Source organism: Chenopodium quinoa, unplaced genomic scaffold (assembly GCF_001683475.1).
Source record: "Chenopodium quinoa cultivar QQ74 unplaced genomic scaffold, ASM168347v1, whole genome shotgun sequence".
In the NCBI taxonomy this organism is placed as follows: domain Eukaryota; kingdom Viridiplantae; phylum Streptophyta; class Magnoliopsida; order Caryophyllales; family Amaranthaceae; genus Chenopodium; species Chenopodium quinoa.
The window spans coordinates 2,862,652-2,934,740 of NW_018744151.1; the positions used below are offsets into that span (position 1 = coordinate 2,862,652).

Genomic DNA, 72,089 nt, shown 5'->3' on the forward strand with positions numbered 1-72,089 from the left:
AATAATAATAATAATAATAATAATAATAATAATAATAATAATAATAATAATAATAATAATAATAATAATAATAAGGAAAATACATCGTCCTGTACTCCCAGTAGAAGTTATGGTTAAATATAAAACCCCATAACTCCGCCTATATGTTCATACTCGATATATACGTTCCAAGAGTTTTGGTGCGTAATCTCTTTCACTTTACGTTGTTTTACATCTTATTCAACTCGGGGTGATGATTCTCAAACCATAACAAAATCAAACATATAATTATACAAGCAACCAATCATACCAAATTAATTCTTGAATAATTAGTGATCACATAACTTTTAATGTTGAATCCTTTTTAATCTACCTTGGTGTCAAAGAAACCTTAAACGCATAATGCGCCACAAATCCTTTCCCTTGGTTTAAGAAACACCTTAAGTGCACATAGACACCGCAAATGTGTACTAAGACACTTGATAGCTCAATTCCCATGTTTGAAGCATCAATAAAAATTATATGAACCATAATAAAATTTCCTTTTCACATTCCAAACCAAATTAAACATTTAATTTAATCAAACATGTCTTCAATCATGCTAATAATAAAAGTGTGGTTCATATTCAACATGCCATCATATTTTGTTCCAATCACCAAGTCCAACATAAATAAATCATACATCACAAATCATTCTCCAACATCAATATACAACAAATTTCAACCAATACCTATCATGATCCTACTTGAAATTAATTATTCAAAGCCTATCTATCATGCTTCTACATATTCAAATAATTACCAAGTACGCGAACAAACCTTGAATATGATCTCAAAATCGCCACGACTACAAGAAATCACTCACTTAGAAATCTCTTACAATCCAAAATTACAAAGAGGCATTATTACCTATTCCATACAAATTTCCAGCAATATATACACTCCTTAAATCACGTACTCATAAATCCCTTAAAAAAAGCTCAAATTTAATTTAAAATCCTTTTATTTCCAATTAATGGGTAATAAAAATTCCTTTCAGGAAACTTAATTGTAGCTTATATACTGAAATTTCAGCTTTATTTAATCATCTAAATTTGTTGTAATTGTGTTTTAAAACACTTATTTCAATAATTTAAATCACCCATAAACAAATTCCATCATTATTCATAAACTTAGAAACATAGGATTTGTAATTTGGGGCTTTTTAATTCAAAAACAAATCTAAAATTTATATACATCATACTTAAAATAAAAGATCATAGAAATCATCATAAAACCCAAAACCAATAATTAGATTAAGGGTGGATTGAAATTAAAAATCAAAATAACAAAATTAATAATTTTTCGAAAAGAGCACATGACCACCAAGGTCGGTTGCTGCCGCGCCCGCCTGGTGGCTGCCGCTGTCGACGAGTGTTGGTGGTGGTGGCTGCCGACCGGTGGGCAGCCATGATGGTGGCCGACCGGTGGTGGTGAGTGTGTGTGTGGGTGGTGAATACACATACGATGCTAAGTAAGCGTTATTTGAATAGATTTTAAAGATAAAAATGTTGTATAGAGCTTTATAATCGATATACTTCTAATATGTCATATACACAAATTAATCATAAATTTTAATAAACATCTTATAACTCAGTACTATTTCCATCATAAAATCCGTTTTAAAAATATCTATAAAATAAGATCTATTTATAATATAGTTTTCAAAAATAATAGAAACCACTAAATATATGTTTCAATAAGTAATAATAAGTTTAGTTTAGTAAAAATACTTAAAAAAAAATGGAAATAAATAATCTCACCTTTGCTTGGTCTGACAATAACAATCTCACCTTTTAATTATTACGAGACAATCCCACCTTTGTATATCATCTTGTTTTAATGGATCTTTTTACCGACAACCAATTAAACAAGTTAAAATGTTTTTTTAAAGCCACTTGTCGCTCAATAATTGGTCAAAATTTAAAAAGTTAAAAAAAAAAAAACCACCCCTCACCCTCTAAGACACCATGAAACCCTTACCCTAGGCCTACCAAAATCTGGCCGACCACCACCCTAAACCTACAATATCGGCCGGACGTAACCTCCCAATACCAACAACCACCCCGCCGATGACCAAAGTCCACCTTTGAAATCACCCCCAGCTAAATCCCACCCCCAAAACCATCATAACCACCAACCTAAAAACACCACCCAGCCTTGAAAGACCCCTCTAACCTTTGAAAACCGTTGAAAATCTCCATCCCAGCCCTCAAAAACCCCTCTAACCTTCGAAAACCGTCGAAAATCCCAGCCCCAAAAAAACTCACCCAACCTCCCTTAAACATATATAAATTCCAGCCTTGAAACCCCCCCCCCCCCCTTAAACACCCTAGAAGGACAATAAAATCTGTTGGTGGGTGCTAGCTGGTCGTTATCGGAGGTTAAGGAGGGTGGCTGGTTGATTTTTGGTGGTGGTTAGGGTTTCAAGGTGGACGGCGGGGGTTGGTGGCTGGTTTTTTTTTTTTTAAAAAGAAGTTGTTATATATATATATATATATATATATAGCGGAGCCACATTGTGTCCTTCCAGGTTTAGAAAGAAAAAAAAAAGTAAATTTTTTGTTTAAATAGAATACAATGTGCAATATTATGTTTGAGCTTACTAGTACCCTAGTGGTTAGAGCATGATCTTTTCAACCAAAGTTCATGGGTTCTAACCTCTTGCCCAACATTCTTTATTTTTTTCCCTCTTTTTTTCTTTTCTTTTCTTTTCTCTTTAACGTTCTATTCATCCAATTTCCCATATAACACAAAAACTTACCATTTGATCACATTGGGCAAGATTACTTTTCTACTTAAGATAAAGAAATTGATGATATAATGATGTGCTTTCAAAACTTGAAAACTAGAAGTTTTATTTTAATATTTCTTTTTAAATGTATGAGTATACTTGAATTATTACTTATAAATCCTATAATTAGTATTTTGGATCATCCTATTTGATACGAAAAATTTATCTAGTGATTCCAAACCTATTATAAACGATCTAAAAAATACGAGGTTATTGTTTAAAGTCTTGAATAGGGGTAACATTTGATGTATTTTTTGAATAATAAAGGTTTGACAAATACGATGCCAAGTAATTTTGAATGTTGATATTATGAACATTCTTTCACAAATGTGTATGGATTTTTTGTTTTTTTTTTTTTTTTTTTTGATAAAATGGTTTTAGATAGTATGGTGCCCTACCATCGTAAAAATTCTAACTCCGCCACTATATATATATATATATATACACTTAAATAATGCACCTATTAAATTAAAATTTGATACGTGGCATACAACCTACTAAAATCAGTCACTAACAACCAAGATCCATTAAAAGAAGATGACATACAAAGGTGGAATTGTCTCGTAATATTCAAAAGGTGAAATTATTATAGTCATACCATACAAAGGTGAGATCATTTATTTCCATTTTTTCAAAATACTTTCAATTAGTAAAAATAATTTAAGTTAAAAAAAAAAATCAAGTTAATAAATCTATAAGCAAACAAAACCACAAGAGTAGACTATTATATAAATTTTCAAAAACGATTGTATAACCGTGTGTAAAATTTTATTCACGCTAATAGTTTATCATAAAATTTTATCAACTATTGCAGATAAAAATTATTATCGGAGGAGTACAACTGATAGAAGGATGTGATTAAAATCTGGCAAATTAGTGATGGAATTAATAAATCGAAACCACTATTCAAAATAAAATAATTGAAACCTTAATTGACAAACTTATCGAATTATCCATTTGTAAATAAACAAAATGCAACTCTCGTTAAAAAATAAAAAAATAAAAAAAAGGTGCAACTTGGCCACTTGGGTACTGAATAGATTAGATCACCGACAGCTGACGATCCTTTTAATATTTTATTATTACGGCGTACTGTATTAATTATTTTAGACGGAAACCTCAAGTCAATTTAATCAAAAGTATTTTAGGTTAGTTAGGAATTTTTGTTAAAAAAAAAGTTAGTTAGAAATTATAGATTATTTTATCAAAAAAAAAAAGAATATTTAAGATTAATACTCCCTCCGTTCTTAAATACTTGCTCCGTTTCTCCTAAATTCTCCATGTGCGGAGTTTTAGGAGAATTTGAGAAAATAATATAATATGGAGGTAATAGGGTTGGTGGAAGAATTAAAAAATATTAAAGGCAAAAGTAGTGGAGAGGATTGGAGGAGAGAGAATATATGTTGGGTCCACTAGGTGAGAGAAATTAATTAACTATTGTAAAAACTTTCCAAAAAAGGAAATAGGGCAAGTATTTAAAAATGATCACAAATAAAAAGTGGAGCAAGTATTTAAAAACGAAGGGAGTATATACTTTTCAGTTTCATATCTATTTGACTATTTTCTAAGTCAATTATTTTCGACCCCAACTCAATAATATTTTATCTCTCGTTTCGCCTCTGTATAGAGCCACTTAAAGTTTGAGATCAAAATAAGAAAGAAATTACTCCTTTCATCCCATAATATAATTACAGTACTGTTTTTCTATTTTGGAGAATCAAAATATTGTTCTTGTTTTTATTTTTGGATAGTATGTAAAGACCATTATACTATACCTTCATCACTTTTTTAACTTTATTTATTGTATAACCTAAATTATCCTTGAATTTTGCACATATTTTTGACTATTTTTCCGCTTTCTCTCTAACTTTTGTCTGTGATTGTACTTTTCACTTTTATTAACATACTCCCTCCGTCCCTAAATTACATTCCTCTTTCTAGCATTTATTCATCACATAATAGAAAGAAAGAGGAATGTAATTTAGGGACGGAGGGAGTACTTTATTCACTTTATCCTCCTCTTTTTCTATGATACCGTAAAATACAAACAAGAACTATATTATGGGATGGAGGGAGGACAAAGTATTAGAAGGTCCACATGATCCCTTAAAATCCTAAATCAAGTCAAAACAATTAAGTAGTAGTCCGTATATAAATCTCAAATAACGTATCCTCTCAATAATCAAGAAGGATGTTCGTAGTTTTTTTTTTTTATATATATATATATAGAGAAAATTGTAAAAAAGGACCTTTTAAGTGGTTGACTTTTTTAAAAAGGATCTTTTAAGTTAAAACTTATGAAAAAGGACCTTTTAAGTTGCATTTTGTTTGTATGGGGTACTTAGGTGACCTTCCGTAGTGGTCAATGCTGGAGCTCCGGCGTTGACTATCACGTGTTAGTCACGTGACTTTTTTTTTTTTAAACAAAAAAATCCCCAATTTTCCCTCTTTTCCCGACCTAACTCTTTCATTAATTAGGTCGGGAAAGGAGGGAAATTTGGGTTTTTTTTTAAAAAAAGAAAAAAATTACTTCACGTGACTAACACGTGATAGTCAACGTCGGAGCTCCGACATTGACCACCACGTAAGGTCGCTCAAGTACCCCATAAAAACAAAATACAACTTAAAAGGTCCTTTTTCACAAGTTTTCACTTAAAAAGGTCCTTTTTCAAAAAATCGACCACTTAAAAGGTCATTTTTCATAATTTTCTCATATATAATATCAATTATCAAATGCAATTATAAGAAAGATTATCAGAATTACCAATAAGAACGATCCCAAGAGTTTCATTGTAATTTTTGTAGCTAAATTTATCTTCCTTATTTTTTTTTTAAAAAAAAAGGAGGGCAAAAGCTATTTTTATTTGTTAGGAATATAGGAAAATATATTATTGTGATATATTTTTCATATAGATCTTATGATATTATATTTAGGATAATAATATATTTTAGTGATATTCTAAGATAGATTTATGGAAGTTTATATGATAGAGTTTATATTGTGTAGGTTATCTTTTGTAGGCTAAAAAAAATAGCCAAGATCATCAATACAAGAAAAAGCTATTCTCTCATAAATAATTTGTTATGGTATCAAGAGCAGGTTAAATCTTGGGACCGTTCACACAAATTCTCCCCCTGCCGGTGGGTTAGAATATTAAACCCACCGGTGGGATTCATAAATAATAGTATTGTTCTTTGAAATTTCTATTTTTTTATTTAATTTTTTTTTTGGAATAACCATGTGATACGTGTGTTATTATTGGTGTATCAGTGTATGTGATCAATATGAATGATCATATGTGATTTGGTTAGGTTGCAGTGTTTGAGTGTGCTTCTTCCATTGTTGCATCTCCATGGAGTTGAAGAAAAGCCACGTTTGGCGTTTTTTTTTATTCAGAAAAAAAAAATTGCGAAAGACCACGGACATCAGCGAAGGGCCTGGCAAAGAAGATCACGAACACCAGCAAAGGGTCGTCGCAAAGAAGATTACGGACACCAGCAAAGGGCCGTGGCAAAGAAGACCACGGACACCAGCAAAGGGCCGTGACAAAAGACCACGGACACCAGCAAAGGGTCGTGACAGAAGACCATGGACACCAGCAAAGGGTCGTGGTAGCAAAAGTTCGTTTTTTTAAATAAAAATAAAATAAAATAAAATTTGCACGCGAGTTTGAACGTGACATCAATAGAGAGGTGCAACTCGATCGAATTCAACAAAGTGCGAATTTCCAATCGTAACATTCGTGTTACTGCCGTTACGATTGCGGGAGGGTGTTAGGAATATAGGAAAATATATTATTGTGATATATTTTCCATATAGATCTTATGATATTATATTTAGGATAATAATATATCTTAGTGATATTCTAATATAGATTTATGAAAGTTTATATGATAGAATTTGTATTGTGTAGGTTATCTTTTGTAGGCTATAAATAATAGCCAAGATCATCAATACAAGAAAAAGCTATTCTCTCATAAATAATTTGTCATTATTACAAAACCATGAGTCCCCTAATACTAGATAAGAACGATTATTTCTTACGATATGGTGGAAAGGAGCATGTGTCAATGTTAAAGTTGAAGGCAGTAAATTCAGGTAATCCACATTCACCCCATGTCAAAGAAAAAGACTGGGAATTTGTTGAAACTGTTGGAATTGGAAATCAATACAAACATCAGTCATTAGATATCTTTGGTCAAGTTATTCAAGGCGATGCTCTAAAGAAGCTGGCTTTGGATCTTCTACAATCGCGTTTATTGATCAATCGCGAAGGCTATTGCTATTTGGAGTCTGAGATTGTTCCATCGTCCTCATCATCATCTACCTCGAGTTTCAGTAATAGAGTACTATCGGCTCAACGATCTTTTCGGCTGGGTAACTTACAAGGTACCTCGCCTCTTCTGTTTACAGTAGTCGTTTGGAATATGATTAATTGACACATTAATTATTTTATTTTATTTTTGGTATAAAATAGTATTATTAATATTTTTTTTAATTTATCAAATTTTTAGGTTCATTTATGTAACTTTTATTTTTATATTATATTTTCTCAAAACATATTTATCTTATGTTGGATTTAAATTTTAAACAATATTTCCTCAAAAAAAAAATGGATAATATAAGATTAATAGTGGTTATTTTATAGCATAAATATATAAACGGATCATGTAGTACATTATTAAAGTAACAATTAGTCTTGTATGGACCCGGTCTACAATAAATTAGTGTAGACCCAAAATTTGATACTTTCAAATAATATAATCACATTTTGGATAATATAATCCCTTTTTTAGATGATATAATTATCTTTTTATGAGTCATGTTTTGATCTCATATTAAACCATTTAATGAGATTATATAATTATTTTTAGGATGATAAAATTTAATAATCATATTTTGAATTATGTAATTTATTATTTGATACTTTTTATAATGATAAATTCACTTTTTGAGCGATATATTTACATAACAGTTTCAAGATGATATAATCACTTTTGTAATAATATAATCACATTTCGTATGATATAATCACATTCGTATGATATAATCACATTCGTATGGTATACTAGAAGGTTGGGTCTACAATAAGTTATTGTAGACCGGGTCTATTCTAGTCTTTATATTAAAGCAATATGATAGTCATTTTTCAAACGACCGTTGTAAAAATATCTCTCCGTATCATATTTGTTTATTTAAAAAAAAATTATTTCACATATTTGAGTCTCTCCAACAATAATTGGGATTTTTTTTTCCTGTTTCATGAAACATTTTATGGTTTTCAATTTTGCAGTTTTTTTTTCTGTCAAATTTATGCCATACCCATTTTTTTTTTAATTTTTTTTTTTAGAATTTTGATTATTCCATCTCAATATCAGTTAGGGGTGCTAATTGAGTTGAGCAGCTTGATAGCAACTCGAACTTGGCGCGGTCAAAACTCGACTTGAGTTAGCTTGACTTGTATTCAACTCTACTCAAGATGTTAACGAGCACGAGTTGAGCAATCTCTAACTCGACTCGATAAGCTCATGAGCAACTCGACAATATATTTTTATTAATATATAGAATTACAAACGAAGTTACCATATTTAAACAAGTTTTACACTCAATAAGTGTTAATATATATATATATATATATATATATATATATATATATATATATATATATATATATATATATATATATATATATATATATATATATATATATATATATAAGTGAACAAAAATAAATAAAGGCATATAATTACAAGGGCCAAAACTCTAATCAACAGATCTTGAGCTAATTGACTCGACTCGAAACTTTAATGAGCACGAGTCTAGCAGTTTTTGTTAGCTCGAAATTTTAGCGAGCACGAGTTGAGCACATGTAAAAAAATTTCGAGTTGATTCGAACACCGTATCCCTCAGCTCGTGATCAACTAGCTCGATAAGGACCCATAGTCTCAGTCTTATTCGTTTATAATTTAGGAAAATTTATCAAAAAAAATCTTTTAAAAGCACCATTTACGAGAAAAAACCTTTTAAAAGCTTTTTTGTTAAAAAAATACCCGATTTTTATTTTTTTGGCAAAAGAAATCCCGATTGTAAAAATTCTTTGTTGAAGACAAACAATTACCTCTTATCCACTTAGTTAAGATCTAATTTCTTCTAATAACTCTTTAATCCTCACTTAATCATTTGATAATTAAATTAAGGGAAATAAATAAAAATATATAAAAACCACCGCCCCAACCACCAACAGCCACCCCACTCTATTTTCCCCACCCTTGGCAGCAGCCCCCACCACCGACTAAGTCCCTCACCGCCGGCGACCCCCTCCTTTATCCCCTTACCCTCTCTTTCCTTCTTCATCTTCTTCACCAATTTCCTTCAAAAATCCTAACTTCATCTTTCTCTCACCTCAATCTAGGTTATCAATGGCTTCTCCTCATCAATTTCCCTGAATTATCTCACAAAATCCCTAATTTATCAATACTAAGTTCGAATTCCTCTCTCCTCCTTCCATCGGCATGTCCGCCATTGATGCGATACGTTACAGTCGCGAAGCCGGAGAATTTCCAATAGAGCTGGGCTACGTGGCGCCGCGAGGTTTCTCCAGCGAGCGAGTAATCGGAGTAGGGCGAGTTTGTTGTGGGTGTTGACGACGAAAGTAGGCTAGCAGGGGGAGGGAGCTGCTCCCATGGTGACACTGATTTTGGTAACTTAGCAGGGGGAGGGAGCTGCTCCCATGGTGGGGTAGTGGGTTTTTTTTTTTTTTTTTTTTATTTGTTTATAGATTAATCTAATTATTAAATGGTTAAGTGAGAGTTAGAAGGTGGTTAGAAGAAATTTGATGTTAATTGAGAAAATTAGTGGCGCTAGGTTTCTTTAAATAAAAATTTTAAATTTTGGGTTTTTTTTTTTTACGATAAAGTCTTTAAAAGATTTTTTCTCGCAAAATGGTGCATTTAAAAGGTTTTTTTGACAAATTTTCTTATAATTTATAACTAAGGAGGTAGTATACATGCAATGATTATTAGGGTGTGCCACTGGTTACCCTTATTATTGTACGGAGTAATAATTTATTTCCAATTTTTCAACTAGGTAAAGCCTAAAATCACTACAGTGTGGAATCGGTGTGAAATCGAAGGAGGACAAATAATAATCTCAATAAAGGGTGACATAGTTGATGTCAACAATAAAAATAACACTACTACAATCCCGAGTAAAACGAATGTGGCTAAGCCAAATGATGGAAAAGATGATAAAGATAGTAGTGACGATAGTATTGTGACAGAGAGCTATGAAACAAGGCTTAAGGATTTGTTAGTACAGATGGATGTGCTACAACGTAAGCTAAATTCGTTACTCGACTCTACAACGACAAATAATAATACTAGTCAGTCTTCGTCCTCGTCCATCTCACCCACAGTATTACCAACACCTCTTCCTCTACCAGGTACGTTCTTTTTTGGTACTCGTATTACTTTTTCGTTTCATAATAATTGGCACAACATGTCACTGTATAGTTTTGACCTTAAATATGTATAACTAAATATTGTAAAAAGTATGCTACGAATCAAGAGTAACTTTGTCCAAATTAAACGTATAAACATATAAATGCAAATCAAGAGTAACTTTGTCCAAAATAAACGAACATACGGAATATAAGATTTCAATTGTAACCAACAAAAGGGTTAGGAACACCACAAACGGGCTAGAAAACCAATAAATAGAAATAGAGTGAGGGAGTTTAGTTCAGTCCAGCTCTAATAAGTTCAGTTTAGCTCAGCTCAGTTCTAATAAGTTCAGTTCAGTTCAGTTCAGCTCCTAATTTTCTTCTCTTATAAAATATTCATTTCATTTCAGTTCAGTTCAGCTCAACTCAACTCAGCTGAGCTCTAATTAGTTCAGTTCAGTTTAGTTCAGCTCTAATGAGTTCACTTTAGTTCAATTCAGTTCAGTTCATACATCTCAGTTCAGTCAATGAGAACAGACATTGTTAAAAGGCTAGATGTAATGCATAGTATGCCATAAATTTTGTTCACTTTCCGTTTCGTAATAACCGTAAAGGAAACTTTAAGTATATTTAGTGGGAATATATTTGATTGTTATTAGGAGAGATAAATAATACTTCAAAAATATTGTTAGTGGGTTACGTAGCATAAATAATAAAATATTTGCATTATGTAAGTGAACGAAGTAGAAGAGAGAAACAAATAATAAAATAGTAGTGGATCCTATCCATACAAAAAAAAAATTTGTAATTATTACTTCCTCTGTTCTTTTTTACTTGACGTGTTTCTTTTATCATGCTTGCCAATGCAAAACTTTAACGATCAATAACTTAAATTCTCCAAAAGTAAAAATTATAAAAGTTATATATTATGATAGTACTTATTGAGACGAATCCAAAAAATCATACATGAATATATTTTTCCTTATATATTATTCACAAAAGACGGTAAAAGGAGGGGTGATGAATAGTGTAAAAGTCAAAGCGAGTCAAGTAATAAAGAACGGAGGAAGTAAGAAATGGACTTTTTCTAAAAAATTTACCTTATACATTTCAGAATTTGTGAAAAACTATCATATTAAAAAAATAGTACGAAATTACCTAATAAACACTAGATGTTGTAAGAAACTATCTTATAAAATAGAGTACTAAATATTGTAAGAAACTACTTTTTACCGGATTATGTCATTGAATAATTGACATATAATGACACATTATCTATCATTTTTCTCCTTTTCCCATCCAATTAATGTATAGCCTCCTTATAAGTTATAACCCATGATTCTCCTTCTCTTTCATTGTTAAATCAAGCACATGGTTGTAAGTTACAACATTTAGTTTTTATAAGTTAATATCTTACAATAGTTTTTTTATAAGGTAGTTTTTCACAAAATTTGAAATATATAATGTAGTCTTTCACAAAAAAATTAAAAAATAAAAAATCCTTATAATATAGAGGTAATTATGTAAACGGGAAATGTTGCGATTATTACAAAACGAATGGATTAAATCACATAAATATTATTTGAGTAATTTTTTAATTAAGTGGTTTATTAAGGCCCCGTTTTGTTCATCTTATTTTCAGTTATTTCAAGAAAAATAAGTTCAAATAAGGGTTAATAAGTTCAGATATGATAAGTTCAGGTAGTGAATTAAACACACCCTAAATTGGTAACTTCAAAAAAAAAAAAAAAAGGAAAAAGGAACAATTTAATACAGTTCAAGTCAATAATATATGGGGTGGTTATCAATTTTTAAACAAAATATTAATATATATTATTATTTTAATTCATAGACTATAATATTACCATAAATTATTATGAGAACCTTTTTATATACACTTGCGTGCCTACAGAGGTAGTTGCACTCATGAAAATTCTATGGAGTAGCACAATATTTAAAATTGAACATTTAAAAATTTTCCTTATTTTAGACATTCATAAAATTGTTAGAAAAATAATTATTCTAGTTTTTTATTTTTTTTCAAATTAATTTGTGAAATTCAGTTTAATAATTTATAATTAAAATCCAAAAAATAATTAAATTGGATTTTAACACCTGACAAAAGGCTGAAAATGGTTTTTAACACCCCCCAAAAAAAAACTTTTATTTTAACACCTCCCAAAAATATAAAAGTTGGAAGTTAACACCAGTTAACGATTTCCGTCACGGAAATTTAACGTGGGTCCCACAAATTGGCTTCAACTTCAATTTTCACCCAGCAAAACACGAAACTTCCTCTCTGAACCTTCATTTCATTGATTTTATCCATTACAGATTTTTGGTGCTCATAATTTACAGATTTACAGATTTTTGGTGCTCATAAATCAAACCATACAAAAAATAAATAAAAAAATTCAACACCGGTTCATCTTCTCCTTCGTTGGAGAACAAAGCGACTGAGAACTTCCATTTTTTTTACCACCAATTCCGCCGCCCATAAAGGGCCCTGTACGGCTACTGACCAAGCCTTCGCAGCCAGCAAACATGTTTTGTCCTCTTCCAACCAAAACACTAGAATAGCCACCATAGAAACCACCACTCCGGACAACCAACAGTGGCGAAAATCGATTTCCCCAGCGAATCCAACTCGACCAAACCTCCAGGCTATTCCCTCAAAATCGTTGTGAACTCAACCAGCAAGCCCACAATATCCACCACACAACTCGCCTAAACTCTGCAACCAATCTCACAGTCAAATTTTTCAGAGCCACCACGTTCCTTACCAGCACCTCCGCGAGATCTTCCACCAGATTCGCCAGCGAAGCCACCTCGGCCCCCCTCACCTTCCCCGTCCCGATTCCATCCCCCCTTCTCCGTCCTGATTTCGGCCCTCCACCCGTCTCAAAATGTCTCAATTCCCCCAATTTCATCAAGCTTTAACTCAATCAAGCCCTAATTTCCAACTCCGAATCGGTCGCGAAAACGACGACGACCTTATTTGGGCTACTATCCAACGACTTCCTTCTATTAAATGATCAAATTTTGCTGATTATTCGTCGAAATGACGACTGTGGTGGTGTGGGAGTTTCTACCATTAATGTAACCAAGCTTGATCGGAATCATCGCGAGTGCATTTGGGGGTGGGTGAAGGGGGATGGGTTTGAAAGGAGGTGGGGGATGGCTGTCGGGAGAATTGTCAATGGCTGTGGGTTGGCCGGTGCCCGGTGGGCAAGAACGAAGGAAAGAGTTTGGGATGGCAGCCATGAAGATGAAGGGAGGAAGAAGACGAAGAAAAGATGAAGGGAGGAATAAGAAGAAAAAATGGGATGGCAGCCACGAAGGTGGGTTTCGTAAAAAATTGAAAACGAAGGAGAGCGAAAACCAATTTATGGGACCCACGTTAAATTTCCGTGACGGAAATCGTTAACTGATGTTAACTTCCAACTTTTATATTTTTGGGAGGTGTTAAAATAAAAGTTTTTTTTTGGGGGGTGTTAAAAACCATTTTCAGCCTTTTGTCAGGTGTTAAAATCCAATTTATCCTTTTTTTTATCAAGAAATAATTATATTGATTTTTGATCTATATTATCATTAAAAAATAATTTAAAATTATTAAATTTTAAATGTTTATTGTTAAAAATTATGATTGTCATTTTCAAATGAAAACCATAAAATCATCCAATGCACTCAATGTTAATTTTTTTGCTCATTTTAAAAATATATTTTATGTTAGTAAAAAAACAACCCTTAGATGACCTTACACCCATATGTAAATACGATTTTAGAATTTTTTTTCTTGACAGAAAACTATTAGAATGATTATTGAGTAATGTAAATAGATTCATTTATCCCCCCTAAGTTTGATATTTTTTATTTTTTGACGGAAAGTTTGATATTTAGCTTGCTTGAATTCACTGCTATTTTTTTTTTTTTATAAAGTGATGTAACACTTTTATTTATTACGGAGTATAAACTATTACATTTTGACATTATGGACTAGAGTATACTCCCTCCATTTTTAAATACTTGCTCTATTTCTCCATGCGCGTAGTTTTAGGAAAAATTGGAGAAAGTAATAAAGTATGGAGGTAGTGGGGTGGGTAGAAGAATAAAAAAATTGTATAAATTAAAAGTAGTGGAGAGAATTGGAAGAGAGTGAATATATGTTGGGTCCACTAGGTGAGAGAAATTAATTTAATATTGTAAAAACTTTTCAAATAAGAAAATTGAGCAAGTATTTAAAAACGGCCGGAAAAGGAAAGCGGGGCAAGTACTTAAAAACGGAGGGAGTATCATTTTTCTCTCAAGAGCCAAGATCTTTATCTCCATTTGTTTATTGTTTATCTCAAGCATGAAAATATTGTACAGAATACTTAGATTTAGCCTTTGTTTCAGGACACTACACATTCAAAACGGAAGACATTGATAAAGTACTAAGATTTGGCGGCCGATCACGTTTAACAGCGCCAGATCAGTTCCTCATTAAAATTAAATCATACAAAGACCTCCTACAGTCACTTAAAGATACTCAAACCTGCGAATTTGAAACCCCGACTTTTAGCTTCGCTCAATCCGGTAATATGAAGTGGTAAGTTTTCTATTTTTATTTGGAAAAAATTGTCAAAAATAGTACAACTTTCGGCTTACTCTTTTGTAATAATATAACCTTTTTTTTTTATAAAAATAGTACAACCTTCGGCCTTTTTTTTTGTACTAATACAAACTTTTGATTATTTTGTAATAATACAACCTTCCGGAGTGTTCATTCTAAACAAGACAAAATCAAATTTTCGTTGGGTTTTGAGGTGGGAGAAGAGGAGGGGATATTCCCCCCTTCCCCATCCCTACCACCAAAAATTCATCCCTTCCCTTCCTAACCTCAAAATCCACTGAAAATTCGATTTGTCTTCTTTAAAATGCTATATGTGGATATGCGGTGCCTATATAATATACACATAAGAATGGACATTGTTAGAGGGAGGAGCATCTCAACCAAAAGCTTAAGCTGATGGTTGAGGCTTAACACAGGCCCACCTATGCCTAGTATGCCTGGTGCGAATTAATTCCACTTTGAAGGAGGGGCGGATGAGATTCGAACGAGTGACCTTTGTGTCACGTTGGCTCCAATACCATGTTAGAGAACCAACTCAACTAAAAGCTTAAACTAATGGTTAAGGCCCGGGAATATGTTTTATACTCTATCAGACATAATAATAAAATAAGGGTATGATAAAATGTCTCACTTTTTGCTATATGCCTATCCATGTCCCCTACCCCCTTCCCCCCGTTGGAAAACTCCACCCCTTCCTCTTCTCCCTTACCCTAACCCTCCCCTTTCCTCTGTGCCCATCGATCCCCAACCCCTTGCAATACCTTAAGCCACTACACGCCCCTCCCTTTCCACACCTAGCTAAAACAACCACTAGCGGTTGAAATCAATCGATTTAAGTTCGACCTTAAACTAATCGATTTCAATTGCTATTGATCGTTTCATTATAGGGTGTGAGAAAAATGGGTTGCTAGCTTTGGGGTGAGGAAAAGGGAGGGGGCAGGTTCAGTAAATGGGTTAGGGAGGGAAAGGGGTGTGCATGAGGTGGGGCAATCGTAAATTAAAATAGGGAATATGAAATATGGAAAGTAAATGACAGAAAAATAAAGAGAGATGGAGGAGACACGATATGGTGACGCGGAAAACCCTTATGGTGGGTAATAACCGCAGGTGACAATGAGTCCATCAATCCACTATAGTATGGGCACAAAGCTAAAGGTTATAATTACAATGTGCACTACTAAAAATTAAGGTTTTTGCGACCGCCTCTAACGATCGCAGAAAATAGCAAAAACGGCTGCAACTCATAAATGCGTCCGTCAACGGTCGTAAAGGGGTGGTCGTTATTTCCTTGGTCGCAAAAACAAATTATTACGACTATGTGACGGTCGTAAATTATTACGACCGTTTTTGTTATTTTCAACGACCGCAAGGGAAACAGTCACAAATATTAATAATTGCGGCCGGTAAAAGAAGCGGTCGCAATTGTGGAAATTAGCGACCGCTTTTGACCGTCGCTAAAAGTTGAAAAAAAAAACAAAAAAAAAAAAAATTACGCACCACCCCTGCTCTTCACAGCCACGCCCCCCACCACTTCTCACACCAAAGCTAATCCACTTACTGCCCCTTCCCAGCAAACCACCTTTACCCACCACACTGCCCCTTCCCAACCAACCACCTTTACCCACCACGAAAACCCCAACCAGCCACCACGAAAACCCCACCAACCACCACCACACGCCCAAAACAACCACTAAAACCTGTCAATTTATATATAAAAAAATACACCTTAAAAGTAACCCACTATCATTATGTAAAAAAAAAAAAAAAAAAAAAACTCCACAATCAAACTCAAAATTCATGTAAAAAAAGTATAAAACCCAGAAAAATTAGATCCAAAAAGCCCACAAGTTTCTTGAAAAAACCCACACAATTCACGGAAAACCCACATAATTCATAGTAATTAGACCACAAAAAACCCCCCACAAACTTCACATAAATTCAAAGAGAATAAACGAGAACTGAGAGCTGAGATCCCCACAAAAAAATAGGGTTAGGGTGAGTTGAGAGCCTCTTTTATACCCGATTTTAATAAAAAAAATAATAATAATTGCGACCGCCAAAAACGGTCGCAAATTATCAAATCTGCGACCGATTTTGACGGTCGTAATTATTTTATTTTATTTTGAATTATTTTTCATATGTTTTTTATTTTTTAAAAAATTATTCAAATACCTTTGCGACGGTGTAATTGCTTAAAAACGGTCGTAAAATTGCGACCGCCTTGAAAACGGTCGCAAAATTGCGACTGCAAAAAAACGATCGCAGATTTCATAATTTGCGTCCGTTTTTGTGACGGTCGTAAAAAACCGGTCGCAATTTAGCCGAATTTTAGTAGTGGTGTACTCGATATATATACAAAATAATGTAGACGAATAAACATAGACGAACGTAGGGCGTTGTTAGTATGGCAGGGGATAATCGGAGTAGCATTTGTAGAAGCTTGTTCTTGAGGGGTTAAAATATACAGTAGTAGTATGGTTAGTGGTTTGTATATGTGGAGATAACTACACTAGAAACAAGGCCACGAAATGTAGATAGGTCCTTTGTCATGGATTGTCTAGGTGGATGATTTATTAAGGATTAAATGACATTGATACGAAGATTCATGGGTGTATATTATAAACCTAAAAACAAAAACAAACACAAGAGAAACTAAAATTGAGAATTTTCACCAGTTTAAAACCGATGAAAGCCCCTCCAAAATTCCACAATGGAGGGAGGCTAGCTACGGTTTTAGAGAAAGGAGAAACAGAGGAGAGGGGCTAGTTGTTATTTCCCTTTCTTTAGAGGAATTTACCTTAAAATAAATATAATAGGAGATAATTAATTTAAAATACTTTTAGGAAAAAACAAATCAAAGACATATTTAACATAATTAACAATTAATAAACGGATTAAAAAATACAGGGTATTATTACAATATATGGCCATAAATTTATTAATCTTCATGTATTTGAAGTTAGGTATATACACATCCATTGTCATATATGAAAATTAATCTTAAATTTTAAACTACTACGTAGTTTCAAACAATAAGTAATAATAATAATAAAAATTAAACTACTACGAGTAAAAAGTTGTTTAAAACAAAGCAAAAGGGTATTGAGCTAGAACAAAGACGAAAAACTTATACGAAGTAAATGTATATTTTCGGCTTGAATTGTTTTTTGTATAACACAATCGCTATGATCGGATGTATTCGAATTGGTTCTCAATCAACCCTAATTGTTGCTTTCTTGTATGTAACAGGTTAATGTCTATCTATTTTAAGGGTGATCAAGACGCAAATGCTGACGATCATATTTCACTGTACTTAAAGAGATGGGTTGATCCAAAACAAAATATTCAGTATCCTCCGATTACAGTGCTAGTCCGGTTTTTCATTTATAATTATGAAACGAAGGAGTATTTGACCATCCAAGGTAAATATTTTAATCTATACGTTTCGTTGACCACTAATGCTTTTTCCATAAAGGCATTGTGTTAATAAATAAAATGGTGATTTTAGAAGCTAGGCCGTTTTATTGGAGGACCTTGGTGGAGTGCTCGTAGGGGTGTAAATTAGCCGAGCCGAGTACTACCTTATTTATGTTGAAGTTCATTTAAAGTATGCGAGTACGAGCACGATCCTGAGCTTTCAAACGAGCTTAAAAACTTGTTCAAGCTCGGCTCATTTATATTACTATATGTTCACGAACGGTTCGTAAACGACTCATTTATTAAACGAGTTGATAAACAAGAGTTTCATGAACGAACTTAGTAATAAACGAGCTTCTCTAATTAATTAGCTTTGTACTTTTCACATTTGAAAATCTTCAAATTAGCATAATAATTAAATCCTATTTATAAACCTTAGAATAATTAAATCCTTTTATTAAAATAAAATCTTAATTATTAAAAAACTTCATAATTAAGTTAACAATTGTGAATAAATAAATAATTTATGAATATAAATAAACGAGTACTTCGCAAACTTAGATAAACGAGTTGTTCATGAAATTATATGAACGAGCATATCTATGTTCTTGTTCAACCTCATTTATTAAACGAGCTTCAAAATTTGTTCAAGCTCGGCTCCTTTATCAAATAAACGAACATGAACAAGCTTCAACCGAGCTTGAACCCGAGTAGTTTATTGATCAGCTTGATTCATTTACACCCCTAGTTGCTAGTGCTAGTCTTAGCTAATTGTTCCTTCTTCTAAGGACTAGTGTACTGTGTTTTTCTTTCTTTTGTTTCTTTGTGTGTGTTTGTTCGATTTTGTTGCTTTAGTTCCTAATTGTTTGTTCTTGTTTCTAAAAAAAAAAAAAAAAAAAAAAAAAAAAAAAAAAAAAAGTGAGACGGAGGAAGTATTTTCCTTATAAATTAATTATATAGGTTCCAACATTCAACTATAGGATTAAGCATTTGGTTAAATTGTTTGATTCTAATTATTTTAATTTGGTTTAATATATGACAGACGTAAAGGAACAAGTATTCAGCGATAAGTTAGATAGAAAAGCAGGAATCTCAAGGGCGATTAAAATAGCGGATTTCGAAGAACCTACAAATGGGTTTCTAAGAGGTGACAAGTGTAGATTTGGGGTCGAGATGAAAGTCTTAGAAAATAGACCCTCAAATTCTGAGTTCCTGGTGGTTCCAAATTTAATCAATCAATGGGGTAAAATAACTTTCCCATCTTCATCTTATCGCAACCAACCGGATCCGATTTCTACTGAGAGCTTCAAAGTTGACGACTATACCTGGTATGAAAACCTACTTCGTAGTATTTTACTATACGTACCATTTTCATATACTAAAGGTTTGTTCACATTCACTACACTAAACTGAACTGATTGAAGTTTCTTATAAATCCCTTTCTCAGTGCTTTTGAATTTATAATTCCATTTTTCACAAGAAAGTACTCCCTTCGTGTTTTTTTAAATGACACAGTTTGACCGACACAGAGTTTTAGGAGATTTTATTGACTTTAATAAAATAAGATGTTAGTGGGGTATGTTGGAGGAGTGAGAAATGATAAAGTAAAAGAATGTGAAAGGAATTGGGGACCATGAAAGGAGTGAGAAATGATAACGTAAGAGATAGTGGGGTGAAGATATATCATTAAAATGTAATGAATTTCTAAAAGAGGAAGTGTATCACTTAAAAAAACACGGCCGGAAATGAAAAGTGTGTCACTTAAAAAAAACACGGAGGGATTAATAAACTTAAAGTCTCTTTTAGATAAATTTTCCTAGTATTTTATGTATAGATATAAAAGTTTTTTAAATCAAAATTATCATATATAAGTAATATGATTTGGTGAGGGTGCACATATAGGTAGTAGGTGCACTCAAGAGTGTTTTTTTGCTCATTTAATATAATTTTACTGAATTTAAAATTTTTAAAAGAGCTAAATATATTAAGGGTGTTCTGATTTACTGAAATTAGGTGGACTGAATTGTTGTATGAGAAAAGGAAATTAGGAATTGAACTGAATTTAAATTAAGTTGAAGAGACCATGTTCTAAATAAATTCAATATTTAAAAATGTCAGATAATATAAACTCCTTAATCAGAGTGATTTCCATTGATCAATATTTATAGGGTTACAATGAGAAACCTAATCATAATAGGTGACTATAAGATATGTACAGATATCAAAGATAATCTTATACAAAATATATCCTAAACCTAGGATGAGAATATTCTATGGATATACTCTATCACACCCCCGCAGTCAGAGCGGGAGAAAATCGGATGCTCAGACTGGATCTGAATCACGCATCGAACGGTAAGGATAGTATAGTAACCCATGATCAAAAGAGAAGTAGTAGACATGTGTTGGTGATGACGATGAGAAGCAACAACCACAACCTACGTATAGTAGAGATATGCGCTTTTAGGCCGAAGGAGAAGAGTCACGCATATACTTGGGCCGAGTTGCAGATCCAGAGAAGAATAAGTTAAGGGATCAAACCATCATCGGGGAGAAGACACTACACTACTACGTGAAATCACAGTTGAAGAAAAACAAATAAAATTGCGCAAGAAAAGATTAAATCCCACCACTTGAAATTAAATCAATTCTCAAAAGAGAAACCAGGTAGCAAGAAGTAATACTCCACAAAGATTCCAAGTGCTGCAACAATAAAAGGAGCTAACTTGATAGCAAAAGAGATGTGCAAAAGTTGACCTTATTGTGATATACCACCACCAAAACAAAATCTATGTGATTATGTGTAAAAAAAAATAAAACCAATGAGGCAATGTAAGAATCATTGTTGGTCATGGGGAGGTGGAAATAGAGTGCGACACATGGAGTAGGTTGGCAGATGTGGTTACTGCCAGTAGGGGGAGGCGGTAGTGTATGCGATTGCCAACAACGATGGAGGAGGCTTTCGCTACTGTTGGTAGGAGGCGCAAGGTTACATAATGATTCTAAAAAAAAAAACTTTATGTGTGTTTGCGGAAGCATAAAAAACTTTGTATATCCCGCCGGCGGGTTTAATTTTCTAACCCACCTGCAGGGTGAGAATTTTTGTATATGATCCCAAGATCTCACCTAAGCTCTGATACCATGTCAGATAATATAAACTCCTTAATCAGAGTGATTTCCATTGATCAATATTTATAGGGTTACAATGAGAAACCTAATCATAATAGGTAACTATAAGATATGTACAGATATCAAAGATAATCTTATACAAAATATATCCTAAACCTAGGATGAGAATATTCTATGGATATTCTCTATCAAAAAAATTAATGTAACTAAGAAATAACATGTAGTCCTTGAAGATAGGTTGTGATAACGAGAGATGCGTAAGTGGTAGAAAGGTGAATTGAAGGTAAATAATAATAATAATAAAAAATACCATATAAAAGATGGCAAAAAATAAAGTAAAAAGAAAATTTTTAAAAAAAATGTCAAGTTAAAAAAAAACGGAGTTATAATATTTAAATTGTTTAAGCTGCATAATGCATCTATATTATAATTATAGAGTTTTTTGCGTCCAATAATTTTTTCAAAAAAAAAGTGTTCAAGTTGCATATAACTATCCATTTTACTTAGTAAAAAATTACCTATTCTATTACATTATCCAATGAACAAATCTCATGCAATAATAAGGTTAAACATATACCATAATTCTTATGTTTATATAAGAATGAAACCCGATGATACAATTAATATACTACGTGCTTTGACAAAGGTATGCTCTTGTACATTTAATTAGTTTAGTACTCAGTACTACTCCGTATTTGATAATTTTTTGAGTAAGTAGATTTATGTATTTGTTGTTGAGATATTGAGATAATGAATGCGTGTTGAGGTTGGAATCATATCCCTTTTATGTGCAGGAAGGTACAAATTTATCCAAATGGAAGAAGCTCAGAGCAAAACCAAAGCTTTTCGGTATTTTTGGTATTACAAAAAACGACTAGTACTGCAAATGAGAAACACGTATACGCTGAATTTGAGCTCATCTTGAAAGATAAGAATAATGGTCCTGATATTAGTAAAAAAGGTAAAGTGCAAAATCAATCTCAATCATCAATTTTAACCTTTTACTTAAATTTTAATGCTTAATCTTCTAACATGATATCAAAGTCGTTATGATATACATACTACCTCCGTTACAGGTTATGTGTAACGATTAGACATTTTTGCTCTCTGCTTTATGTCAAATTGTTGTACATAACCTGTAATAGAGGTAATATATATAGAATTAAAAGTATTACTTGGCCTAGACTTGTATTAGTCTGTTGTCTTAAAGAATACTACAAGAAGGGGGGGTTGAATTGTAGTATGAGAGATTAACCAAACTTTTTGCGGAATTAAAATTAAGTTAGCTAAAGGAAATGAAAGATTAACTAAAAGAACTAAAGAATGTAAGAGAGATTTTACGTGGAAAACTCCTTGGCCTTAACAAGGAGAAAAACCACGACCACTTGGGATTTTGGGAAAAGAATCTTCACTATAATAGGGCAAATGATCCTATTACAAGCTAATGACTCAAACTCAAGTTCCTCTACGAACTTGAAACCCTGAGGAACAAGTCACCCAACTTGTTACTCTTCTCTTCTCTTTCTCTCTTCTCTTTCTCTCTTCTCACTTCTCTGTTCTCTCTTCTCTTTCTGTTCTCTTTCTCTTCTGTTTCTCACTTCTCTTTCTCATACACAAACGTTCACTCGAACTTCCCCATTCCCCAAATTACAACTCGAAAGATAAACAAACTCTAGTATAAGAACATTAAGAGCAATCTAATGAGCTTGTGTGGAATTGACACTTGACTCGATTTGGAGCTTGAAAACTTATGTGAGCAAGGGTGAGTTTTTCCAACAAAAATCAATAGCTATTTATAGATCAACAAACGCTTTGGAAAATCCTCTTTGTGCAACAACACCATTACGCTACTACTCATACCCACTAAGAAGATCATGTCCCTATAATTAAGGGACCATGAACTCCTCAATGTGCAATACCATGACTGAAGAAGATCATGGGAGAGTAGGCCGCAAGTTTTGGGAAACATGGAGATTTTTATTTTCAGAAGATATTTTGTAAAATCAGAATAAAAATAAAATCCTCTTTTTGTTTAAAAAGATAATCGTTTAGAAAATAACAACTTCCCTAAAAATTAGCTAACACAAAATTATCTTTTTAGACCAATTCCACACAGTATTTCGAATGCAACTTAATATCTTATACTTACATAAATCCTAAAATATATAAATATATTTAGTCTTCATGTTCTCTAATGAAGCTTCTACTCCGAGGCTTCTGTTCCTTGAGAGGAACTTCTCTTCTCTTGATGAGGCTTCTTCTCTGAAGCTTCTGTTCCCTGAGGGAACCTTCTCTTCTCTAGTCTTCATTTCTGAAGCGCCAATTCATGTGAGGGAACTCTTCCATATGGATAGCTCTACTTCTGGCCTTCTTGTTCCTCATGGTATTTTTTACAAGACACTTCATTTTCCTAGTCTTTGTAACTGAGTACACACTTAAACAATCAAACACTTATTAGTTTGTAAGTAAGTGAGGTTGTGTCATCATCAAAATCATTAAGTCCAACAAAGTCTTTCTCAAGGAAGACAATTTATTTCTAAGCGCTCCCATTTATTGATCAAAGAGGGCAACTTACATGGGCAACTTTGCTCTGAAATAATAGGACGACATCTAACTTGTCCTCTTTCATACGGAGTAAGAACTTAGCAAGGCAATTTAGGTGCATCCTAATTGTTAATTTAAAATAAGTCAAAATCTAACTCGTCCTCCTTGATTGATATATGTCGTTCTCTTTGCTCAATTTTCTTGTAGTGATAAGAAGTTTACGAATTCACATATCACATCTTTTACAATTTTTTCCCTAAAGATTTTAGCATTGGGTAAAAAGATCGAGCCCTAAGTTGTGTCAAAGCCCTATAGGCTTTTATGTGACTGTAGTGGGGACATGATAGAATATAAAACCAATCCTGACAAACCATTCATTTTGTAGGATTTGCATGGTTTACTCAGTCAGACAACACTAAAGGGTTTGAAGACTTCATTTCTATTGCCGAATTCAAAAAGACTGATAAATACACGAAAGATAATTCTTTGATTATTCATGTGCATATCAAGAAATTGTACAAGCAGGTTTGACACAGTCAATTGATGCTAAGTTTGTATTGGCTATCTTCAGCACGACGAGGATATGGGAACATCTTATGCCATTTAAGTCAATTTATTTGACCCGAAAGTTTTAATACTGTTTAGAATAATTGTATGAATTGAATCATATATATTTTCATTTGGAATTTTCTGTTATTTTCCTTTATTCACGAGGTGTTTGTTATGCAGAATTTGGGTTTCAATTTCTCCAAAGTTATTGCTCATCGTGATGAGTCGTTGTTGGCTATGGATTATAAAGTCCATAACATTAAGAATATTTTTGTTTACAAAAAATGATGATTCATATGTTATTGTGTTGAAAATTGTACTCGCAAATAATTTTCTTTTTAATTGATAATAAGTTGGGTTCGGGCTTTAGAGGAAATTATTCTATATTGTATTATGTTCAAAACCTAAGATAAGTTCGTTCAGACAAATTAAATACTACATTCATTTTATATTATTTGTAGAGATTTAACATAAAATATAGAGGAAAAATGTCTAATTGTTGTAAATAATATAAAACGGGGGTAATAAAATTAAATATAAAAAAGTTCTAAAGTATACTCCTTAAGTCCTTGTATATATTTGATAATCATTTCTCCATCCCTTATTCTTAAACTTAAGAGTGTAAAATGCACATATTTTTACTGGAATAGATCCCAAAAAAATTCAAGTTTGGGAACCACAAAGGGCCCAATTGGCTTCACTTCCAAGGCGAGGCATAGTAGTTTTCTTGGAGTTGATATCTACCTTAAAGTTTGCTTTACAGTACACATCGCCCCTTCACTATCTGTTCTTTGGTATTGCCTTTAATTTAAGGTCTATTCTCATTAAATGAACTCAGCTGAATTGAACTTATTAATTAGTTATTTTTAACTACGGATTAGTGATCTTTGATATTACTTATTATAATACATATGTGTATATACAAATATACATATTAAAATATTTAAGAAAAATATAGTGTATAATTAAAATATATATGGAAAATATAGTAATAACATGAAACCCCAAAACATTTTAAAAAATTAATTAAAAATAAAATTAGTTTAAGCTGTGTAGTACTCTCATTTTGTTAATGAGTTTAACAGTAAAAATGTGTATAAAAAAAATATAACCATTTGAACAATGAACTTTATCAATTGTTGTTGGTGGTTGTGGTTGTGGTTGTGGTGGTTGTGGTTGTGGTTGTGGTTGTGGTGGTTGTTGTGGTGGTTGTTGTTGTGGTTGTTGTGGTTGTTGTGGTTGTGGTTCTGGTTGTTGTGGTTGTTGTTGTGGTTGTGGTGGATGTTGTTGTTGTGGTGGTTGTGGTTGTGATTGTGATTGTGGTGGTTGTGGTTGAGGTTGTGGTTGTTGTTGTTGTGGTTGTGGTTGTTGTTGTGGTTGTTGTTGGTTGTTGGTTGTGGTTGTGGTTGTGGTTGTGGTTTTTGTAGTTGTTGTTGTTGGTTGTTGTTGTACTGAACTGAAATTATACGTATGAGAACAAGCCCTTATTCTTTGGATGTTCAAAGCTCATTAGCTCTACTTCACTATGGTACATACACCCTGTACACAAATAATTACAACATCCAAATCAACATTTTAATCACCCTAATTGATTGAAGAGTTATCGTCTAAAGTGATCAAATATGACATCAAATAAAATGCTTTCACGTCCCAAAATTAAGTGCATGTTTTCCGTTTCAAGTATCTCAAAATTAAGTGTCTGTTTTTCTGTTCACGTACCTATATGTAACAGCTAAATTTTTTTTGTATTATAAGTAGAGCCGGTCCCGACCCTGAGGGTAGACGGAGAGTGCGCTTGCGGCCCCACATATTCTTAGGTGCACACTCATATGCACCTAGAAATAGGTGTAACAACAGCACATATATGAACATTAGCTTTTCAGAAAGTGAATATTAGGTTTCTTCTCCTTTATTTTTCTCCTTCATTTTTTATTTTCTCTCTCCTCTGTTTTTTTAATTTTCCCCCTTTTTTACACTTTTTTGATTGAATTTGTTTCTTACAATATGAAAGTAGTTATTAAGTATGAATTTTTGTGTAAATTTCGATTTTGTGCTTTAATTTCGATTGATTAAGGTATATATGAATCTTTGAATTCACAAATTATACTCTATTTTTCTCCTTCCTTCTTTACTTCCTTATTCCTTTGTTTTTTTTTCCTTCCTATTTTTCTCGTTTTTTCGATTTAACGATTGAATATGTTACTTACAATATGGAATTGGTTATTTATTTGATTTTTTGAATTCATATGAATTGAATTTTTATTTTTTATTTTTTTTTTTAGCTTCGATCAATTTCATTTGTGTATGAATTTCATTTGATTTTCTGCATTTTTTTATCAATGAACATAATCATGCAAAATATGAACATATGCATAGGTTCCCTTAAACGTGAACATTAACTTTTCAGAAAGTGAATATAAGCATAAAACATATGAACATATGCATTTCAGAAAGTAAACATAACAATTCAAAATATGAACGTAAGCATTGGTTTCCTTAAAGTGAATATAACAAATTAAAAGGTGAACATATGCTTAAAAAATATGATCATATGCATTTAAGAGAGAGAAGATATGCATAAATAGACTTAATGAAAAAAAACAAATATTTACTATGAATATTTACATTATGAACATATAAAATTTTATTATGAATATAAGGAATTTTATTATGAACATAAAAAAGAAATAAAAATAATATGATTATGAAACATATATATCATAATTCATAAGTATTAAAAATATGAACATATGAATTCAAAATATGAGCATATGCATTGGTTCATTTTTGAATGCATATGAACATAGTTAAGCATTTCAGAAGGTGAACACATACATAAAAAAATATGAACATATGAATTTAGAAAGTGAATATAAGCATTTCAGAAAGTTTACAAACGGATTCAAAATATGAACATAAGAATTCAAAATATAAACATATGAATTTTGAAATATGAACATAAAATATCCGTTTGATTTCACTAATTTTTTTACAACTCTAATAATAAATTTCATTCGAACAACATTCAAACAAAATTAAGTGATAATCATATAAATTCAAACAAAATTAAGTGAAATTTACATAAAATTTCCTTTTTGGGGAGGATCCTTTTGATTTTGCATCTCTTTCCTAATGTCCATTGAAGTTTTTGCAATTTTTTAGTGAGAGAATGAAATAGAGGAGAGAGAAAATCATATAGAAGAAGAAGATTTTTGAGTTTGGAAATGACGTTACATTTATTGGGTGTGGGTGGATGTATTGGGTGTGGGTGGGTGTATTGCAGTTTCCGTGTTTTTTAGTGGGCTTTTTTTAATTGGGTTGTGTGTAATTAGGCTTTTTCTACGTTTAAGGTGCACAAGGGTGCACCTTAGACTAATTGCCTGCGGCCCACCTAGGACTCAAAGATTAAAGGGGCCTATAAAAAATATTAAATGTACTTAGGGCCTATTTACATTTACTTAATTTCAGTTAAGTTCAGTTCAGTTCAACTCCATTCAATTCAGTTCAGTTCAATTCATCCCTTGATTTCCCTATCTCATAAAATATTCAGTTGAGCTCAGTTCAGTTCGGCTCCAATATTGTAACAACTAGCATAGTGTCCGTGCAATGCACGGTTTATAAATCAAATTATTAAACCCGTAGGAAAAATAAAAATAAAAACAAAAGTAATTCATTTACTATTAAAGGACTTGTACTAATGGTCAATAAAAAAAAATAAAGGAACGTTATTTGAATAGTATTTTATGTTATTTGAATTTCTTTTAAGTTTTTATAATGTTATTTTATTAATTGAAAAATAATTGAATAATACTCCACTTAGCTATATAGGAAGTGGACTAATTTATTTATATCTCCCGTTGAGAAAAAACTAAAATTTTCTTATCATACCATCCGCATCAGTAGCTACAATCAATCTAATATATATATGTTTTATTTACCCGTCGCACTCATTAAATCTATAGACACAATAATAACCTTATATTTGACCTACCAGAACATATATTTTCCTAAGTTAAGCATTGTGCCAAAAACTATATATTATATAATAGTCATATATATAACCAACAACTGATTAAATATAGGATACGACACAAATACTTTGTATATAGGTATGGATACTGATAGTTTTATATAAATAAAATATACGGAGTATATATTACTAAGATTTATCCCTAACTTAATTATAAAAAGGTTAACAAAACTCTTATAATAGTGCATGGACATTTATATATCTAAAAATGTTCTTTTTACATATATTTTCCCCCATTTAATTTTAAATGCCTTAAAATTGTCTCTTAAATTCGCTAAATTGATTTAAAAGGTTATGTTTATTTCAATATTTAAAGCCATTTACTTTACTTTGTATATAGGTGTGGATACTAATAGTTTTATATAAATAAAATATACGGAGTATATATTACTAAGATTTATCCCTAACTTAATTATAAAAAGGTTAACAAAACTCTTATAATAGTGCATGGACATTTATATATCTAAAAATGTTTTTTTTACATATATTTTCCACCATTTAATTTTAAATGCCTTAAAATTGTCTCTTGAATTCTCTAAATTGATTTAAAAGGTTATGTTTATTTCAATATTTAAAGCCATTTACTATTTTCATTTCCTTTTGTTTTAATTTTTCTATTTAGAATTTATTAGACTATTAGGTTTCAAGATCGAAGTCAATATCTTTTTACCGTACAATCACTAAATCAAAGTCGCTCAACTAAATTTTTGGACATTGCATAGCTACACAACATCCAACGCATTTAATGATTACATGCAAATAATTTTAATAAAACTACGCATTCGATATAAGTTATTAAACAATTTAACTATATATACATTTTGATAGGTTTATATCTTTCATATTAACAAAAATTTACAAATGTTATTATCATATTTTGAAAAAAAATTTAGACTTTGGAGTTTTGTATAAGATAGATAAAGGATAAGTTAATTCACGTCATATATGTATTGAGTTTAGGGTGTTCAATCCGGTTCACCCTTTGGGCTAATCCAGATTTGAGGATCAGTTCTAGGTTATTAGGTTCCACTCCCCTTCCGATTGTTGTTGCAGGGAGCACACAGGTCCTCCCTACCAAGTGTAGTCACGATCACCACTACACCAACAACCAATTGATGTAGTGGTGATTGGAACTACACTTGATATGGAGGTCACGTGTTATAAAATATTATATTATATACATATACTTTTTTATATTATAAAAAATATTATATTATATACACATAATATTATAGTTAAAAGTATTATTATGTATAAAACAACATAAATTATTGCACATGATTGTTGTATATCTAGTATAGTACATGAGCAATGCACGATTTTTAAATCAAAATATTAGTTTTTCTAAAAAAAATTCATAAGTAATAGCATTGTTAATACGAATATTACAATTTAAAACATGAGTAATAGTTATAATACATTTTATATCTATCCCTTTTCCGTCAAATGTCTAATTCAATTTAACTTTTATTCTTCTTGTTTAGACTGGTTATTGGTTCAGTTTTTTTTTTTTTTTTTTTTTTTTTTTTTTTTTATGCAAGAAAACAAAAGGTCATTGTAAAAAACATTGTATAGAAAATGAAAGGCCGATTAAAATTAAATTTATGTTCAAGATTATGTTTTTTTTTCCAAGACAACATTTCGGCTCAGCATTCAGTATTTGTAAAGGAGTACAACAAACGATAAAAGTAATTTTTACACTATTTTGTATCTTTATCAAAAACTTTTGTATTCATCCTATTACTTGAATTGAATTTAGGATAACTTGTAGACTATTCTGAGTAACTTTTATCAATAAAGCATAAATCACTTTCATTCATTACAGGGTAGCTTTTATAATAGGTGCACAATATTTTATTGTACATCTGATTTTTTTTAAAAATGTTTGTATTGATTTCATAATTGATGTCAAACTAAATATTATCGATTTTATTTAATTTTCATAAAAAAACAATATTAGCCTTTCAAAATACAAAATATTTGTTTTCTTAATTATGCCACTTTAATCATATTGCTTCAAATTAGTTATTATTCTTTAACTTAACTATAAAAAAAGATTGGAAAGATTTTATGGATTATTTGTAGTATTGGAAAGTATATATTTATTATAAAAAATTAAATCAATATTTATGTTAGGAAATCATGGAAATCTTATGCATGTATATAAACTTGCTTTTATTGTTTGAAATTTAACAAAAATAACTATGCTTGAATATGTAAACAGTAATTATATAGATATATTTTATACATAAGATAAGCCAATGAGAGAGTGACATTTGTCATCCTCACATTGAGGCGCTTGTCTTTTAGTATAATATGTCTTTTATTATAATATATAGATGGAGTTTTTGCACTATTCATCACTCTTGTTTGACCATATAATATGATTTATACGTTAAGCAAAACATATTCATGAGGGATCTTGTTGAATTCGTCTCATAAAATACTTTCACAATATCAACTTTTTATAATTTTACTTTTACACAATTATAGATATTTAGCATATAAATGTGTTTTGGGATGCGCAATTTCATCCTTGTTACAATTTTAATAGAATGAAAGAATTATGTGTTACATTTAACATACAGAATGTCCCGTCAAAAAAAATACGGAAAAGAATATGAAGTATGAAATTAACATGAGTACTAACATGTACCATAATACAATGACTGAGGCCCTTTTTTATTTACCGAATTGAGTTGAACTGAATTGAATAGAGTTGAAATGAATATTTTATGAGATAAGGAAATTAGGAACTGAACTGAACTGAACTGAACTGAATAGAGCTGAAATGAATATTTTATGAAAGAAGAAAATTAAGAACTAAAGTAAATTGATTAGAGTTGAAGTGAATTGAATTGAACTAAAACTAAGCTGTAGAGAACAGACCCAAATATGATACTTAAGCAGGGGCGGAATTAGGGGGGCTAGGGTACGTAGGTCACATGGCCACCCTTTGATTTTGTATAAAACATTTTGTATGCAACTAGATAATAATTTAATATGCTTATTGGTAGGTAGATTAATTTGTTAGATTTGAGCTGAGGTCTTTCTTTGTGTGTGGTTCGAATCTTTCTACACCCCAATATTCTTGAGTCTTTTTATTTTTGTGATGGCTCCATTTTTTGATATTTTAATAATTTTTTCTACTAAAATTCATACTTATTCTAATTACGTTTAAGCTACATGGCTCTTATTAAAGTTTAGTTGTTGAAATTTTATTTTTTCGAAAACTTTTTTGCAAACAAGGGTCATAATTTTGTGAATTGCCCAATTAGAAATCAAGAATAGCATAGAAATTAGATTAAGATTAATATAGTTTATTTTAGGGATCTTTTACCAAAATGGCTAATTTTACAAAAGTATTTACCAAAACAACTAATTATAAATTTTAATTCCCAAACTAGCTAATTTATTAAATTAGAAGGAATTTATCTATTTTTTATATTCCTTTGAACCGGTTTGGTTCATATTATGGGTTTTTTTTAAAAAAAAATTGTATTAATTAAAAAAAAAAAACTTTTTTTAAAAAAAAATTTGCAATTTTGTTTTTCTATGGGAAATTCTAATGTCATAGTTTAAAATATCCCATTAATTTGAACAATAACATTCAACATAATATATTTGCAACAATTCTCAAATTTTAAAAAATTTACACAATATAAATAATCACTCAAAAAAATAATCCAAACTTCCAATCGACTAATTATTAAAAATAAAACTAATAATAATAATAATAATAATAATAATAATAATAGAAATATATTAAGATCTAAAGTTCCAAATTTTCTAATGCACATACAGGGAGAAAAGGTGTATTAGAATAAGATAAAAACCTAAAATTTAGAAAGCAAGTAGGAACAATCAAGTCTTGATTATAAATAACTAGAGTTATACAACTGTTGACCATAGAATCATTTTATTTGCTCCACAAAAGATGAATAATACTTTATTTCCCTTATCGTGGTATAATTTGCAATAATCTTGATAGAACATTACTACTTGAAATTTCAAATTTTTGTGATTGATATGATCTAGAAGAAAAAGTAGGCCTTTTTTTATCGAAATTAGAGTTCTGCCACTGTTTGCATACTCCATATTTTGTATATTGATTAAATTTTCCAACTTAAAAAATCTTTTTGAAAATTAAGAAAAACCAAAAAAAATTAAAAAAATAATAAAGTGAACCCACCAAATTCAAAGAAAAATAAGAAATAGATAAAATTACTTCCAAGTTAATAAATAGCTAGTTTGGGAATTAAATTTTATAATTAGCCATTTTGGTAAATACTTTTCTCAAATTAGCCGTTTTGGTAAAAGATCCTTATCTTTAGCCCCCTAAAAAAAATTATTATTCCGCCATTGGTACTTGAGAATTAAATGGACAACAAACATTTACATCACTCAACAAATTGCAACGCACAAAACAGGGGACCAGAAGTTGGGGTGAATTTTCACCCAGGGTCTGGTGAACCTTATTACAATCATTGAATATTTGAATCAACATGGCTCTCCACTTCTCTACTAAAACATAATGCTACCTCCGTTAACTTTTAATTGCAACTTTGGAAAATTTTATATATCTCACAAATAATACCCAAAATTGCTACTAAAAGTTAACGGAGGTAGTAGATTGAATCAATTCAAATACAGATAAAAATAATGGGTAATTAATAGAAAAACCCAAAAGCAGTACCATATCCACGCAAAGCAATTGCAAGAAAACGAACATTCGATCTAACTGTGGCTCCACTACTACAAGGTAGTTTGATAGAACAGTGTATACTACAAGAGGGGGGGTGAATTGTAGTGTATGTAGACTATGGTAAATTTTGCGGAATTAAATCTACTACTAAGAGAAAAGACACTGAGATAGGCAATGAATAAATTCACTATGTAAAAATGATTTACAATCATTAATACGTTGCCTTGACTCAAGTTCCGTGAGGAACTCAAGTTACCCAACTGTGATCCCTCAATCACAGTTTTTCACACTTTGTGATTCTACTCCGAATCACTTGTACAGTGTAAACAACTCTCTCAAATCTCACACTTTACAACTCTCACAACCCAAACCCAATTACACAATGATTACAAGTATTTCCTAAAGAACTTAAGAGACTAAGGATGGAAGGAACTTCTCTTTTAAACACTTTGAAACTCTATGCTCAGAATACTTAAGATTGTTTTTCCACGCTTTCAAAACTTAACGTTGATCTGTTTTTATAAGGAGTTAAACCAAGCTTCCATCAAGTTCCCACTTCCCCCTTAATCCCACGTTCTCTTTGACTGAGAAGTTGGATGTAGGCAGAGGAAATTTAGGAACATGATTTCCTTAGCTTGACTCCCAAGTTCAACGTTCTCCTTAATACTAGGAGCCAATATTTACCAAATCAAAAAAATCAGTTATTCAAAAAGATAATTATTTAATAAAAAAGGTAATTATTTATTTATTAATTAAAAGATAAATAATTAATTAATTTAAAACTTATCTTTTTAAATTAATGAATTATTTATTTATTTATAAAATCTTTTTAAATCTTTTTCAAAACTGTTTTTTATCACTTCCTTAAATTAAGGGATATGAAAATTGTTTTAAAACTTTCGTTTAAAACTTTCTGAGTCAATCGTCAAGTTCCTTCTGGAACTTCAGGTTCCTTCAGGAACTTCGAGTTTCTTCTTAATTCCTTCCATTCCTTCCAACACTTTTGTTTCTTAAGCTCGTACACTGAGTAACTAAGAATATAGAGTTGTGAGGACATCTTGAAAGCTTGCATTCATCATCAAGTCTTCCAAACTCTGTTGTTCCTACTCCGGAACATTTAACTTCAAACCTGAATCTTCTGTTTTAACCAAGACTCATAAACGTCGTTAGTCAAAGTTTGTTTTATGTAGGTCAATCATCAAAATATAAGGTGGTCAATTCAACATAATTTGACAAGAATATTTCCACCATATGTTGTTGAGCTTGTTGCTGTGCTATCATATACGCCTCCATAGAACGCGAACTTGGATTCTAGCTACTTCTTTCGTCTCTTAATTTGATGAACCACCAATGATCCTTTTGGAATGTGGTATTACTAACATAAACATTGATACCACTAGGATATCTATTAAGTACAATTTCATCTACTGGTCTGTAGGTTGGCATACTACTCAAATCGGGTGAATAATATAAACTCGAATTGTAACTTACCGTGCTAAATCTTATTGCCAAAACAGGACGTCTCCACTTGTGTAATATTTGATCATATTGTGTTACAGCTGAAATTGTTGAAGATGATTTGATCATCCCTTTTAAATCCTCTATTTCTTGATCTTTTTTCTTGGCATCTTCATCTAATTCGGTATTTTTTTTTTTCTTGACTTCTAATTCTTTGACTTTCTTATTGTAATTTTCATTGGAATCATGGACTTTTTGTTTCAATATCTTCAACTCCGTGTCATAATCAGATTTATTCTTATTGATTTCTGTTTCCTTGTCTTCCAACTTTCCCTTATACACTTTCAATTCTTTCTTCAAATCTTCCAAGCTCTTGCCATTGCCATCATCATCACTATCCGACGTGTTCATGTACGTTTTCTTAACACCGTATTGAGACCAATTAAACAGCTCATTACTCTGATAGAACACAACATGTAACGTTAAGCTAGTGATTCCTAATCGAATAAAACTCTTTCCCTCCATATTAACCCACAATCGCGATTCACAAAGATTAAAGGCTAATTTCTTGAGCACTTGTCCTTTGATCTTACGACCAAAGATGTCCAAACTTTCACAACTCATATGGCTTCCTACAATTTCTACAACCTCCCAATCCTTTGTTTCTACCACGCTTGAGTGCACGTCTTTTTTCAATCTTACTACCATAACTCGGCTTTTCCCAGCACTTCGCAAGAATAGTTTCTCCGAGTTTAGGCTGAAGCTTCCCATGACAATAATGTTTGTTCCGAAAGTTAGAAGAAAAAAAAAATTATGAACTTCTGAGTAAATGAGAGTCTTTATGAATGGACATGAAAAAAAAAAAAAAAAAAAAAAAAAAAAAATTAGCTAACTTTTGTTCATATGATTATATGATAAAAGTTCATTGGAACGCTTGTTTTTCATTTGCTTTACCTCATTTCATTAAAGATTAATACAAAATAAAATAAGAATATAACGAGCCGTTCGCGATTGACTTCAACCACTCAAGTGACTTATACTTCCTCCGTTCTATTAATATTATAACAATGGACTTTTTGCACTATTCATCACTCTTGTTTGACCATATAATATGAGTTATACGTTAAGCAAAATATAGTCAGTGGGATCTTGTTGGATTCGTCTCATATAATACTTTCACAATATCAACTTTTTATAATTTTAACTCTTACACAATTATAGATATTTAGCATATAAAATGTGTTTTGGGATGCGTAATTTTCCTCCTTGTTGCAATATTAACAGAACGGAGGAAGTATATAATTATAGTGTAGGGACTATAGAAACACCTAGGTACGTAACTGATGTATATAGGTTTTGATCTTTTGTCTTGAATAATAAGTAGCACCTGAAACTTTAACCAACTAATCTAACCGTTCTTTACCTTTCAGCAAACAAAGAGGCAAAATAGCTGGGAATCTTTGGACGTAACATCATGTGCTTAATCGGTTAATCACAATATTTTAAATTAAATTTATTACTTCCTCCGTTTTCTTTTACTTGCAACACTTCCTTAAAAAGGAAATGTCATAATACTTGCAACACACTATAAAAGGAAAGTTATTTTAGAGAAAAACTATACTATATCCCTTATTTAAAGCACATGGCCCACTAAATTACACTCCTAATAACCATTTATCCTATTTTAAAGTTTATTATATCATGTAAACCCCACATTTCTTAATTACCGCGCTAAAAGGTGTGTTGCATCTAAAAAAAACAGAGGAAGTATATTTCAATTATAACTAAAAAGTCTTCCTTATGGACATCAATTGATTGGAGTTAGACGATAGACTTTGCTCATTATTTGCTTCACTTGATTCGTTACAAAAATTAACACAAAATAGAAAAATTAAAAAAAAAAATACAAGTTGTTTGGAGTTGACTTCAGAAGTTCAAATTGATCCAATAATCACATAATTTTTTAAGCTCTTATTGCATCATCAGATGGGATCTAAAGCATGTACCTAATAATCTCATTATATTTTATTAACAACACTCATTTAAGTCTACTATGCATCAATATTAAACTAATTCTTCCAATTATAGGAATTTCATAGTATTTTTATTTTTTTGATTTTTTTTTTTATCTTCTAGTCTAATTCCTTGTAATGACAACCATAAGTACAGTAGCCAAAGTAATGACAAACGGTATGAAACAAGCAACACGAGGTTATCTTCTTTCTAACTACTACAACTAAAAATAACTCAACTACTCAATATAAAAAGACTTACAGTTGTTGTGTAACAACAAGAAAATAAAAAAATAAAAAATCAAATTCAATATTACGAATCATTTTTGGCATTTCAAACCTCACGATTGCATTTGTTTATAATTTTGTTAATGAAGACACATTATTTTACTTTTGGATGGAAACCAATTTTGGTAAAAATAGAGAGAAACTAGTAGACAATTTTTTTTTTTGAATAGTAAAAATATTTCATTAATTAAAAGTCATACGACATCTACAATATAGATTCGACGTTAACAAATACATAAGATATTGAATCAAATAAAATTTTCCTTCATAAAAACTATGATCGTCGAGTAGATCTTGCACTGTAGAACATCTCCCGCTTATATCGCTGGAAAATACAGCCTTGTTGGAGAGACAATCTAACGATCCTTTGTAGCCATGAGGATGTCTTTCTTCTGATTCATCTGTCTGCATTCGAAAATTTGATAATTTTTTTACCAACGAAATAATTTCACGACAATCCATTAGATCTAATATCATGGATTCAAAACTAAGAAATTTCTCCCCCAAAAAGAGGAGATAAACCTTGTCTTTCGAAAGAGGTCGAAAAACCCTTGTCTTTCGAACTAGTAGACAATTTTATTATAATAACAAAGTTGTGTCTTGAAATTTTTTTGGTATTACACCCGACTCATCCTTTGGGCTAATGAAAATAGTATAGTGCACCCGGGTGCACCATGCGCATGGTGCACCCGGAAAGAACATTAGACATATTTTAAAGAACATGGGCAAAAAAAAGAACATGCTAGTGTTAGAAAAAGAACATACCTATGTTTGACAAGAACATGACATTGCAAAGAACATAAAGTCTTTACAAAAAGAACATGTTATTTTTCATGGTTATTTAGGTGTTGAACGTGTTTGAAAAAGAACATTATATATGACAAAAAAAAAAGAACATGTTCGTGTTTGACAAAGATGTAGGTGATTATTGGGTGGGCCGGGCCAAGGTTAAAAAATCAGCTCACTTCTCGGGTCGGGCCAAATTTTGGGCCGAAGTTTTTGTGCCCAAAATTGTCCGGCCATGCGGGCTTTTGGGTCGAGTAAAAAAATCAACTAAAATGCATAAAATGCATTCCCAAACCCGCCCAATAAATTAAATTTAAGGGCCGGGTCCGACTCGATTTTGGGGGCGAAAAAATTCTGCCCAAAACCCGTCCAAAATCGGGTCGGGCCGTTCTAACTTTGATCACCTCTAGCCAAAGAATATAAAGTCTTTACATAAAGAACAGGATTATACATTAAAGAACATGTTATTTTTTCTGGTTACTCGAGTGATTGATTTTTTTTTTTTTTTTAATGTACATACATTAAAGAATATATTGTATAATATAAAGAACATATAGTTCAAACTCAAAGAACATAATCATCAAACTTAAAGAACATATTATGCTTATGTTCTTTATAAATATATATAATGTTCTTTTTTTGCCCATGTTCTTTATAAATATGTATAATGTTCTTTTTTTGCCCATGTTCTTTTAAATATACCTTATGTTCTTTTCAGGTACACCATGCGCATGGTGCACCCGGGTGCACCAACCATACATTATTGGGCTAATCCTGATTCGGGGATCAGTTTTGAATGGTAAGATTTCAGTCTTCTCTCAATTGTTATTGCGGGGGATAATTGTGTCTTGAAATTTGAAACACATCTCAAATGTTGATGTACTATTGTAAGGAAGTTTGACATTTTCACCTTCGATTACAATGCTACCATACGGACCTCCATTCATAGGTACTGTCCTTGGTTTCTACACTTGCGTAAAAGATGCTTATATTTCGTCTCCTCTTACAAATTGGTAATTTTGGACTCAAGATTGTCCTTTGTTTCTTGTGCCTTCTCCTTCTCAAGTTGATATAACTAGTGGCGAATTCAGGATTTTCGAACTTATGAGTCACCATCAATAATTGATCACTTGTTTCAATCCAAAAATTATATAAAAAAATTATATTTCACCAAAATGATTTCAATCCAAAAATAGGATCTAAAAATACATACTATAAAACTATTACATTAAACTAACTTTATGATTTTTCACTTAAAAACAAGAATTATATATATAAAAAAAAGTTAGATAACTTAAGAGACCGGTTATTAAATATAACAGGTCTCTTTAATGAAATATGAAAGCAACACAAAAAACTGACAAAAAGAGACATGTTATCTAGATAACAGGTCTCTAATGACGTGGTGGCAATAGCAGCAATAAAGAGACCACCTATCTGATATTTTAATAGGTGGTCTCTTTGATATTTAAAAAACTAACAGTGGGCTAATCTCAAATAGAAGCAGCAAAGAGACCCCCTATCTGTAATAGGCGGTCTCTTAGTTTTTTTTTTTTTTTTTTGTGCTGGTGAGTCACGTGACTCACTGTGCACCTTAATAGATCCGCCCCTGGATATAACTCGGTCGATTTGTTAAGCATTTCCTTAAGTGTAACGATTTCTTCATCCTTTTTCGTGTTATCATCTTTCAACCGTGTAACTTTTTCTTTCTCATCTTCGAATTCTTTGTCTCTTCTCTCCTAAAATCTTCGAGGGACTTGTCGTCGAGCTCTCCTTGCAATCTATTGATCTCCGCGTCATGATCATCCTTCCTCGATTGACCACATTGAGCTCAATCAAACTTCGCATTAGTATGGCAAAATAAAAAAAATGAAACAATAAGGTAGTAAATTCCTAATCTTGCAAAACAAATTCCTTCCCTATTAACCCACAACAGTGTTTTACATAGATTTAAGGCTAATCTTTTAAGCTCTTGCCCTTGGATTCAAGTATGACGCAGTCGGAAAGGTAGAAAGAAAAGTAAGCGCTAATCCTTCTCGAATAAACAGATTTACAATCGAAAAATCTGTAAAAATACTTCGGAATCCACCAAAAAAGAGTAAAACACTTGAGAATATTATTCTCTCAAAACTGAAAATTAAAGGCGCCTAAAGCGTTTAAATAGTCTATACAAAACCCTAATACGAAAATTAAACAAAATTAAAATCCGAAAAATATTTAAACGCTATTTTCAGGCCTTAAACGGAGCCGAATGGCTTAAAAAGCCTGGCGATCACAACGTTGTGAGTTGGACTCGTTCGCCCGTTTGCATTTCCGAAAGTATATTTTATTAAGCAATCTGACTCTGGGAGCCCGACTAGTATCATTACTCTTAAAATCAAGCTTTACGACGTTGCACTTCTTCGTCGAACCGAGCAGCTGATCTCCCTACGTCAACATATAAGAGAATGGACAACTTTTTATGTAAGGTTCAAATTTATGTTGCTGAGACTCGAATTTGAGTGTCGTGTGAGACATGGTGTCAGATCCTCTTTTAGATTGAATAATATATTTCTCATATCAGCAGGCTACTATAGATATCGATGTCATGTTGAAGTGTCAAGAGATCAAAACTCGACTTCTAACGTACAATAAGGTGGCGAAGTAACGTAGATTTAAATGAATTAGATGGGATCTAAAGTCTTATCTATCACAACACTTAATTAGTTTCATTTAGAGAAGATTATTTATACTCCTTGTCCCTAAAAATAAACTTGTACTTGTATTTGAAAATAGACATCCCTATAAGACTATCCTTATTCCATCAATTTGTTCTTAAATTTTTGTTTACTACCCTTTTTAAACGTGTTCCTTTAATTTTGCCTCGTATTAATTTTAGTAGTTGGAAATCACGAGTTTACTTTTACATCCACTACATTAGTATCTATTACCTTTTCTCTTTTAGATTCCAAACAAACAAAATCAAATAAAACGGACTATGAAATCAAAATCACCTCTAATAGAGCAAATAAAAAGAAGACGGAGAAAGTAGATAACACCTTCCATTGAACGCTCATTTTATTAGCCTCTTAAGTCTCAATCCCTTTAAAATTGCACGATTGTAAGTGATGCAAAGCCTAGGAATATCTAAGCTGAAAAGGATAGTTGATGCTCCATAATTTGGGTTTCACACTTCCACTCTTTCCACCTTAACTTAAACTTAATACGTATTTGGGAATATGGACTATAACCTTAACTTTAGGGGTGGGACTTCGGTCTGGGAGTTCGGTTTGACCTCGGTTTGAGTCGGTTTCGGTTTGGAGCGGTTCGGATTGAAACGGTTTAGTTTAGCTGGCGGGTTGGTTTGGTTCGGTTTGGGTTAGTCACGGCTCGGTTTGGTTTCGGTTTATTTCTTTGCGGTTTAAATTCGGTTTGGGTCATAAGCGGGTCGGTTTATAAACGATTCGGATTATGTCGGTTCGGTTTGATACGGGTCGGTTTAAGGGGCGGGTTTACCCGGGTCAATGTCAGTTCGGTTTACAAACGGTTTGGATCAAGCCGGTTTGGTTTGAAATGGGTCGGTTTAGGGGCGGATTTACCCGGGTCAATATCGGTTCGGTTTATAAACGGTGCTAATCATGTCGGTTCAGTTTGAAATGGGCCGGTTTAGTAGAGGGTTTACACAGTTCAATTGGTTCGGTTTATGAACGGTTTGGATCATGTCGGTTCGGTTTATAAGCGGTTTGGGTCATGAATTGAATTCATGATTGTTTTAAAGATCGCGTCATGACCATGATTTAATGAGTTGATACTTATAATACGATAAATCGATAATTAAGAATGTACAAGTATTCAATTAGATTGATCAACAAGTGTTTTAAACTTTTAAGTTTTAATGATCAGATATGTAAATAACTAAATATGTTTATCGATTATAGTACATACCAATAATTCAATGAGGCAATGATACTTATGATAGTATGATAATGATACCAACCGTACATTCGTACGATATGATATACATCATATACATAATAATATAATTACATATACATTAACAATATCGTATTGAATCAATTTCCATTTCCAAACATTGCATTTCTTATAAATTATAACTTACACGAGATTAAATGGATTCGTTATTTAGTTTGTTACTTTATTTAGATTACTAACTCAAACAACTTAATAAGTTAAATGGACGAAATCACGAAATCACTAATTAAAGTGGTGATGAAAGCATTATGCAATACTAATGTACGAATAGTCAAATATACAACGGTTAGATTGAATGCCCATGAAAAACAATGGTTAGATTTTCATTACTTTATTAGTTATTAGTATTATTACTTATTAAGTTATTATTAGTTTTATAGTTTATTATATATACTGATATACAATCACATACTCACAGATGTCAGATATTGTCATATTGATGAGCATTAAGCCATTAACTCATTAAGTCATTAACTACGTCGTATTGAATCAATTTCAATTTTGAAACATTTGCGTTTCTTACAATTTATAACTTATAAGTAATAAACTAATAATAATAATAATAATAATAATAATAATAATAGTAAAAATAATAATAATAATTATAATAATATTATAATAATAGTAGTAGTAAACTAGTAATAATAATATTATTAACAAATAATTATACTAACAATAATAATAATAATAATAAATAATTAAAAAAAACGGTCAAAAAGACCTAAAAAAGCACAAAGAAAATCTAGACCGTTAGATCTAGATGAATATTCTGGAATCTACAAAAAAAAAATGAACGATTAGATCTAACTTAGATGTTGAGATTGAATATGGACGGTTAGATCAACTGAAGTAAAACCTAAACCTAGAAAAAAAAACCCACTCTCACTCTCTCAGCCATTCTCATTCACTCATTCAGCCGTTTCTCTCTCAATCTCACAATCTGTCATAGTTTCTCTCTCTAACTTCTCAGTTTCTCACTCTTTCGTTCTGAAATTCTCAAGAATCTCAAGCTCAATTTCGTTTCATTTGTGTTTTGGATCTACATTTCTGATTTCTAGCTTTACATTCTCGTTTTTTTGTTAATTTTTGTTGTTTTCGTTTTGATTTTTTCGTTTTTGTTCCGGTTTGTTTATTTAGGGTTTTTGTTTTCGTTTCATTTGTGTTTTGGATCTACATTTCTGATTTCTCGCTTTACATTCTCGTTTTTTTGCTAATTTTTGTTGTTTTCGTTTTGATTTTTTTCGTTTTTGTTTCGGTTTGTTTATTTAGGGTTTTTGTTTTCGTTTCATTTTTGTTTTGGATCTAAGTTCTGATTTCTGATTTCAAATCTTCCTCTCCTTCAAGCCGTCAAACCCTAAGGTAATTTTTTTGTTAATTTATTCGATTTTTTTCGTTTTCGTTTCGTTTTTTTTTTTTATTTCAAGTTCTGATAATCTACATTCTTGATTTTTTCTTTTGATCTCCAGTTCAGGTAGTTCTCCATCTTCAAATCTCCTTCAAGCCGTCAAAGGTAATTACTTTTTCCTTTTTGTTTTTTTTTTTAATACAGTTTTTCTGTTTTTGTATTTGATTATTGTTGTTGTTCTTGCATGAATATAGTCGAAATATGCCTAAAATGAGTAAAATCTGTTGTTGATTGTATTTTTGTTTTTTACGGGAAAATGGTAGATTTGTGCTGTTTTGTTGTTTATTATGCTCGATTTAAAAGTAATGATGATGGGTTGTTCAGATTATGTGATTATTATTGTTGGAATACATGCATTGTTTATTTATTGGGATTTTAGCTTTATATTTTTAACCCATATTGTTGGAATACAAGCATTGTATAGTTAGTACTTAAAATGTACACATATGTGACTGTATCGTATATAACTTTCTATATTCTGTTAGGATATATGTTGTAATCACGTTTGTTGTATAATTCTGAATTTTGAAACATTGACTAGTGCAAATAAAATTCTGAAATATGAACTATCTATTTAGTTGAATTTTGGTATTGAGTGAATAGGATTCACTGTCGTGACTTCAGTGTCAGTCACATGAGACAATGCATGCTTAATTGCTCACTATTAGTAGAATCTGTCACTTAATTTGGTACTTATAAGTTATAAATGCTGTTTTTTTTTTCAATCATGTCTCGCGAGTATGATGAATTTGACTATGAGAGGCAATCAAATTTTGATACTGTTAGCTCTCAAGTTGCCTCTGTCTCGGTTGATGATGCTAGTAATATCGGCACTACCAATCCTTCTGTTAATAAACGTCAAAGAACCGCAGGTATATGGAAGCATTACACTTTTTTTGTAAAGACGATAGGTAATGAAAATGTAGATTATGCTTGAACTTGTTATGAGCTGCTGCCTGCTGGTAGTGCTTTTGCCTTTTGGTTGTTGTCTCTGCTGAGTTGTTATTGCCTATATTGTTGCCTGCATGAGCTGGTTCCTGCCTCCTGCCAGCTTGAGGTGTTGTGTTGCTGCCTTTTGTGTTATGAATTTATGATAAGTTTTGTTGCTGCTGTTTCTTATGCTTGCTGTTTTAATTTTTCTTGAATCATCGTTGCCCTTGTCATTTATGTTGAGACTTCAATGTATATGTACTTGCTGGCAGCATTTTTCAAGTTTTAAGTTAAAACAGTCATTTCTCAGTGATGATACGATAAACGTAAATCTGAGAGAAATTTTGAAAAACAAAAATAAGTTCCTGTTGAGTCCCTTCTGCTTATATTATTCCTTGCTTCGGATAATTTGCCGATCTGTTATTGCGTGTGCTGGTTCCTGCTTGTTGCTGCTATTTCCTCTGCTCTTGGGTGCTGGGCTGCTGCTTCAAGATTCTGCTTTAAGATTCTGCTCCCAAATCACTCACATTCTCACTCCTCCCTTCATCTTATCATGTATCATTTTTTGCAACCCTAAACTTGATGATGTTTCAGTTGATAAATCTGAAATCTAATCTGGGTAGTAGTGATAGTAGTTTCATTATGTATTGGTATATGTATTGTGAATTTTAATCAATGAAAATGGTGACTTTTTTTAATTGCTTGTTGATATTACTCTAATTTTAATGTTATTTATCTCCAATCTTATGTTATCTTATTGGATGATCATGAATATCAAGGAACAATGAAGATAATTTGGGTGGACTTTATTACTGGAATGAAAAGATACAAATGATATATCTTGTAATTAAAATAAATAAGTAATCTAAAACGATATTAATAATGTCGTTGGCCTAGATCTAGGTGATATAAACCTTTGTATAAACCTAAGCCGTTTGATTAGATCTACATTTATTAACATTAATTATTTAATTGTATTTACTATTTAGCCATTTAGGTTGTAAATAATTCAATTTGAATTAAGCAGTTTGTAATTGGATAAGTTTAAACAGGTTGCGATTCGAAAACAGTTCGATTTTAACGGTTTAACGGGTTATGGCAGTTCTGTTTAGACGGTTAGCGGATTATAACGGTTCGGTTTATACGTGCGGTTTAAACGGTTTTGGTTCATAAACGGGTCGGTTTAAACGGTTAGCGGGTTACAAATGGTTCGGTTTAAACGGTTTTTTTTTCGGTTTAAACGGTTTCGGTTTATAAACGGTTCGGGTCATTAACGGGTTTATAAACCATTCGGTTCGGTTTCGTTTCGGTTCGGATTTGCGCAGTTTGGTTTGTTATCGGTTTACGGTCCGTAACGGGTTGACATTGAGCGGTTCAATTCGGTTTCGGTTTGATATTGAACGATTCAGTTCGGTTTTCGGTTTACATTTATCGGTTTATAAACGGATCGGTCCGTGATAGTTCGGTTCGGTAACGGGCGGTTTCACGGTTCGGTTTGAAAAGTCCCACCCCTACTTAACTTCATTAAGTTTTGCTTGATTATATTTGGCCCACATTTCTTTATCAAGTCCATTTGGCCCAATTCAATTGGCCCACTTCCTCTACATTGACGCAATTTGTCAGTTTGTGCTATAAATTTACAAAATTAGGATAAATTCATGTAATCTTTCATGAAGTCACATGCATCAAACCAAATTGGCTAAACAATTTTAGAAAAATAAGTTTAGATAACTCAGATAATTAAATCGAATTAAACAAGTTCTAGAATATTTCCTGTATATTGATTATCATTTCTCCATTATTCATAACTCAAAAGAGTATACCATACATAAAGTTACCACTTACTAGAGTAAGTAAAAAAATGTTCGAAAAATAAAATTCCATTAAAAAAAAAAAAAAATTAAGTTTGGGAACCACAAAGGGCCCAATTAGCTTCACTTCCAACACGAGGCATAGTAGTTTTCTTAGAGTTGATATCCACCTTAAAGTTTGCTCCACACATCGCCCCTTCACTGTCTGTTCTTGGCATTGCCTTCATTTTATTTTTTGGATGTTCAAAGCTCATTAGCCCTACTTCACTGTGGTACATACATCCTGTAACACAATAATTAAAACGGCCCAAATTAACATTCCGTAATTAATTAATTAAAGAGTAGTCGTCTAAAGTGTAAAATGATATTACATTAAACAAAATACTTCAATATTCCTAGGGTAGTTGAAAAAAAAAGGCCTGAGTTATTGGTTAGGATTGGTTCAAGAAAACAAGGGACTAAGGGTCTGTTCACATTTACTTAATTTCAGTTCAGCTCCAATCAGTTCAGCCAGTTCAGTTTAGTTCAGCTCAGTAAATGTGAACATGCCCTAAAAGTTTAAAACCCATTAGGTATGTTAACCATATTTACAATGGCTCACAAGTTTTAGATTATTAGCCGGTGGGTTGAGATTTCAACCCATAACCCATCGACTAGACCAACCAACCTAATTAGCCTTAAATCGACGTTGGTCTGGGCTTAATCCGGACCAACGTCCATTAAATTGAACAAATTTAATGAGCTTACCAGATGGAAAGGGTGCAAAAGATTTAGCACACCCTGCTTTTATGACATCCAAATTATCAGAAATAACCACAGAACCATCAGCAGCAATTCCCCAATGAAGTTTCACTCTTTGATCTGTTCCCTGCTCACCAACACATCAAACAATTTCAGCCAATTTTCCTTAACAAAATACAATTTTTATTATACAAAAAATTAATACACTTATTTATAAGAACAATTTAATTACCTGAGCAGCAAAGACAGTGCCAGCAGTTTGATCAAATATGACAAACCCAAAGCAACCTTCAAGATCCTTGAGGACTTGATCAGCCGGGTACGGGCCACGGTCTCGGAGGGTCCGATAAGCTTCAGTGACAAACATTGCTTCATTGGTAGCTCTTCCTAAACCATATTGCTTGTTTAAGGCATTCAAATTATGCAAACTCCCCAAGAATATACAATACATGTTGTCCATCCCACTAAACAACCTACAAAAAAATATGTGTACATTTACACAATTAAAGTTAGTGTAACAAGTGCTATACGTACTAACGTACTCATTTTAATACAATAACAACTGTTATACTCTTTATGTCTGGAATTAGTTGTCACGTTGACTCATAAACTGTATTAACAATTAATCATGGACTAAAACTTTTCAGCTTCCAAATAACAAAACAACAATAATATGAAAAATAAACAGGTTAAATTTAGCACCTTTGGTGATGAACTTGGGAACCTTTGGAAGAGGAATAAGCAAGAAAAGCAGAATTGCCAAAACCAACAGAAAGAGGGGTATTTTGGGAATAAACATGTTGGAAAGTTTTCACAATATCTTGAGGATACTTGGGCTTATAACCCGACCCAGATGAATGTGAAACCGGGCTGTTTAGCTCCTTTGGTGGATCCACCAAATCCTTGTTGAATATTGCCAACATTTTTTTCTTCCTTAACTAAAGAAAAACACTTAACCCTTAATTACAAAGTTAATTAGGAGATTAAACTAGATGATAATTGATTTTGTGAATGAGTGAGTAGAAACAACGTAGAATATATGAAAGAAAATTGTGTGTAATGTTTGGGTTTATATAGGGTGGTGTAAAAATGCAAGTTGTATTTGACAAAAGGTACAATAATAATATATCATTGTGATCTGTCAATCTAATCTTCTTTTTTTAATATTCTCTATGAATGAGTCATTTATTCTACTTATCCATAGTCTTCTTGATAAGAAGTACTCCTTATTAAAGTTTTGGATTAAATTAATGATGATATGTGTTGTAATTTGTTGAAATATCCTAAATTTATATTTGAGTTAAGAGTACAATTAGGTACTCAATTCTTCCTTTTTTCACTTTTTAGGTACTTAATTTTTTTGCTTTGCTTTTGGGTACTCAAAGTGATTTTCAGGTGAACTAACTCACCACTAACCATATCTAATTAAAAAATTAATATTTAAAAAAAATTCTTAACTTTGACTCATAAATTAGCCGTTACTCCCTCTGTCCCTAATTGTTTGCTCCACTTTCCTTTTTAAGTTGTCCTTAAAAGATTGCCCCATACTACTTTTGGCATGTTTTTCCACTTGCACTCTCTCTATCTCTCTCCTCATTGATATTTGTGTCAACCCATGTACACCAAATTTTGCCCAAAGTCTTAATAAAGTAGATTTATAGTTTGGGGCAAACAATTGGGGACAGAGGGAGTATTACTCTATTTAAAGGGGCATGAACTTGGCCAAAAAATGCCATGAAAACACCTGCAAAACACTAGCAGCACACCATGTTTTCTTAACAAAATTCATCCAAAACGATTTTCCCTGATTCAATTTCAATAAAAAAAAAATTAAAAAAAAAAAAACAGCAACGCAGAAGCTGTAGCAGTACACCAGCAACAAATATCATCAAAATATGTTCATTCACCATGTCTATTTAGGCACAAATTCTTCAATAAAGTTTTCCCAGATTTTTTAGAAATAAAAAAAAAAAAAAACAGAAACAGAAGCTGCTGCTAGGTTCTTCCCCTGCTGCTGCTAGCTTAATCCAACAACAAAGCAATAAATTTAACATAAAAAAACACAAGAAATCGACATCATCAATTTGTTCAAAAAAAAACCCAAAAAATCGAAAACCCTAGGTTGCAAATAACATCAAGAAATGGGCAAAAAAATCAAATTTTATATCAAAATATCAACATAATCCATGAGTAATTGAGCTTAGCTCAAAAAAATGGCGGCTTTTGGTGTCGTTTTCCCCAGAATCGAGCCCAAGCTTGCTCGTGTTCTTCGACAACTGAACTGAAAAAACCAATCCTCAGCCAAACCTTCAATTGTCCTGGGTGACCAAACCGCATGTCTGAATCTTAACTGGTTCCGAGAAAGCCAAATAGCCCAAAGGATAGCAAATAAAGACATGATACCCTTTCAAAATTTATGAGAATAGAACCGAGAAATGGTGTCAGCCAGCCACTCCCCGAACTGGGGGAACTGCCAAAGATCCCAACAAACCCCTAACGTTCCCGACTGCCATAAAGATCGCATAGCAGGGCAGTCTCTAAAGGTGTGCGACACCTTCTCCCACTCTTGATGAATTTGTTTTAATTACTCCGTACATCATTTTAAAACCAACGTTATGGTTTTAAAATTGTGTAAACTACAATATGTTTAAAAATACTCCGTAGTAATCTAGTTTAGTGTTTTTTTTTTTTTTTTTTTTTTTTTTTTGCTCTAGAATTACTAAGGTTCTTTTAAAAAATGAAGAGAGTATGTAATACTGAAAAAAAAAAAAAAAATATCATTTCTGAAGATAGTTTAAGATACTACGCATAAAAGGTAAAACTATTACAGAGTGAGTATTAATAAATTAAAATATCAATAAAACTCTTTTAGAAAGTTTTTGTTAAAACTATTTAACGGGCCATAATTTTTACTACCTCCGTTTTTATTTAGTTGACACGTTTTGACTATAACACTATTCACACCTCTTCTTTTGGCCGTGTTTTGTGCTTTATGCGTAATTAAAAATATAGTCATCTGGGATCTTATTAGATTCGTCACGTTATATACTTTCAAAATATCAATTTTTTATAATTTTTGTTTATCGATAATTAAAGATATTAATGATTGAATAAGTGCATTGACAAACGTGACTAAAGAAACGTGTCAACTAAAATGAAACGGAGGAAGTAAATAACATTGGCATATTGCATTAAAGGGTTTGTTGACTTGTTCTATCCACTTATTTTAGGTCCTATAAGCATAAATAAGATAAGGTGGTCTTTTATAAAGTTATCGTAAGACGGGTTAAAGTTACCCTAAAAGTTTTTTATTTTTAAGGGGTACCCTAAAAGTATTTAAGATTACCTTACCTACTATAAAAGTTATCATTCTTCTAACATAGATATTACCTTTAAAAACCACTTATAAAGTTATAATGTAGTAATATATAGATTAATCATATAACATGCATCCATTAGAAACTACACAATAAAACACAACCGAACTCGTTATAAATTAAAGCTTACCCTTAAAGGGATTAAAATTATCATAAAAATTACGGAGTATTATTTTATTATGTTCCTTTTCTATATCGGGCAGTTCCTAATGATAGTTCAATTCATGATAGCTGATTGCAAACACTTTGATAGCTAGTGTTGTTATTGTGAAATCAATAAGGATAGTTGATTGAATGAAATTTTTAAAAAAAATGATACGGATTAGTGAGAAAGTTGCCTTATCTTAATGGTGATATAGATCTAAATTGGAAAAAAGAAATAATAAAAATAAATAAATAAATAAATAAAAATCAATAATCGAAGATGATAATTTTCTTAACATGAATTAAGGTCAAAGAACGTGCCATAACAGTGGTTAGAAAATTTTGAGTTTGTTTTAAAAAGTGGAGAAGTAAAAGTGACCAACTTCTAAATAAATTGTTGTTTACTTCATTTGGAGTTTATCCACACATTAGAAAGTGACTTAGATGTGAGTCAGCATATAAGAGTGATTTAAAAAACATAAATTGCTAAAAGGTTCTACTAGATCATCCTTTATGACAATAATATAATGAACGAAAGTCCACGTAAGGCAATCAACTTGTATAAAAATTCAAATTTTTATGCAATCCAATTAAGTAACTTATTTCGTAAAGGTTACACATACAATTGTTGTATGTGGTCCCTACATACAACTCTAATTTGACATGTATCTATTGGCTAAAATAATTTGCACAAGTTCCATTAAATTCAATTTATATTTGACTCCTAATTTTCTCCCATTTTCTGTTGATGTGTCAAATTTCTAATGGCGTTGTATGTAGGGACAACATACAATGGTTGTATGTGTATCAGCATCTATTTAGTTTATTTTTAGTCAATTCATTTTTGGGATCATTAACTCAATTCATTTTTGTTACTTAATTTATTTCAGTCCAATTTAATTCAGCTTAACTTAGTAACTTATCTATTTAGTTTATTTTCAATCCAATTAAATCAAATAACTTTATGCTCATTAGCTACTTAGTTTATTATGAGATGGACGAAATCATTTCTTTTTATTTGAGTTAGTTTCAATCATTCTTTATTTTGAGTTGAATTGTGTAAGTTGATTTCAATTAAACTTAGTGTACGATTTAGATATACGAAGTATATGTTTAGTACTTCGATTGAGACCGTTCAAATTTGGTACAGGGTCATTAGTTCTAGTTATGTGTCTTATGTGTGGTGATTGGTGAATATTCGATTTTAAGTTTGGTTTTGTGATAAGGATATGGTATTACAGTCATGGATATCCTAATCATTAACCTTCTTACATAAACAATTGAATTACAACATTTTTTGCAATGTGAATGAGAATATTAACGTCAGTCAGAATTATAATATTGGCAATATTTTCCGATTAGATCTCACCAATTTTAACAATAAATAATTTAAATAAAAAAAAAAAAAAAAAACTTGCACACTTATTATTTACCGTATTTGGCATTGATAGGTGACGTTTCGTGGAAGTATAGTTGTATCACGGGAAATGATTTTAGCACACCTCTATGCATGTGAGCACAGTTTTCTATGCTTTTCTCATATAAGGTCAGGTGTGCCAAAATCAATTTCCTTGTATCACTTATATGGGTGTATGTGACGTAATTGTGACTGTATATTGGTTTCAAATAGAGTATACAATACCGTTGTAATTAGAGATCATACAAAAGATAGGTTCATAATTAAAGATGATTTGAACTTCTGTTTTAAAAAGTTGGAAGACATTAGGAAGGTTTCCTTTACCATTAATTAAACACAACTCAAAGTAAACTGTACATATAAGGGTACATTTTACCCTCATGAAGAGTGGGGATAAGATCTAACACAAAATAAGTCCCTAAATACATAAACTACGAGGAATGCTCAAACAAATCAAAGTAAACATGGAAAATGGACGACTTAATTATATAATTAGACCCCAAAATCGACAAGATTAGCGACGGAAAAGGCTCAAATTAGTGATGATAATTCAAGCTTGGGAACCAGATAATGCCCAATTAGCTTCACTTCCAACTCTAGGCATAGTGGCTTTCTTGGAGCTGATATCCACCTTAAAGTTTGCTCCACACATTGCCCCTTCACTGTCTATTCTTGGCATTGCCTTCATTTTGTTCTTTGGATGCTCAAAACTCATTAGTCCTACTTCACTATGGTACATACACCCTGCAAAATCATACATATATGTTACAATCATGGACAAGTAATTTCGAGTACTCAAGAACAGAACACATTTTATACTCGTGTCATTGTGTATAAGAGTAGTCACAATAAAATGAAAAGTTCGAATAACATTATTTTATCCCATAATTAAATGTCACCCTATTAACAAAAAGTCCAGGTCCCATCAATATTAAAGTTTAGTGGTGATCATTAGCCATCCTAATTGTTAGACGTATCATATATTAATGGTTAACCAAATTTGTGGATCGGATTAAGTCGAGTGGGTCTCAGCTTGAATCGGCCCCAGTTGGCATTACTTAAAATAGAAATTTTAATTGTATAAGCCAAACATGAAACCTACCAGATGGAAAAGGTGCAAAAGATTTAGCACAACTTGCTTTAATAACATCCAAATTGTCAGAAATAACCACAGATTCATCAGCAGCAATCCCCCAATAAAGTTTCACTCTTTGATCTGCCCCCTGTTTTTTCAACACATCATAAAAAAAAACTATCAGCCAAATTTCCTTAAAATTTATCAAAAAGTAATTAATTTAAACATTTTTAATTAAGGTATTAATTCATAATTAATTAATTAATTACCAGAGCAGCAAAAACAGTTCCAGCATTTCCATCATAGATAACAAACCCAAAGCATCCTTCAAGATCCTTAAGAACTTGATCAGCCGGGTACGGACCGCGGTCTCGGAGGGTCCGATAAGCTTCAATGACAAACATTGCTTCATTGGTAGCCTTGCCAAGACCATATTGCTTAATCAACGTGTTTAAATTGTTTAAATTTCCCAAGAAAATGCAATACATGTTGTCCATGCCACAAAAAATCCTGCTCATCATAAAATAAAATCATATTACTACTTAATGTTAAGTGTAAAAATAATAATACCAAAAATATACCATTCAATCAATATTGGTACAAGATTTAATTTGTCACGTTAAGGGTCAAGTTACACTATTTACGTGACTATTAATTAATTAGTGATCGCCCGAATAAGTTATGGTAAAATGAGTACCTTTGTTGGTGAAGTTGAGGGCCTTTAGAAGAGGAATAAGCAAGAAAAGCAGAATCACCAAAACCAATAGAAAGAGGGGCATTTTGGGGATAAGATTGTTGAAACATCCTAACAATTTCTTGAGGGTATTTGGGTTTGTTACCCGACCCGGATGGGTGTGAAGCCGGGCTGTTGAGCTCCTTTGGTGGATCCACCAAACCTTTGTTGAATATTGCCAACATTTTCTCTTTACCAAATTAAAATGAATGAAAAATTCTCAAAATACGAAATTTGCAATATATTGGATGATGAATGATTGATGAAGTGTTGTGAATGAATGAGTTAAAGGATGTGTATTTATAGTGGTTGTGAAGAGAGAATAAAAGGAAAAAATTAATTCTTGATAATACAAAAGGCTCATTTTCTATTGTGGATAAGGTCGTAATCGAAGAGGCTCCTTTTAAAATTAAATAATAATAATAATTTATTTTTTTTTTGGGGTGAAGAAATAAAATACTCCGTAATACGGAGTACAGAATAACGGAGTGTCAATTTTTTACTCATCCGTATTATTTTTTGGAGGTGACTTTAAACGTTGAATGTTGGATTTTAGTGGAGATACTACATTTTTTTTGTAGCAATATATACTGAACATTAATGTCAAAGATTACTAGTTCTTCTCAAAATAAAAAAAAAATTAATAATAATAAAAATTACTACTTGTACTTATATTTTTTTGGGAGTTTGAAAAGTTGGATTTTCTGTTTGTCAAATAAAATAAGCCGGGTTTCCTTTTAGACTAATCTATATACATTCACTAAAAGTCCGTAGAGTAATCCAAACTTATACAGAGTAAAATCCTTATTTTGAACCTAAAATATACTCCCTCCGTTTTTAAATATTTGTTCCATTTTTATTTTTTGCACTATTTATTTATCCTGACTAATATTTGTGATTTATACATAAGAAAAAATATAATCTTGTGGGTACTTGTTGGAATCATCTCAATGAGTAGATTATTAATTTTCAATTGTTAGAATTTATACTTATTGATTATTAAATATATTAGTGTTCAAAAATTAGCACCGGCATGCGTGTCCAAGAGAAATGGAGCAAGTATTTAAAAAAGAGGGAATATCCCTTAACACTATGTAGTATGTATCAATCTAAAACCAGACCGGAACTAAAACTAGAACCGGAGCCGGTTGGCCTTAAATATATCCCTTAACACTATGTATCAATTTAAAACTAGACCGGACCGGACCTGAAACCAGAACTGAAACTAGAACCGGAACTGTTGGCCTAAATTGGTCAATGTGTTCATGTCTGTCACGTGATGATGATATGGAGAGCATTAGATTCAGGCTGTTTGTATTAATCAGCGGCGAGATGTGGGAGACTGACATAGATAATTGTACATGTAAAACATATCCAGGTGTACGATAGTGGTTGAAGAATATGACATTGATCTGAGTCAGCCTATCCACTTTGTACATATCACTCAATTTTGGATAAGGCTGACCCCACACTTTTCTCACTTTTCAAACTTATCTGACGTGCCACCACGTTTCGTCTAATGTTAACCCATCTTCAACGCATCATGTCTTAACTTTTTTTTTTTTTGGGTAAATAAAACAAATCGGGAGGACAGAATTATACCACCTTCATTTCCTATTAGTACATCTATTTTATACAGAGTATTATTTTGCAATGATTTGACATGAATTAAAGTGATAAAATGTCTAATTATTACAAATAATATAAAACGGAGGTATTATTTGTAACTACTAGATACTTCTTCTGTTTCTTTTTATTTGACACGTTTCTTTAGTTACGTTTGTCAATGCATAAATTCAACCGTTAATACTACCTCCGGTCCAAATTACTCGCAATTTTAGGATATTATTTGTGAGATACTCCCTCCGTTTTTTTTATATGCATCACCTGGTGATGCACGGAGTTTTATAAGGGTAATATAATATTGTATGTGGATGAATAATTTATTATAGTATAAGTAAGATGTGGACCATGAAAGAGAAAGAATGTGAGGGAGAGTAGATATTTTTATTATATAAGTGTGAACCATAGAGGAGAGAGAAATGATAAAATAATTTAAGTGGGGTTTAAAGTAAGAGAGAGAAATGATAAAATATAGTATAAAATTTCCAAATAAGGAAGTGATGCATTTAAAAAAAACACCCATAAAAGGAAAGTGATGCATATAAAAAAATAAACGGAGGGAGTACTCCGTATAAAATATTCCAAAGTTGCGAGTAATTTGGACAGGAGGTAGTATCTTTAATTATCGATATAAGTCACAAACTACAGTTGAAGAGAAGTGTGTGAATAGTGCTAAAATTAAAATGTATTAACTAATAAAAAACGGAGTTAGTATTTATTATAAAATACAATAAAATGGAGGTAATATTAATTATTCTATCTGTCATGCATCTTTTTTTTTTTTTAACTATGCATTTTGACTTTTGCATTATTCCGTTATTTGTATACTTCCTTTGTTCCATAATAATCGAAACATTTTTAACTAATATCATTAATATTTGTAATTATATATTATTAAGAAGTATGAAAGGTTAATACAATTTAAATATACATAATGTTTCAAAAAAGAAATGTAAATATATACATAAAGATTAATCTAAAATTAATTTACTTATCAACACATATTTTTTAGATATTGATAAAAAAAAATTAAAAAAATTAGTGAAAGTAAATCCTACCGAATAAATACTATCTCTGTTTCATATTATTCACAACGATTTGTCATAAAGTAGAAAGAAAAAATGTCTAATTGTTGCAAATAATATGAAATAGAGGTACTTTATAAAATTATAAATTTCACTTTCTCAAAATACCCCTCTTATTTTTTTCTTTTTTTTAAAAAAAAAATAATGTCTGGTGGTGTTAATAAGAGATGAGATACAAAAAAAAAAAAAAAAAAAAAAAAAAAAAAAAACATCTTTTACAAATAAAACTACCATCTCAAAATAATGTCTGGTGGTGTCAATAAGAGATGAGATATAAAAAAAGAAAAATAAAAAAAAATTAAAAAAAAAAACATTTTTTACAAATAAAACTACCGTCTCAAAATAATGTCTGGTGGTGTCAATAAGAGATGAGATATAAAAAAAGAAAAATAAAAAAATAAATAAAAAAGAAATAAAAAAAAAAACATCTTTTACAAATAAAATTACCATACTTATCCAAAAAAAACCATCTTACCTTTTTAAAATTATTTTTTGAGAGATTTCAAATTCAACATTTTTTTTTTCTTAGAGGAAAGTGCGGGAATTATATTAAACAAGATCAAGATCCACCAAAATTTGTAGGCTTTGGGGGAAGGAATTCATACAAATATGCTCCATATTATCATCGGTTTTCCATCTAGCAATTAAATGGGCAACCGTGTTTCTTACTCTTATCACGTGATTACATTTACATTTACATTTAAAAGACGAAAAAGAATTGCACACTCCCAACGTCATTGTAAAGTAGGAAGATCGGTGCAACTCCATCAGGTATTGTTCAGCGAATCACATTCAAAGCATCGCCTTCCAACACCACCTTATCACATCCCAGTCTTCTCGCCAATTCCACTCCATATCTCGCAGCCTAGCCTCCGCCAGTCCGCCGCTGTCCAAGCCATCTTCAGTCTCTTAGCAGCAGCAACTAAGAGGGCACCTTGATCATCCCTAATAACTACTCCCAAGCCCACTCCAATCCCTTGCATAATATGAGCATCAAAATTTACCTTAACGGCAAGGGTACAGCTTTCCAACTAGCAGCCGATTGTGTGGGGGACTGGTTATTGATCATACAAACCTCCATTAACAGTTATTTGCAACAAAGGGGGCATGTAAATATGGGCATATGCTTAAGCCCTTAAGTATTAATCCTACTACCAATACAATGTAATCCACATAAGCTTTGCAAAGCCACACGCAATACTCGCCGAATCATTAGACTACTTGAGACATACTAAATGTCTGAATACAGCAATAATGTACTCGCAGCATTTTGCCCTTCTAAACTAATTCGTTTACAAGAACACTTTTCTCTCTTTTTTAAGGTGATGATGGTGAGAGGTGTTATCTGAGGAGAGGAATAATTTAGTTTCATATCGTATTACGGCATATAAAGTATAAGGTTAAAGAGTAAGCTTATGGTATACTCTATACAAGGATGTACTTCAAAGAAAACATTATTTAAGAACTCCAATTAATTTTAGGAATGCACACCAAAGGGACATTAATACCTCCATAAACATATTATTATACCATAAAATATCTATAAACCTTCTAAAGTCGTAAGTACTACCTCCGTTAACAGTTATTTGCGACGAAAAAGACATGCGCGGACTCCTAGGCGAAAGTTTTAAAACATGATTATTGAAATATAAGGGTAGTACTTAAGTATTAATCTAATTTTTAAAAAACCACAATTAACCAAAATCAATAAACCACCAAACTCAGAACCCAGATTCACCAGCACCACTGAAACCCACAACCCACCAAAAACCACCACCACCGAAACCCAGAACCCGCCGAAAACCACCACCACCGACACCCAGAACCCACCGAAAACCACCACCAACAAACCTACTGAAACCACCACCACCGAATACCACCAACACCCAAAAAACCACCATCAAAACCCATTGAAAACCACCAAAATCCACTAAATACCACCACTGAAAACCACCACGTACTATAACCTATCGAAAACAACCACCAAACCCACTGAAAACAACCACCAAAACCACGAAATCCCCAATCAAACCACCCCCTTCCCCCCATGAATTGAATTAATCCCAACCACCACCACCACAAATTGAATTAATCCCAACTACCACCATAAAACCCAACACCACCTAGACCACCCACAACACCTACGAAACCTTGAACACCACCTAGACCCCCGACACTTAGATCCACCCCCGAAACCCACAAAACCTTGACCACCATATCCACGATACTCGTGCCGCACAAAACCACCTCCAATTTTAGATCTCCATGGACGAGAAATTTTGTTGATGAACCACGAAGGGGGAGTGAGATTTTGATGAATATGATGATGAATGAGGAGTGAGAAATATGATGAACTAGATGAATGTTGAGAGATTTGGTTTTTTTTACGGATTTGATTTTTTTTCTTTAGAAGATTAGATGAGTTAAGTTAGGGTTATAATAGAGTATAGTTAGTGAAATAATTAAAGGAGTAAGTTGGTTAAGTGATGGCAATTTGGTCATTTCAAACAAAAAACTTACCAAAAGAGGAAAAAAATCAGTTTGTTGCACATAATATATAGCACCTGTTTTTGGCAAATGTTGCAAATAACCGTTAACGGAGGTAGTATTAAAATTACTTTAAAAACACCCCAAAAAGAGAACTATACACAAACCTCTATTAAGTTCACAGTAAGACAAAATTTATGTAGTCTATACTCGAGCACATACAGTTCCAGAAAACACACAAATATTAGTGCAACACTCTTTTGACACAATACAATAAGTAACAAGGAAAATTTCCTTTTAAGATATCATACAAGATACTACACTAACAGGCTAAAAACTGCATTCTGCAATAAGCAGGTCATGTAGCTGATATATATGTAGTACAAGTGTCGATCATGGACTGCTAAGAGCAGGAATATGTCGTTGGAAGCTTCAAAGGTGAAAATGAAAGTAGAAGTAATGCACCTGTACATCCATTTTACATGCTATCACCAATCACCTTCGAAACCTTTCACCCGCTGTAATCAGCACTGTAGAATTTGTCTTCGGGATAGTAATCAGCAGTGACAGTGTTACCACCAAATTTTCGTCCACCAAGCATGTTTTTTGCATTTGAACAAGAAACCGTATCAGCATACTCCAAGAACACCTGCAAAGAAGATAATTGAGATGTTGCACTTCAGCATCATATATAACACAGCCACAATTAGGGATGGCAATTTAGTTCGGATCCGATTCGAGTCCGACCCGATCCGAAGGAAAAAGTCCGATACGAATCTGATATTTAAAAGTCCGAATCCGAATCCACCAAATAAAGTCCAACTCCTAATGGGAGCCGGATCGGACTCGGATCCAGTGTAGAGTCCGATCCGAAATAACCCGAGTCCGACAAATAGTAGACATGCACTTTTTTTTTTTTTATCATTTATATATAGTAAATATATTAATGCCCTAACAACCCTCCTTCGTTCCTTTTCACATGTGGCCGCCACCCCTCCTTCATTTATTCATTTCCCTTTCCATCTCAACTCTTTCTCTCTCCTCTCTTAACACCTCATTTCTTACTTTCTCACTGTAATCCAAGAGTATATCTATCATAAGAGTAATGTTTTTTGAAGAGTCAAAGTCACAAGCTCACAAATACTTAGCAATTTAGCAAGATTATTGTGTTTGGGTGCCTTTTAATCTCCTACTTGGTTGTGTTTTTTTGGCTATTTTGTTTATTTTTATTTATTTTTATATATATAATATGTATTATTTCATACAAGTATAAAATAGTAAAATACTCATAAATTTACATTTGCTTTAAAATTTTAAGGTTGAATTTTAATTTTTACATTTTTGGTTGTTGATATTATCACTTCTGGTGTAAGTCAGTCGAATTTGGATTCGGAGGTCCGGCAGTTTGGAGGTCCGAAAATCCAGCAGATTCGGACTCGGATTACATTGACCTGGACTCGGATTCGGTCTCGGACCCGTATTTATAGTCCGTTTATTACTCGGGTCGGATTCGGATCCTGTGAGGTCCGACCCGAATCCGACCCGTTGCCATTCCTAGCCACAATGCTAGAGAGAAAGAACAGTTATTGACAAAAATCAAGCCGTGAAGCAAAAGGCCAAAAAATAATCATGCTGAAGATGAACATTTTAAAATTGAACACGCCCGCACACACCCAAACACCCCCCCACCCCCCACACAGTCCACAACACCCACCCACCCACCCCCACACAAAAAACAAAAAAAAAAACAAAAAAAAACAAAGTAATAATAGTAGAGAGACTGATATGAAATTCAATGATAAAGAAACCATCTTTACCTTTCCAACACCAGGAATCAGTTTTCCCTCCATATCAGGTCGAGGAATAATAATAGTTGTCAGGTCTCCTAAGCAAAGTAATAATGATGCTAGTTAGTTTCAGCCCAAGGTGAAATATATGAAAGAACAAGAAAAAGTGCTGCTCAAGAAATCAATAAAAGCACATAAATTTCAAACAAGAAAGTCCCAACATTCTACCATAAAAAGAGAAAAATACAATCATAGCACTCACCAAATTTAGCACATTCATCTCTCATATCTTCTAAAATTTCCTCATACTCATTATCATCTCTAAGTTCATCAATAGTTACCACCTGACCAAGGCAATAAAAAATTAAGGACTAATTCATTGCTGCATTGAAGGATTAAAATATAGAAAACAGATAAGTTTGTATAATCATAGATACCTGATTCAAGCAAAGGATTTTAGTAGGATTTTCTGTGGTTGCTGAAGTTGGTAATGTGCCTCCAAGAAGATTGAAACCACTAGCTTCTATAACCATTTTCTGTATGAATAATTATGCTAAGAGATTAAAAACCACTGACAAACAGAAAACTACAGATTAGAAGCATTAGACGGGTAAGATTACTTCACCTGCATGGCTACATGTTGGTGCGCATGCGCCAAGAGATTTTCATGCTCTAATTTTGCCTGCCCAGTGCTGCATAGTTGTACATGACGAGATATAAAGCATGTACATAGAAAAAAAGGCTAGTCTGGAAACTGCAAAAGTGCATACAATAACAATTTCTATTTCTAAGCATTTCATTGTGCACTCTGAAACTCTAGGTCTCTAGGACAAGCAACAACAATAGCACTAAGACTTGGAAAGTTAGAGCAATATATATACAGACTTGATGCACAGTGCTAAAAAAAACAGCAACAGCAATTTGACAAGGTTGGGTGGACCGGTGGATGCTGGATTTATAAAAAGTAGGTCCGCAACAACTGACTAATTGCAACTTTTTCAATGAAATGAAAAAGATAGTGTGGCTTCAAATTTATATCAATTTTTCAGTCTATGCATGATATATAAGCTAGTATTACAAGAATTCTCTTGAAAGAAAAGAAAATATATATCTCAAAGAAAGTTTGGTTAGTCCTAAACGTGTCTTGTTTGCTTGACTATAAATGAAAAGAGAATGCTTCAGGTAAAGTTGGCAATAATTGACAGATGCATAGAAACACATTCTTTAGCAAATTGTCTACTTCACTAATAACGCAATACTTCTACATTAAAAAAAATTCACCCCTAATTTCACAAAACCTAGCCTTCTTCAGTCACAGATGGCTGGTAGCAATGCGTAACAATTTTACAGTCACCTCCCTAGGGGAACAAGTGCAGCAAGTATGATGTTCATGTAGATGTTGCTAGCATTAAATTCCAATAAACTAGAATCTGAGGAATGCAAGCTGACTAATTGAAGTTTAAGGAATACAAGCTGACAAAATGAAGTTTCTCCCAGGGAAGAAATGGAACATCAAACACCCAAAGTTCTAATAGTTCACTAGCTCAACATACCTGACAGCAGCCCTTCTTACAGTTAAGGTTTTATCACCCATTTTCAAGCCATTGAGGGCATCACAGGCAATATCAGTCACAGCCGAATCCTGTGATATATAAGCACACAACATTTAGTAGAAAGTTACATGAAAAATCATCCAATTTGAAGTTTAAAATTACATACAATAAACACAGCCTTAGTCCTCAAATGATTTGGGATTGGCTAACATGAACCGTCAAAAGGAATAGTCCGCAAAAAATGAAACAAAGAAAGAAGCTATAATATAAAAAGTGGACGAAAAGTCTAGAAAAATATAGTGAGCAAAAAACGAGGGCAGTGTTAAGTCAGGGGATGCTAAAAGAGAGGAGTCAGAGGACAAACAAGCAGGTAAAGAAAGTTTGAGAAAACCTAAACAAGCAAGTTTCTCTAAACCTAAATCTCAGACACCTATAGAACAGAGGCGGTAAACTAACCTGATAAACACAAAACCCATAGCCTTTGGAATTTCCCGTGTCTCTATCCTTCACAAGGTCAAATGCTTTTAGAGGTCTGCGATAAACAAATAGCAGAAGTAAATATGGATAATTATATCATTCGCAAGATAGAATGACAAATGTGGTAATAGTAGTTAAGAGACAGTTTAAATAGTACTCCGTATTACAAAAAACTAAGTACTAAATTATCAATCAACAAGCAGTTGAATCAACAGTTACATACCCAAATGATTGCAGCAACTCTCGCATCTGATCTTCATTAAAATAGTAAGGTATCCCACCAACAAAGATACGGTCAGGCCCTTCTGTCCCAGCTACAGCACTACCAAAAACAAATAACAGTAATTGAGCACAAAACAATACCCACTTCCACAAGGTTTGTATATGAGAAGAACAAGCAGAAAGATATCAGTGAAAAATCCCGATGAATTTTATAAAAATCAGCGAATTATTAGAAAATACTGTCCTTATGGCCGGGCCATCAGAAAATACTACCCCGTGTCCCTGTTCAAACTTGATTGCCCTTAACACTGTTTACTCATCATGGCCCTAAAGAGGCAGCACTGCAGCATTAGAGAAGTTTCTTATCCTCCCCCCAACCCGGCTCTAATCCAGTAGTCAACACTGTATGCTATGTTGCAATAGATAAATTTAATTGGCATTACAATCTAGTTCATTATATCCGAAAGTGACTCTTGAAAAGAGACAAAATTCACCATATAATCCAATACTTAAAACTTCCAACAAAGAGGATGGATCTACAAGGAAAATATCATATGATTAACAAACAATATTCTCCATTAACAGGTTCATTAATTTTAATTCACACATTTTACGGGAGGTCTGCAAGGCTATAGCACACTGGGAGGAGGGAATAGAATAGGTGAATAACTAGTAATGGACAGATAGACAAAGTGACAGGTGGACATTCCTGAAATAGTAGTGCTCCTTAGCATGGAAAATGTAAAGACAAGCAGATAAACCATTACAGGATCAAGATAATGACGACTACGTCCTAAGAATGTTATACATAACATTTTCACGTTCTCAAATGTGCTTTTGAAAGAAAGTAATATTTTGACTCAATATTAATTATTGATTGACTATAATGTGGCCAGAAATAAAAAAATATAAAGGCAAGGCAGCAGAAACTAGTTTTTTAAAAAATCCTGTATCCCCAACCAAGTGTCATGCTCCATGATCACAATCTTAAATGAAACCTTATTACACCTTGTTCTTTAATTTAAACACATTCACCCACTCATCTTTAAGCAGGTAGACTTGGTTATATAACATATATTCCACTAATACTTCCTCCACCCTTTATGTGTTGCAACATAGGGGATGAACCAACAGACACACGTAATTATGTAAAAGGAAAAGGGAGAGCAACAAGCTAACATGTGTAAATACTAAGGACAAGAAAGTCGTTTTAGCATCAAAACTGACCAAAATTAGAGAAGCAAATGAGAAATATGTGGCAATAAAAAGACCGAAGGAAGTAACACTTTCAGAGAGATGGAAGGAGGACGTTGCTTTTGTTGATGTTGTTCTAAACATTATATCTTAAAATGCAAAAACTAAAATTGATATTTGGTACACAAAGCATTGTGAAAACTCCCAGTCCAATTTTGTCTAATTTGTTAGTCTTGAACTTAGTTTGAAAAGTAGATGCTAGCACTTTTGTATCCCATTTGTTTCTTACCCTAGTTCATATATTCTTTTTGCACTGGTATCCAAAGATCAGTATTACCCAATACGAAGATTCTATAATGGTTTTCTAAAAAAGACAATCATCATAACATTTAAATCTTAGCCGTCTACTATGAAGATTTAATCTCAACCGTTTAAGATTTAATCTTAGCCATCATCTGCAGGATGGCAGTAAGCTATACAGTAGTTCTAACACAATTTATGAAAATATAAATACCAGATCCTCTAATTCAACTTTTAATCAAATCAAAACCAAACAGACTGAACAATATTTCTTCACTTTGGAACAAAATCTAAATATTGCCATTACGAAAAAAAAAAATACATGTACTTAGGAAACAAAACAACAGAATTATCATCAATTTTACTCAATCTAATAATCATGGTATCAAGTTTTATACAACTCAAATTTCAGCTTCCTCAATTTCCAACATATACAAAGTAATTAATAAGAAAGTGCTCTGCATATCATAAGAATCAGCCGTATTCTTCTACTTTGGTAAGCAAGATTTAGATGTCATGCATAATGAATCACATCATCATATCCGTAATATTCTGTATCAAACATCACAAGAATAAAACTCACCCTGGCACAAGGCCAACAGCAGCCAGATTTAAATGGGGACTTGGTAAGCTTGGACCAAGAGCTGCAGCTAATGCTGGATTATAATCGGTGGGTCTCTTCACTCTCACAGAAACCCCCTAAGATGACAAATCAGACATATAAGCCAGTTGTATATAATATGGAGTCAGCATCTCTACTCTGCCAACATTGATCGAACAAACAACTGCATCAAAAAGTCTGGAGAAACAGGCAACAAAGACTTGATCATGTGAGCCTGTCTCCACTAGCTAAGCAAAAATAACCCTTCTAAGCCTCATTCAATCCATGTAAAAGCATTTATTAGATCCTTGCTTTTCTAATTTTTTTAAGAAAATGGAAGGATGTCCTAGCCTACAGATGCAAAACACAGCAGCATTCTGACTAGAAGCATCAATGCAGCACAGAAAATTAATCATTCACACAACATATCACTGTAAAGTTTAAAGAGAGAGAGAGAGAGAGAGAGAGAGAGAGAGAGAGAGAGAGGGAGAGAGAGAGAGAGAGATCAATGCTGTTAAATACAATAATATATTATAGAAGCTCAAAAAGGCTGTCATAATAATCATTCTTGATGAAGATTATCTCCTGCGTTATATAACAGAAAGGAAAATGCCAGCAACTTAAAAGAGCAGGACAAACTACCCAAGCAAAAATACACTTTTCAAATGTATGATCATTAAAAGTTCTGTGCTCCTTAATAGACTAGGACACTTGGACTTCACGATTGGGCATCATCAACCAAACTCGACCATTAAGGAACAATGTCATAAAAGAGGTGTTGTGGTAATTGAAATGAACATGGAAATGCTATTCACTACATTGTTAATTCAAATCAGTCCAGTGGAATAAACTTTGTAATACACTGATACACACTTTTGCACACTTATGTGGTTTTCAGAACGGTGACCAAATCTAGAAGAAAGATAGGATAAGATATGGGAGGACAAATTGAAGCAAGGAAAGTTCATACCTCAAATGAAATGCCATCCAATGCCATTGCATTGGATGCTTCTTCAACAGATCTCATTTCTACAAAAGCAAACTTTTTTTCATGATTGATATACACATTGACAACTGCATCTCCTGTAATCACAAAAACATTTTGCACAAGTTGGAACTTACAAAAATTTCTTCAAAATTAAGAATGAAATGACCTCCATGTAATCATACAAAAATCATAAAATAATAAAATATTATCAATCATCCAACTGACCAGGACCAGCAGCATTTCCACCAATAGCGGTCATAACCTGGCTGAAGAAGGTTGCAATTGTCTGCATAAATCAAGAGGAACTTTTTAATAATGGGTTAAACAATGATAAAAACAGCACAGGAAAAGACAAGGACAAACAGACATCAATCACACTTGGCTGTTGTTGCTCATTAATAAATAGCTTGGGGAAGGATAGCTTTAGAAGAGAATATTTATACTACTAAATGACAACTTCCAATAACAAACAAAAGTAAGTGACTGGTTAAAAAGATACCAAAAAAATAAAAAGGCGGAGTGTTTTTCCCAATTGTCGAGCACAAGATTCTGGTTTCATATAATTAAAAGCAGAAAGCTAAACAAGTATACCCAAATTTAATATCCTACAAGACTCAAGTACTCTAATGGCCCGTTTTGGTAGGCAAATAACAGTAATGAATTTATCTGTGTTTCTGAAGTAAACTCCCATGTCAATGATAATGCAACTCCATCACAAACATGTGTTTTTTCATTCACGATCACCTCTAAGACCTTGTTCTTGTTGCCCTTGGCGCGAGGCACACTTTGGTGCCTCGTTGGAATGAGGCATACTGTATAAAAATTTAAAAGCTTTGACTGTAGTGCTCCACACCAAGAGCAAAAAAAAAAAGCGCTCTACCCTAATTGCCTAGCGCCTAGGCGTGCTTTTTTGTACACTGGGTTAAATTTATATCGATTAATTTTAGGACAGAAAAGGTTCGTTCATATATGTTCCAAGTTCAGAAAATTATGGATATCTTCAGACAAAATAACTTCTGATAAGTTCAGACAAAAAAAAAAAGTGTATTTCAGACAATTATATGCACAAAAATTGAATATTTAGACAAAATAAGCTTACTATCAGATAACCAAGTTCATATATAATAAGTTCTAAAACGTTAAAATAAGCTTAGATAAGTTAAAGTAAGATAGGTTGGAAGTGAGTAGAAGAGGAGTTTATGGCTCAAAATAGACATGTGAAAACTTATTGATACTGCTTTAATATGAAAGCGTGAATACCATTGAGGGACAAAGGGAAGCAAAGAGCATCAGCAAACAACATGATTTTCAATAGACAACAAAGGATTTGCTGCTCTTCATGAAATTCAGCATGTAAGCATAGATAATACAACATAGAAAGAGTACAACCTGCTCATTAGCTGAAGGAGGAAGTCCACCAACATAGACTCGGCGAGCATGCCTGGTAGCCTATGAAGTAGAAAGAAATGAGGAGGGAAAAAGGGACAGAATACCAACTAAAATCATGGTTATGATTGAAGGAAATGGTATACGTAGATAGTGGTAACTTATTTACCTGTTGAGTCATAAATTGTGCTGGCATCAAAGGGAGAGATCCCAACTAACAGATAAAATTCCAAACAAAAATAGAAAACACAAATTAGATTCTCGGACAATCAAGAAAAATCTATCAAGAAAATGGATAAAAGAAAGGTAAATGCACACCTGAGCTGACCCTCCAGTAAACATACTCTGTGATAACGCTGACATTGGCTGAGGCATACCAGGTAGTTGATCTACAAAATCAGGCATAAGGGAAATCAAACTCAACTTATGTGATCCCGCTGTCTCAGAAAGCATGTGCAAGATGTCATTAATGTTAACTGAAATATCTGATAACTTATATATTCCTAACATTTAAATCATCAATGATGATAACCTATTTCATACCTAAGAACAAGATCATTCGCACAATAAATAAGAGATAAATTCCATCATGGAAGAAGCTGATGTTTTTTCGTAAGCTACCAAGGGACAACAGTTGTCATTTGACGGCGGACAGGATCTCGCTAAGCCTTGCAAGAAGTGGTTCCCGTTGAACACAATAGCTACAGTGATCATGTCCATGAGTAGCACAGTTGGACATGTAAACCACATTGTCTTCCTTACTCACACGATAAGCATAACAAACAAACTAGAAACCACACACACAGCCAACAACACAGCAACAATTTTCAGTTTCTATGGATAATGATACGTGTATACAAAGTAACATAATAAATCAAAATGGTTACATTCTCCGATTTCAGATCTTGACCAATAACTTCAGAAGAAAGCATAGCCATATATTATACAGACAGATTAAAGCAAACCTTGAAACCCTTGTCCTGGAGCACTAGACATTAAGTTGCTTGTAGGTGGTGCCATGTCAAAGCCACTTGCACGCTTGCTACACACATGTAAAAAAAACATGTTAAAGCCAAAACATAGTCCAAGAAAACAGCCCAGGGAAAAGGACTGCCAACCAAAACTCCCACGCCTAAAACAATCAGCACCTCTGTCATAGGCACCAAGTAGCAAATTTTTTTACCAAATAAATCTGCAGTCACATACAATTCAGATTGCAAAAACTAATTTCTGGATCCTAGTTTAGTTTAGATGTGCAAATTAAAATTCAATAACTAAGTCAGCTACTTCAGGTATTCTTACAAAAAATATTCATCAAATAGACCTACCCTAACTTGCCCAATAGCAGAATCCCATTCCAACCCCCCAACCTACAAAGAACTCTTACTTTCTGAACCACATTAGTTCTCTTAGCTTAAAAGGACTCTTAGTGCTTAAAAGGACTCTTAGTCAAAGGCTCACGACCGATCGTCAATTCATATACATTCCCATGTCTTAGCACAGTACATTACAGGTTGGAACCTCCATCAAAAACCAAGGCCTAGATCTCTAAAAGAAACTAGTCGCCAAATGACTACAAGGTCAATTACGCTAGCAAATGTACCAACACATGATGTTAGCACATGATCTTCACCTCTCCCACAAGGAATCCTACGAACATCATACTAGAAGCTTAGAAGCACAAACCTGCAACTGAAAAAACAATTAATTTGTATTCTCAATGACTCAAACTGGAAATCATCTAACATACAGCCTCATATCACCAATCCACAATTTATCAGTTGTCTTTAGGACTCAATGTTTATGCACCTAACTACGCAGGATGGTGTATTTCTACTCTTTGCATTTTGCTATATTGCTGGCAGTAAATACTCATAGCTATTCCAATAATAAATCATGGTTAAAAGCTCCTAGTACCTCTCAAAAGACTAAGTCCAACTTAACTAACACACGGTATGCTAATTAGAATCAGATATGTGACCAGAACCTATAATGCAACAATCATAAATAAAATAAAAGTACAAAAATCCATGTCCTTCCATTTTTCAAGTGGATGCCGGGCACCTAAAGTGCTGCGGATACTTTCAGATTTCAAATTAAATTTAACATGTAAACCAAGCAACATCAACAAATAAAAATATTGACCCTTATAGATAAAGAACAAAATCAAACAAGTCCAAAGACTCCAAACAATTATGAAATTGCAGTATCCACAACAAACCGTACATACCTCTTTGAATGAGATGGTGAGCGAGAACGTGATCTACCTCTATGCCTCTTCTCTCTATCATATGACCTATACAAGTACAGCAATATCAGTGAAGAGTCAAAACAGTAGAGGGCATACAATCAGGGACATGGCCTGTCACTTTTCAATACAATGAACAAGCAGTAAAAATGCAAAATTAACAAAACCAACCAACACCCAATCAGTTTTAAAAATTACATAGAAAGGTTAAAAACAACGTGTTCACCTATCATAGTCACGAGACTCACGACCTCCATAATCTCTTCTTCTTTCATCCCTGCTACTTCTATCTCTATAATCCCTACGATGATCATCACGATCACTTCTTCTATCCCGTTCTCGATGATGATCCCGATCTCTTGTCTTCGGCATCTCATGGTCTAGCTCTCGCGATTTATGCTGAGGAGAAAAAAATGAGTCAGTTACTTGAGTAGCAATTTGGACAACATTCACCTACTTTAATTTCCAATATAATTCAACAACATTACTCTCTTTTCGACTAAACATTGTTTCGCATAAAGACACTCTTCATCACTCAAAACATGTCCTCCAGAATAGAAACACACAATAAAAAACTAATATACATTATATTGAAAATGCATTAAAAAAAACTATGAAATGCAAGCAGGTTTAGTTGATTAAAGACTTGGAAGGAGATACGCAAAGTGATTGAATCTATGATATATAATTGGGACACTTTCTACCCTAAAAATTACCCCAAAATTTATCAAAACCGAATCGAAAAAATCAAATTAAATCAAACTAGATTTACATGAAAAAAATAATAACGAAGCAGCAATCAAAACTGAAAAGGGGAAACAAATTTCGCCACAAAAACAATAAGCATTTTGTCGATCAAAATTGAAGAAAAAATAAAATAAAAATTGAAGTAAGATATTTAGAGAGGAGGTAGAGATGGACCTTAACACGAGAGCTTCGATCATCAGAACCTCTTCGAGGTGAAGACTTTGCATGATCACTACTCATACTTTTCGATCGATTATTGCAATCAGTCGTCCAAATTCAATTCTAGAAATTTGCGGAAAAACCCTAACCCTAATGCAATTTGTGAAATGTTAAATGTTGGATATTTTGGCTTCAACGTTTATGTGTTAACGGAAAAAGGTAGTGTGTGGGTTTAGCCGTTTAGGTTATTAGGCAATAGGGAAGTTAGGAACGTAACAACACATATTATTGGCCTAAATGCCTAATGGTAAGGAAAGAATTTACGAGAGAAAATAATAGTTGTTTTTTTTTAAAAAAATAATAATAATAATTAATGAAGTTTGTTAAATTGTGGTAAACAAAAGCAACAATTGGTTGTTGAGTAGGGATGTCAGTGGGGCGGAGATGGGTCTCGATTTGGTGGGTGGTGGGGCAGGGATGGGGATGAAAATCATACCCGTTATGGATAATGGGGCGGGGTTGAATTTTTGGTTGTACCCACACTATCTCCGCCCCGCCCCGCCCCGCCCGCTCCATCCCCACCTTATACCCACATCTATATATCTTTTTAAAACAATTTCTATACTTTTATACTATTTTATAAGATATTTATGTAAAATAATATATTAATTATAATACTTCGTAATACACTAATATTATAAACAAAAAAATGTGTAATACTAAGAATGCATTTTTTTTTAAAGTAGTCTATATTAATTATGTAGGATTGTGTATTTGAAAGGTGGAAGTTAGGTGGGTCTTGGGTGGGGATTAGGCGGGTCTTTGGCGGGGATTAGGAGGGGGTGGATATCCAAGTGGGGGTGGCGGGGATGGTTTTGGAATTGTACCCGCCGGGGCGGGGATGGGGATGAATTTTAGACCCACCGCGGGAATGGGTATGGGGATGAAGGTTAAAATATTAGGTGGGAATGCCAGCATCCGCTCCGCCCCATTGACATCCTTATTGTTGAGTGTTAACCGCTCATTAAACTACAAGTTCATATGTTGATCGAGTCAAATTATTCCCCTTTTTTCGGATGAAAACAAGCTTTCTCTTCATCTCTAATGAAACTCAAATGCCGCCACCGCATTCCGTCATCTTCACGCTGGCGAACCACTGTTTCCTCTTATGTCCCATTTTCCTCTCTTAAACCCATTACCGCCACTAGGCCCATCACTCCATTAGCAATCTTCCCGCGTGCTTGGTCGAAACCTGTTATCATCGTACCACTACCACCATTTCTCCATCAACTAGTCGATCAACCACAAGCACATCCTAAAACGACGCTTCAATCATTCACGACATCACCCCTACCCTTTAGGGTTGACCATGTCTTGTATTTCTGGTGGGGTTGTCGGTGGCAATGCATCAAACGTGAACACCACAAATCTGATGTGTATGTTCCCCTACTCCTTAATTATAAATTATTACATATCCATCAGATAAACAAAAATAGTTTGCTCCCTCTTTTTATAATAAGTGCTCCAACTTTCTTGGGCACATATACCAATACACAATTTTTACCAATACTATGTTTAGTTATCAATAAGTATAACTTATAAGAATTCAAAAATAATATTTTTTTCATTAAGACAATTTCAACAAACTAATAAGTAACCATAAGACTATGCTAGTTCCTATATATAGTCACAAAACATTAGTCTAAGGTAAAATGCAAAAAGTGTTAATAGATCACTTAAAAAAACAGAGGAAATATGTATAAGATTAATAGGGGTTGCCTCAGATCATTTTTATGAAGATTTTGTAAAAGTTAATATTAAAAATAAAAAAGAAAAAAAAATG

General features: G+C 32.6%; 5 protein-coding genes across 5 annotated transcripts; 1 reads left to right on the forward strand and 4 right to left on the reverse strand.

Annotated features, from left to right (window-relative positions):
- Positions 1–6,681: 6,681 nt before the first annotated feature.
- LOC110693594 lies at positions 6,682–24,823 on the forward strand. The gene is made up of 7 exons (XM_021870729.1): positions 6,682–7,202; positions 9,900–10,254; positions 14,650–14,842; positions 18,116–18,288; positions 19,326–19,611; positions 22,207–22,373; positions 24,342–24,823. Exons 2-7 carry the CDS (start codon positions 10,131–10,133, stop codon positions 24,485–24,487), a joined length of 1,089 nt encoding a protein of 362 aa, XP_021726421.1. The 5' UTR covers positions 6,682–7,202; positions 9,900–10,130; the 3' UTR covers positions 24,488–24,823.
- Positions 24,824–45,831: 21,008 nt separating this feature from the next.
- Positions 45,832–47,691, reverse strand: LOC110693595 (stem-specific protein TSJT1-like). The gene is made up of 4 exons (XM_021870730.1): positions 47,346–47,691; positions 46,876–47,116; positions 46,650–46,770; positions 45,832–46,185 (listed from the first exon to the last, which is right to left on the reverse strand). The coding sequence occupies exons 1-4, from the start codon at positions 47,564–47,566 to the stop codon at positions 45,992–45,994; spliced, it is 777 nt and encodes a 258-aa protein (XP_021726422.1). The 5' UTR covers positions 47,567–47,691; the 3' UTR covers positions 45,832–45,991.
- A 4,170-nt stretch (positions 47,692–51,861) lies between these two features.
- Positions 51,862–53,675, reverse strand: LOC110693596 (stem-specific protein TSJT1-like). Its single transcript, XM_021870731.1, has 4 exons — positions 53,354–53,675; positions 52,926–53,166; positions 52,684–52,804; positions 51,862–52,325 (listed from the first exon to the last, which is right to left on the reverse strand). Exons 1-4 carry the CDS (start codon positions 53,572–53,574, stop codon positions 52,132–52,134), a joined length of 777 nt encoding a protein of 258 aa, XP_021726423.1. The 5' UTR covers positions 53,575–53,675; the 3' UTR covers positions 51,862–52,131.
- A 4,143-nt stretch (positions 53,676–57,818) lies between these two features.
- LOC110693405 (keratin, type II cytoskeletal 2 epidermal-like) lies at positions 57,819–58,314 on the reverse strand. Its single transcript, XM_021870527.1, has 2 exons — positions 58,200–58,314; positions 57,819–58,057 (listed from the first exon to the last, which is right to left on the reverse strand). Exons 1-2 carry the CDS (start codon positions 58,312–58,314, stop codon positions 57,819–57,821), a joined length of 354 nt encoding a protein of 117 aa, XP_021726219.1.
- A 376-nt stretch (positions 58,315–58,690) lies between these two features.
- Positions 58,691–70,513, reverse strand: LOC110693597 (splicing factor U2af large subunit A-like). The gene is made up of 18 exons (XM_021870732.1): positions 70,262–70,513; positions 69,567–69,739; positions 69,323–69,388; positions 68,058–68,134; positions 67,411–67,481; positions 67,262–67,306; positions 67,096–67,155; positions 65,932–65,992; positions 65,689–65,801; positions 64,701–64,816; positions 62,625–62,723; positions 62,381–62,456; positions 61,925–62,013; positions 60,997–61,063; positions 60,809–60,907; positions 60,634–60,715; positions 60,402–60,469; positions 58,691–59,233 (listed from the first exon to the last, which is right to left on the reverse strand). Exons 1-18 carry the CDS (start codon positions 70,325–70,327, stop codon positions 59,096–59,098), a joined length of 1,566 nt encoding a protein of 521 aa, XP_021726424.1. The 5' UTR covers positions 70,328–70,513; the 3' UTR covers positions 58,691–59,095.
- Between the last annotated feature and the right edge of the window lie 1,576 nt (positions 70,514–72,089).

What these genes read in the sequence shown, in the direction of transcription:
- LOC110693405 (XM_021870527.1), bottom strand. Translation starts at nt 58,314, where the DNA reads ATGGTGGTCAAGGTTTTGTGGGTTTCGGGGGTGGATCTAAGTGTCGGG. An exon ending in TGGTGTTGGGTTTTATGGTG is followed by an intron (nt 58,058 to 58,199) that starts GTAGTTGGGATT and finishes GATAGGTTATAG; the next exon opens with TACGTGGTGGTTTTCAGTGG.
- LOC110693596 (XM_021870731.1), bottom strand. Translation starts at nt 53,574, where the DNA reads ATGTTGGCAATATTCAACAAAGGTTTGGTGGATCCACCAAAGGAGCTC. An exon ending in CCTCAACTTCACCAACAAAG is followed by an intron (nt 53,167 to 53,353) that starts GTACTCATTTTA and finishes TATGATGAGCAG; the next exon opens with GATTTTTTGTGGCATGGACA. An exon ending in TTTTGCACCTTTTCCATCTG is followed by an intron (nt 52,326 to 52,683) that starts GTAGGTTTCATG and finishes ATGATTTTGCAG; the next exon opens with GGTGTATGTACCATAGTGAA.
- LOC110693594 (XM_021870729.1), top strand. Translation starts at nt 10,131, where the DNA reads ATGGATGTGCTACAACGTAAGCTAAATTCGTTACTCGACTCTACAACG. An exon ending in AAAGTTGACGACTATACCTG is followed by an intron (nt 19,612 to 22,206) that starts GTATGAAAACCT and finishes TTTTATGTGCAG; the next exon opens with GAAGGTACAAATTTATCCAA. An exon ending in TCCTGATATTAGTAAAAAAG is followed by an intron (nt 22,374 to 24,341) that starts GTAAAGTGCAAA and finishes TTCATTTTGTAG; the next exon opens with GATTTGCATGGTTTACTCAG.
- LOC110693595 (XM_021870730.1), bottom strand. Translation starts at nt 47,566, where the DNA reads ATGTTGGCAATATTCAACAAGGATTTGGTGGATCCACCAAAGGAGCTA. An exon ending in TCCCAAGTTCATCACCAAAG is followed by an intron (nt 47,117 to 47,345) that starts GTGCTAAATTTA and finishes ATTTTTTTGTAG; the next exon opens with GTTGTTTAGTGGGATGGACA. An exon ending in GCACTGTCTTTGCTGCTCAG is followed by an intron (nt 46,771 to 46,875) that starts GTAATTAAATTG and finishes GTTGGTGAGCAG; the next exon opens with GGAACAGATCAAAGAGTGAA.
- LOC110693597 (XM_021870732.1), bottom strand. Translation starts at nt 70,327, where the DNA reads ATGAGTAGTGATCATGCAAAGTCTTCACCTCGAAGAGGTTCTGATGAT. An exon ending in GCTGTTGGCCTTGTGCCAGG is followed by an intron (nt 62,724 to 64,700) that starts GTGAGTTTTATT and finishes TGTTTTTGGTAG; the next exon opens with TGCTGTAGCTGGGACAGAAG. An exon ending in ACCAACATGTAGCCATGCAG is followed by an intron (nt 60,908 to 60,996) that starts GTGAAGTAATCT and finishes TTATTCATACAG; the next exon opens with AAAATGGTTATAGAAGCTAG.